General features: G+C 42.8%; 2 protein-coding genes across 2 annotated transcripts; one reads left to right on the plus strand and one right to left on the minus strand.

The window, feature by feature from the left end:
- The first annotated feature begins 3,934 nt into the window (after window positions 1-3,934).
- Window positions 3,935-16,309, plus strand: LOC118788901 (insulin-like growth factor-binding protein 2-A). Its single transcript, XM_036545099.1, has 4 exons — window positions 3,935-4,336; window positions 12,615-12,793; window positions 13,871-14,011; window positions 14,640-16,309. Exons 1-4 carry the CDS (start codon window positions 3,988-3,990, stop codon window positions 14,796-14,798), a joined length of 828 nt encoding a protein of 275 aa, XP_036400992.1. The 5' UTR covers window positions 3,935-3,987; the 3' UTR covers window positions 14,799-16,309.
- Window positions 16,310-20,835: 4,526 nt separating this feature from the next.
- LOC118788948 (insulin-like growth factor-binding protein 5) lies at window positions 20,836-30,063 on the minus strand. Its single transcript, XM_036545168.1, has 4 exons — window positions 29,305-30,063; window positions 21,729-21,943; window positions 21,338-21,457; window positions 20,836-21,139 (listed from the first exon to the last, which is right to left on the minus strand). Exons 1-4 carry the CDS (start codon window positions 29,636-29,638, stop codon window positions 21,005-21,007), a joined length of 804 nt encoding a protein of 267 aa, XP_036401061.1. The 5' UTR covers window positions 29,639-30,063; the 3' UTR covers window positions 20,836-21,004.
- Window positions 30,064-72,089: the final 42,026 nt, after the last annotated feature.

Raw genomic sequence — 72,089 nt, forward strand, 5'->3', positions numbered from 1 at the left:
AAGCATGAGGCCCGCTGGGAGAAGTGTGATGAGGAGGAGGCGGGGTTCCTTCAGCAGAAGTACAAAGACGCGGCGTCTCAGAGCTGTGCACTAGAGAGGCAGCTGAGGCTGGAGGAATACCATTACAGAATCCTCCATGGTGACCTCATGATTGAGCTGGAGATCCGTCCTGTCCTCATCCGTCAGATAGACATGGTGGGTGCGGAGGGGTAAAATAAACATCAAAACCACCCATGTGCAAAGATAAACACATTTTCATGAGATAAAACACCTCAGTGTACAGTGCACAGTGTATCCCTGATTAAATAGGAACAAAAAGACATGACAGAGAAAATTTGTGCATTATATATGTTTTCTGTTTAAAACATTTAAAAAGAAATTATGAATTAATATTCATTACTTGAGAATAATGCAGTGCCATTGAGATTAAAGCATAAAAATTTTCAGCACAAAAAATATTGAATATTATAATTAATTTATGCTGTTACAATATGTTTTTCATATTCAATCATGACCAATTAGTGCATTTGGAGGGAACTGTATATGTACTGTAACAACTTAATTATGTTCATTTAAGGAATACTTAATATTTGCTGATGATACATGCCTCACAGTCCTTTACAAATAATGTTATTAGTAAATCTGTGTGCATAGAATGTTAGTATGTGACTATATAGTTAATTCAGCGTGGGCCCTGGATTTCTTCTGACTTGTCTTTTTCTCTTCCTCTGTGATGGTTGGAGATCAGAGATCGGTGCAAAGAGCAAGAGGAAAAGCTGAAAGCTCTCGAAGATGCAAAACACAAAGCAAGCACTGCGCTCAGCCTGGGCTAGGGGATGGCAGATGGGTCATCACCTCCAGCTCCTCCAGCCTTCTTTCCCTCTCAACTGAACCTGCGGGGAAAATGCGCCGACTGGTATTCGCCACTAGGTGGCAGCCAGTCACACAGGACCAGCCATGTAGGAAGGCGCATCTGTTCTAGACCAACAGCACTGTGTGACCTCGCTGTCTGAGCAACCGCAAAATGGTCAGGCTTTAAATAGCATCTTCACACAATCAACCACTCTGGTAGGGTTATTATTTACATTTGGACCAATCAGACGACTGTTTATTTTGGCAACATCAGAGGGGTCAAGCTGTGAAGGCCATGGTTTAATGAAGTCAAGCACATTATTTATACACAATGGCTCTGGGGGAAGTTAATTAGACTCTTGTGAGTTTGTACATACTCAGGATTCATACGCTCTACATATCATCATTAATTTGACATGGGGGGGCGGCGGGGGGGGGGGGGGGGGGGGGTGGGGGGGTCGCAAACTGGGAAAGCATAGTGATGGTGCAAGTCGACCGTAAACTGGCTGCGAAAAAATATTCTTCGAATGAATACGCTTCCCAGATTTCTTCAGATGAATGCACAACTTCATTCGCAAACTCAGAGTTATGCTCTAAATGGAATGGGCCAAACAACACCATTCATTACATAAAACCTTCATTTCTATCTGTCTGTTTACCCATTTTGCTTTCAGCTGGCCTCCTCCGTATGCGCAGTGTCTTGTCATAATCAATCAAATGGCGCTGTCGTGGAAAGAATGCAGCCATGACAAAGACCACCGGACACAGAGCAAAGGCAGCTACTTCTGTCTGCTGCTGTGTCTACATGCCTTGGTTCCCTTGCTTCCAGCTGACATGAACGAGGGCAGACTGGAGAGGCTGCTTTCTGCCTCCATTTCAATATCACAGATCTTTCCTCTCTTCACGGCACTATGGAAACAGAAAAAAACACCAACAAATATGCAAACAGAAGTGGCGCCAGGCCAAGAGTTTAGGGTAAGGCTGTGGAAAGAGCCGGCCGACAGACATTACCTCATAGCCCAGACGGAAATCCCAACATGCACCACGGGGTCAAACTCTAGGGTCTTGTTAAGTGTGGAATAGAGTGTTTCTTATTTGACTCCTGCTCGGAGCTGAAGGGGAGGTGATACAGGTGCCTTTTGAACTTGTGCGGCAACATTAAAATCACTGGGCTGGCATTGTTGTATAACCCAGGACCGACACCGTGTTGCGGCTTGTTGTAGAAGGGAAAACAGAAGCTTGTATCAGTTTGGATTGAACAGGAAGTGTATTTCAGTCCTTTGTACCAACATTTATGTACATTTTGTCTAACACACATGCTGTGGCAGTGTAACTGCAGTAGTGTTGATGATAAAAAACACTTTTAACACTTTGTAAAGTTAATGGCTTACATGTGTATAAATGAGTGGATTATGTTGGAGAGCACTCTGTGTTTGTAACAATGGGCACTTTCAGATATGCTGTACCATTGCCAAGGAATGGCCTGTACTGTACACACGTGTGCCTAACAACTGCACTTGACATCAATCAAATTATTTTGTGGGGTGCTCTCCCACAGGGGTACCTTGGGGAATTGGAGGGAGAGTGGGTGGGGGGTCAGAGAGTGCACAAAATTGTATTAATTAATTTGTAATAATACCTGAAGTAAACAATCTGAATGTAATTTTCCATTATGATTTCTTCATTAACTTATTGAAGCCAGCGAAGATGATCAACCTGAATGGCTGTAATGATGCATGCTAATCGATACTTGGTGAAATGTGAGAAATGAATGTTTGATTTTCTACACAAAGTGCACCAGTAGGTGAGAAAAAAAAATGCAATGGTGAACCCTACAAGCACAGAGATTTATTTAATTTTTCATTTAATATTCAGATACGTTCATGGTCTTCTGCCAGGTCACTTTCCGACCTGATGACTGAAGGTGCCGAGCATTGGCGTGTTTTCGTTAACCTGTCCTGAAGAATGAAGAGCCCCCAGTAAAAGCTGCACAACAAAAAAGTGTTGTTGCTTCACTGTTTTACTGAATCACTTCCAGAAACGTCACAAAGGTGTGTGCAGGAGGAGAACCAAGCAACGGACAGGGTGCAATAAACTGCTGTACATCCATGTCACTCGCCAGCTCATTAAGTAATACTAATTCCTTAATTTCCTCAAACAAGCAGGTTTAAATTCATTTCAAACTACTAGTTTGGAGCTACACTGGAATACCCCTGTGTTGCTGCTGACTATAATCAAATCAAATCTGTATATGCATGTATACATGCATATATACAGTTTTATGAAACAACATGTCCATGGTGGTCTGGGCAAATGATACACAGCTGGCATGTAATCATTTAATCTCCCTCAGGTTCCATGTTTTGGTTATATTCCAGCCACCTTCCACACTAACAAATGTAAATATGCACAGGATGAGTGACAACTGACCAGCAGTGCTGGAAGGCGCCAATTCATTCACACCTCTGTACAATCCACAGAAATGAAATGACTAACAGAACTAACAATGGGAGCTAAGGGTCCTGGGGACCCTAAAATATTACCTCTCTAGGATAATCTAAAATAAATGTTTGTGATTCTTATCTAGCTCTTTTGTGTCTGTTTTCAGTATTGAACACGGACACAAAAAGAAGTGGTGCAGTTTTTTTTATTTCTTTTTTTATTTTTATTTATTTATTTATTCATTTATTTATTTTTATTTGAAACACCAGATGTAATGAAGCAGAGCACTTCTCTGAAGTTAACTATGTTTGAAAAATACAGTACTTGGGTAATTATCTAAATGCTGTTGTTTCTGATGCTTATCTGTTGATGCGTCAGTTCTCAGCTGCATAGAAAACATACAGCATCGCCGACCTGAACGAGAGTTTACAGAAGTTAGCAAGTAAAGCTGGTGGGTGAATAAAGAACTTCACATGTATTTTTCTTTCTTTTCTTTAAAGCACACAGATCGACGGAAGTGAGGCACTGTCGTATACTCTGCGATTTGCAGCTATGCTTTAACGCGTGATTTCAGTGAAAATAACGGTTGATAGGACCCCGCGGACACCACCTGTTCGCATGCAGAGCTCACACTTTTTCACCTGAACTTGCTAACCACTGCTTATAGCTACTACGTTTTCAGTTAGTGGTAAAATGATATCGCTCTTCCGTTGGAGGTTTTTGGTGGTGTCCGTGGCGTTCCTGGGCATCGCGCTTGGGGAGGTGGTGTTCCGTTGTCCGAGCTGCACCGCAGAGCAACAGGCTGCGTGCCCGGAGCTCACGGTCTCTTGTGCAGAGATAGTCAGGGAGCCTGGCTGCGGCTGCTGTCCCGTGTGCGCTCGACAAGAGGGCGAATTTTGCGGCGTGTACACCCCAAGATGCTCTAGCGGGCTGCGCTGCTATCCCAAACCGGATTCCGATTTACCTCTGGAGCAACTTGTAAAGGGACTCGGGCGATGTGGGCACAAAGTGGACATAGATCCCTCGGGCGGTGAGATAAGCGGTGAGTTACCGAGGCTGCGTGGTCCAGTTTGTATGAATTGTTGAATTACGGTTAGCCAAATATTAAGTTACTGTGCAATGCTGGCTGTCTCTGTCCACACTTTGAAATACCCAACTGTGACAAGATGAAGCCACACTTCCATTCATGTACTCAAAAGATCACACTTATAAGTAGTTTATTCAATAAGCGGAATTTGCAATTCTCATGAAACTTAAATGGTCATTTAATGTTCTCTAAAAGTTTAGACAACATAGTGGTAAAAGTATAACTTCAACAAAATCACAGGATTTTTTTAAAAAATATGGATTTGGGGTAATATTTTTTTGGGTTGTCTTTTGAAATCTGTTTTTCTCAAAGCATAATTTTCCACCCACATAAGAAAGTGTTATTTATGATCTCTTTCACGGACTCTAAAAGACTGGATAAAGTCAAACAGTTCTGTCCATACAGTAGATTAACAACTGGGATCATATAGCTGAGTTTCAGTAGAATTTCATATCATACATTGGCAGTTCCCACTTCAAACATTATCACAATCTAACTGTCATTGACATGAACCGACAAACTAATCCTTATAAAGTCTGTCTGGAGACAAACATGTTGGTCACCCCATGGGTCTTCGGGGTGGGTGGCTGTGTGTGGATATCCTTGTTTCCTTCTGCTCTGTGATTCTTTCTTTGGATTGGAAAGATGACTCCTTGTGCTGAGCAGTATAGGAGAAGGTTAATATGTGTGACAGACAATTGATAAATAATAGAAATAATACACCCTGACTGGCATTGAACCCTGAATCTCAAACATTCAGAGCAGGTCTATTAAAATGCATTGGTAGGTAATGCCATTTTAATGTCACGCAATTCCAGGAAATAATGAATATATATAAAAAGTTAACAGAATTTAACAGTGATTAGTACAATGGACTTTGAGCTTTGAACCTGCTGTCCTGTGAAGTTCACCACAGGCTCATCTGTGCTCGCACAAACACACACACACACACACACACACACACACACACACACACACACACACACACACACACACACACACACACACACACACACACACACACACACACACACACACACACACACACACACACACTCTCTGTCTCTCTCCCTAAGGGGTGTTTGTAGGAACTCCACTCTACCTACTAGAGGTGGAGAAACAGTAAAAGAGAAGTGCATGCACCTCTTGTGAGTTAACAGCTGGATCAGGCCTGGGAGGTTATTCACAGGACATTGGAAAGGGGCATCACACCCAGGTGCTAGAGTGGAGTAGGAGGCAGACAGAAGTGATGCAGTGCTTTATAGGTTACATCTTCATGGTGGCCTGTAAGTGAAGCCTCACTGCACTGAACGGCCATAAGCACTCTGAAGTGTGTTCCAGCTGTTTGCTGTGCTATGCACAGCAATTTTGGGGATTGAAAATAATCACCTCTGATTCCTCCTTTACCCATACTTGACTCTCTTGGAGAGTTCATTGCAGTCCATCTGTAACAAGCAATCGGTACTGTTTAGTTTAGGGTTGCCTCATCATGAAATAATCATCACAGAGGGAGTGGATGTGCACTCATTACATGTTAGCTTGATGGAACTCTCACTAGACTCGCAAATACTCTCTGGTTGGTATGGGAGGTTTGAGGATGTTTCTGTCAGAGTGGAAGGTTTTTGTTCACACTGAAAACATCAGACTGGTTCTGACTGTGTTTGTGTCTATCACACATTGAACTGGTTTTAACTTAACTCCTCTCTGAGTGTCTAGAGTGTAATGCTCTCAACTCAGCTTTCCAGCACAAACACCCTTCCTCACTCTGTCCCAATTCAAATTCAAAATTAGATTTTCTGGCATGACCAACTGAATGTATTGTATTGCCAAAACAAATTATGAAAACAATGCAATGCAAGAGCAGAAAACATACATAATAAAAGAAACTATTGAGTAAGCAGAGTAATATTAACAACTGTAGAAATAAAATTAATGATAATGATGACAATAACTAACACAAGTATGGCCTTATGTCTTTCCCACATACTGGACAGATTTTTTTTTCTTTCATGTGCAGAGTGTGGACATTCAGTTACTTCTGATGACTGCAACAATAGCAACACTTTTTTTTATCAGACGATATGATGCCCAGTTTCAGCGCTGGTAGCTCAGTCACTGTCCCTCTGGCTGTGGCACACTGCCAGACACTGTACTGGGCAGCCAATGGTACTCTGTGTCCCTTTCGCAGTATGCCTGACCATTTTTCTTGAACATTGATTTCTTCGGGGAGGTATAATTGAGGAAATTTAGTAAAAAAGCACTTTTTTTGCAATGCGGCAGAAAATGCATCTCTTGCATACCAGGCTTGCAGCTGACCACATAGCCTTTCCTCTTTAGGCAACTGTGGTTTTTTAAAACAGCATTTCTGACTGACCGGACTCTGGTCACTGAACCTGTACTTGGTCATAATTTGTCCTTTGCTGCACTGTATATCTGTAGGAAGGAAGGCAGGCTCAGCTACATTGTAATCAGGTTTTAGGGTCCCCAAGAGATTTTTTTTTTTTTGGTCCTTTGTTTATTTTTTGGTCCTGTGGTGCACATTAGAACATTTGGTTTGTTTCATAATTTGACTAATTCTGGTTTATGTTTTTAGAGCAGACCTGGTCCAAGCATAGTTTGTGCTCTTTAGTTATTTGGTTCTTATGTTTCAAGAGCAAAACATTTTTTTCCTCCAAAAAGCAAAATCATATACATAATTATAATAAATAGTACTAAAAACATTTCAAAGCTGAGTACATAATTCTAAAAAGACCACTTACAGATTAAAAAGACAGAAAAGAGATAAATTAATTAAAAGTGTATTCATTACATGAAGAGACGATGAATTTAATAAAACTAGTAAGATAATAAATTTAGGAAATCCTCAAAATAAATGCTAAATTACATATATTTATAATATATTCTAAATTATAAGATGGCTCCTGAGTATCCCTCCGCTTGTGACAGGCAGCTAAGTATATTTTGCTACCAGTGCAGCACACCTCTTCTCTTCCCTCAGGAGGATGAACAGTTTTTAATTCCTTACCCCCAAAGCAATGCTGGATTAATTTAATTAACTTCTTAAATGAAGTTTCCTTCATATCTTTATGTTTTTCACACTTCATAATGAAGTGCAGCTCTGCCTCTGCCTTTTGTTGATCACAGTGTGAGCACAGCCTGTCCTCTCTAGACAGCCAAGTCTGCCTCTGTCAGCCAGTCTGTCTCTCTTGCCCTCTCTCTCACTGTGTGTCTCCCAGTCTGTCTCTCTCTTGTCTCTCCTGCAGCCTCCATGTCTGTGTCTCACTCACTCACTTGCATTTGCTGGTGTATGGACAGGGTATATGTCACCCAGTCTGTCTGTCTCTCTCTCTCTCTGTCCTGCTTTTGCTGTCTCTGTGTGTCTCTCTCTCTCTCTCTCTCTCTGTCTCACTTTTGCTCTCTGTTTGTCTCTCTGTCTTGCTTTTGCCATCTCTCTCTCTCTCTCTCTCTCTCTGTCTCTTCTGTCTTTCTGTTGTGTGCCCTGTAATTGCCCTTGAAGCCCTGTGGGGTAAAATGTGCCGCTGCCTGCTCACGGCTCCCTCCCTCTGACATGACAGCAGAGGGATAATTAGTGTGGGGCGGATACCTTGCATGGGTGTTTGCGTGTCATGACCAGCTCACCCTTTTGAATCTCCTCAAGGGTGGGCAATCTGCGTTCACCCTACAGAAGTGGGGTGCTGAGGATCACCCAGCAAGCGGGGGGACAGGATTGGCGGAGTAAAGGCTTTAAGCATGTCCGTTTTTTATTTATTTAATCTGAGACTATGGTCTCACTGAGATTAAGATGTGCAAGAGAGACCTGCCCAGAGTAACACATATACTTCCCTCTTACCCTGCCCCACGGCTGACCTCTGACCTTGCTCCACAGCTGAGCTTCCCCTGACCCCACTCTGTACCTAACCCCTGACATGCCAAGACTGGTGTGTGTGTTTACAGGATTCGGCTCATTTTACTCACTTTCCAGTGTCTGTTTGCCAGCATTCTGAAGGTAGATCCATCCTGCGGCTAGATGTGCTTTTATTATTCTGTACAGTCACCAATAGGAATTTTCTGATTGTCTTCAGGCAGTGTGCAAATTAAAGCTAAACTTACTCCCCATTACCCATATGATTGAGTGCCGTGAAATTTTTTTCTCTGTACCATGCTGAATACTAGTTTCTAAGTCATGTTCGTGCAGTTTTTGAGACTCCTGGCCAAATAGAGCCAGTGGTTTCTAAAGGCTGGCAGAGATATGAAACCATTTTGACTAGACAAACTTTTTATTTGCTGAGTCAACCTGTTTGAAGTGATTTTTTACCTTTTACCTAAAATACTGATACTGGAAAAATCAAAATCTTGTTTTGAGAAGAATCATATTCATTAATTATAGTTGTTTTAATGACTGTACTACATATTGCAACTGATGAGTTTGCAGAGGCTAATCAAAGTCAGCAGTCTGCTTGTGCATACAAGCTAGTCAGAGAGGTGAGCTTGGGCTGTTACCATGACGCCTGACCTGAAACCTTGACCCTGACACCTGACCCCGGAGGCTGTCTTCAGTTTGAGCGCTACTGAAATATAGCAGGGCTTTGTAACTCAAAGGTTGCTCAGGTGGGCCACTGCTGTTGTACCCTTACCCAGGGGCAAGGTACTTAACCTGAATTATGACAGTAAATATCCAGCGGTATACATGGATAACATGTAAAAACTGTAAGCTATGTGAGTTGCTCAGCTAAGCAAGACAGTAATGGAATGTAATGGTGTCCTTCACCCTACAAACCATGGACTCATTCTGAGAATGGGGTCAACTTGATTTACTTTTCTGTAACAGCATTTGACCTTTTTAAAACAAAGAAAACAAAACTCCCCTTTTCCTTTAACCTTGGACGTTTACCCAGGCAGTTTAGGAATACTGATAATGTTCCAAACATTGACAGGGCTGACGCAACCTTAGTGAGAAATAACAGAAATTCTGCGTTACTGTACACTCCCTGACATACAGAGACTCTCTCTCTCTCTCTCTCTCTGTCTCTCTCTCATGCACACACACACACATACACACACACACACATTCACCCACCTGAGAGAGCATATAGCCTGTATGATGATAAGGGACATTGAGATGTTCTGATAGCATTGCTGTGCGAATGTCTCCCTGCAGACCAAGTGAATCATAGTACATGTTCCGGTGAGCAGAGAGATTTCTGATTTTACCGCACAGGCTCCCTGTACCTGCGTATACAGATAAGACATTGCCGCGTGAGAAATGCAGGTGCAGTGGATTTGTGAGGGCAGGCAGTTTACATCTAATTACACTGCAGTTTAGCCTTCCTACTTCAGCAAGAAACAAGAATGAGCTTCCGTCACAGAGCATGCTTGTCCACTGTGACGGGTGCTGTGCCTTGTCAGTGGTTTCCAAGCAGAACTGAGCAGAAGTACAGCTTCTAAAGCCAGTTAGACCTCACACTAGACCGTGCAGCAATCAGTCACAGATTTATGGACAGAGATTTTGCAAAAAAACTAAAACGTAGTAGACAATAGTCAGTCAGAAGTCAGGCCTTGCTGACCAAGGCACACATTCATACTTGGCTCTCTTGCCTTCAGCATTAAGATCCAGAAAAGATCAGGTTTCGCACATCGAGCGTGTTACTATCTAAGAAGAAAAGATGATGTAATTCAAAGAAACAGAGACCCTGTAAGAGCCGCAGAGTATAGCACATGATTCTGGAGGACTCTTCTGCTTCATGCTGGGGGATTCTCTCCAGTGGAGGAACAGCAAGGAATTAAATACAGAGAGGGTAGGAAATAGATCTGCTCTACCCTCACCTTTGATTTCCTTTGTACTGTCAGGCAGAAGCAAAGAACTGTCAGACACAGCAAACTTGAATCCAGTCATCCTTGGCAGCCTTAGAATAGAATTTGATCCAGGCCCTGTGTGAGACACAGAAGAGACTTTGAAGCTCTCTTGTCAGGGGCTGCACCTTTGATCCAAGCCCACTGGCAGGCAGAGAGCAGGCTTTGATCCAGTCCTACTGACAGACAGAGAATAGAATTTTGATCCAGTCCCACTCTTAGGTACAGAACAGGATTTGATCCAGACCTGCAGAATAAACACTCTGAGGTTAAATTGTTCTTGGCCCGTGTATCGTAATGCTGTGTTATCCACTCCAGAGTCTTTGTGCACTTCACGTCAGAGTTCTTTGTCTTGTGCTAATTCCCCTCTCCCACTTTCTGGTAAACAAACGTGTCTTAATACGTACCGTATGTCTGACTGTAACACTGCATGTGCAGTTTGGGTGAGGATGCCTAAATGTTTTGGGGAATTTGAGCGCTGCACAGTTTGAGACTGAGGGACTGCATTGTCCCCCTGAGAAGGATTCATTTCACAAGGGAAAGGAAATGAAATGATACTCCGAAGGGTTATTTAAGTAACCTCACAGTGGCCAACGACTTGAGCAAATCCCGAGTTCAGTGTTTTTCCAGCGTTGTATTTGCATACAGCAAGCTGAGCTGCCTGCTGGGAGGGACAGGCTGGCCGGCCGTGCTGTTGTTTCTGCCTGTGGAGTTCAGAGAGATGAAACAGGGCTGTTTTTCATTAATGTTTAACCGCGAGGGCAAACTGAGGAGGGCATGTGTGTGAGTTTGGTCAGAGTCACTGGCTTTGTTGGCTTCCACGTTTGTGAGACGAGGGGTTGCTGGGGGCAAAGCTGACCAGCTCTCAACTCAGTGACTCAGTGACAGGACTTCTACACTGCATGGATGAATATGGGTATTACTATGGATCCTTTCCACTGAATTGCTGTTGGTACGCTGATATGCTAAAAGGTGCATCAATCTGACAAGAATATTGAAGAAATCTTTATTGATCGATTTAATGCATCTTGTCCCTGTAAGAGTTGGTGTTCATATTTTGAGGCTGTCTTTATGGATGTCCCTGTCTGGTCACTCTGATCAGCTGTAAATCACCCTGAGAGATGATCTGGGGGGGGGGGGTTATAAGGAGACAATTGTGGGTGCACTGAGGTCCGTTTAGGGGTGCAGTGCACTCCTAAGTACTCCCATAGTGCTAGCCCTGGTTTTATCAGCATGAAAAATTGTTTCTGTGATCAGCAAGAGGCGGAAAAGTGGGGTGGTAAAACACACATGCATTTGTGAAAATCACTGTGTGATCATGTACAGCCACTGGAGCTACTATGGCTGCTGAAATGATGATGTCAGTCAGTGGTTGTGCCGCAAATCTGTGATCCTCACTTGACACAGGAGAGTAGATGTGATGTGGGGAGGCAGGGGTATGATTGAGGCCCAGGGGATGTGACTAAAGAGGCGGAGATGTGATTGGGGGGGGCTTCCTTGCTATGCAGGGCTGGGATTTGACTGGGGGTAGACCCAAGGCTGAGTATCTGAGATCTTGTGTAATCGCAGGTGTAAAGTGGTTTAAAGCAATCAGCTCTGGAGTGATACACACAGATCAGGGCCTGGGCAGTGCTAAAGGTGGCCATTCATCTTCAGGTCTTCATTCTACTCATTCTACTTCATTCTTCTCCTCCTCATCCTACTTTATTCCTTCTCTTCTTTCTTGACAGATGACATCCAGTGAGCATTCTCTTTAATTTGTGGTGTGCTGTATAAAAACGTGTACAGATTACGGCTCTCCTCAAACTTGACACTGAAGTCAGATGAGGGTAGGGACGAGGACAACATCGCACACTGGAATGTGGGACTGTAAGGAGTGTGTCCTACTCTGGAGGTACAGAGCATGCCACTAAAATAAGGCCACACGTGACAACATGCCAGAGCTAGTGCTTCATGCATTGTAAATACCCAAATACGTTAAGGTTTTGGGTTCAGCGGTGAATTGACTGACATTGTGTACAGAGACCCATTGTCATGGGAAGGGCCCTGTTTGTGTGGATTCTGTAGAACTGGTTTCATTGACAGCTTTATGTACACCATTGCAAGCTCATTCTAACATCTAAAAGTGATGACATTCTAGACCAGTGTCAGTGCGACAGATTTCTGACTATGCTTGACACAGTCTGTTCTTGTGTTGTTTTGGGCCGTCTGCACAGTTGTCTCTGAAAGGTACCACTCTTCTTGAGGGTTGGTGGTACAGAGGCTCAATCAGTGGTATGGTGCGTATCTCTGACAGTGTATTGTCGGTCAAAGCATTGGTTCTGCAGGCATCGCTGGAGGCATTCAGCACTGACCTGCGCTGTGGGCTTTGTGTGTTGGACAGGAGAGCTTCTCCCCCAGCCCGAGGAGGACCTGACCGAGATCCCGTCCCTGAGGAAGCCCGGCAAAGATGTCGCTTGGTTTGGGCACAAGGAGAGCGCAGTCCGACAGCATCGGAAGGACATAGAGACCAAGATGAGGGTCAACAAAGCCGAAGAATCCAAAACACCTCGTTTGATGCCCGTGAGTGTCAGTCTGCCTCCAGGGCTTCAGTACAGTGATGCTTGCTCTTGAGGTGCAGGGTCATCTTGATAAGACAACACGGAATACTTATGTAGTTGATGCAATGCTTTGCACTGACCAACGCTTGCATTTATTTAAGTGCAACAGTACCCTCTTGTGGTAAGAACCACACATGGCCTATTGAATGTTCATATTGCTCCTGAGGTGACAGAAATGTTCATATTTTGGGTTATGATACACCTATTTCTGACTTGCACCTCTGACTTTAAAGTTGGATTACTGTGAAATAAATTGTCTTGTGCGTTATACATGTTTTGTGCAATATATATTGCAGTTATTAATGGTGTCATTTATATTTATATTCTTAAACTCATGCTCATTAATATGTGCACTATGCTGACTGCTCCATTAATATGGTTTAAAGACGGTGTCTTATGTTAGAAGACTGTTGCTGTTTTGTGAAGCTTGATAACTCCTGAGACATCCCCTGATTTTACTGCCCTCTGAGATACATTTTCTCTCTAAATAGTAATGTGACAGTTTATATGAGTAGAGTTTATAGCAGACCGCTGTAAAGTCCATTACAGTAAATGTTTCTCCCTGAAAAAACAGTGATACCCATCTCTGGATCCTCCCCCTCATTTGACTCAATGTATAGCAGCTTTGAAACAGAGACCAGAGACAGCCGGCAAAAGAGTCAGCACTGCAGGGGTGTGGGGTGTGGGCAGACATAGATAGTCAGACCTACAAAATGAGGCATTCCTTTTTTAAAAGTGGGGAGGGTGCATAAATTACTGGAGACGATTTTTCTGAAATGGCATTTGGCAAGTGGTGTGATGTTGTGATGACATCACGTCTGGACAAGGCAGGATGTCCTCTCTGTGCTGTTGTGTGACAGAGTTCGTTCACAAGATTTACTGCAGATCAGATCCCAGCGTACCACAGGAGGGGGGGCACTGCAATGGGTGCGGCTTGCTGTCTGGCCTGCAGATGGGCGGGTCATAGAAAAGTAGCATCACTCATTTTATTATACTAAGACTACAGAGCTGGTACTGACCCATTTATTTGTGCTCACAGAGCCAGTGCCAACAGGAGCTGGACCAGGTTCTGGAGCGGATCTCCAAGATGCCCTTCAGTGACAGCCGGGGTCCCCTGGAGGACTTATATGCCTTACACATCCCCAACTGTGACAAAAAGGGGCAGTACAACCCAAAACAGGTGAGCTCTAGCCTGGCCTTCACACAATCAGGTCCATATGCAGGGATTCTAAGATTATTCGCCAAAGAAGGTGACTAGCCGCTACCCATCACACGCACACACACACACACACACACACACACAGGTACACACACATTCATACAAAATCATCGTGCCAGGAATATGAAACTGGGAGCATTTTGGGCTGGAAGTACAGGGAAGTCCATGGGGAGAGGCTAGTTCATTGTGTCTACAGAGAAAGGGCCTGAGTCTTGTGTTGCAGGGTAATTTAAGTGCTTGCAGGCTGACTGTAGCCAGGCAATGAGATGATTCAATGTGAGAACTGAGGAAGCTGGTTTCCTATGAGATTTTAGTTTCTCCATCATCTGCCATTTTTGCTAAGGCCACCTAATTTCTCAAAATGTTACAACAATTATGTGATTTGTGTGTCTTGAAAAAAAACACCAATTGTTGCATATTTATGGCAGAAAAGCAGAAAAAAACTGAAAGAGGAGACTTAGGCCTGCTTGTTTAGATGGGAAGGTCATGTTCCCTAGGGTGAAACATTGAACCTTACCACGAACCGTTATTTTATAATAATCTTGCTCCTCATAACTGTCAGTTTTTATTCTTTTTTGGCTTGTTGCAGTGTAAGATGTCTGTTCGAGGACAGCGGGGTGAGTGCTGGTGTGTCAGTCCCCTCACTGGCAGACTCCTGCCCTCCTCCCCTACTGTGAGAGGGGACCCCAACTGCAGCCAGTACCTGGACGTGCTGGAGACCCAGCCCTATGCTATTCCCATAAACTAGCCTATCCTAAACCCTCCCAAAGACTGATCAAGTCTGACACGACACAGGAAAAAACAATTTCCTACAAGAAAGATACTGTGTGTTTGTGCACGTACATTTCTGTTTGTGCGTATGTATATGCGATATCTTTGTGTACATTAAAGCAGAGACCAGAAGAATAATCCAAATATGAAATAAGGGGAAACTAATAAAAAGGCAGTCCTGACCCTCTCAGATTTGAAGTGCAGATTTCATAAGGCTAAATGCAGTGTCCTTTTCTTGGATTCTTCTGTCTCCTTGTATTTAGAAACTGTTTTTCAGTACTGTGGAGGCTGCCAGAGTGGTCTTTGAAACCTGTGTCTATCTCTTCATCCAGCAGTGTCATTATTACAGACAAGCTGACTGAGCAAACTGAGCTTCTGCCATTCAGACCAATTGTCCATTTCTATTTATTACACGTTGGCTCCTTCATAAATAAGTTCCTTGACCTCACTAATCCTGCTTGCTTTTCAGTTCTTGAGCAAAACCTGCTTGGTTTTCCTGTGCCTGCTGAACAGCTTCGCTCTGACATCAGCAGTTCCTGTCTCTCCTCTCTCTCTGGGGCAGGCTCTGGCCCCATCACATCTACCAGCAAAAGCTGGCCTTTGCTGCTTTTGTGTCGAAGCCTGGAAGGGACAGCCAGCTTACCCACTGGAGAAAAGTTACACTATGGTGAAATTTTGCTGATCGCCTCTGTAGGGTCTGAGAAGGGTGACAAACAATTCTATCAATCATCATAATCATAGTGACAGATGCCAAGTGTATATTAAACTGGCAGGTCAAAAGCCTTGACCTCTACATTGGATGGCCCCTCTCATTTAAATCCTCAGTGTGCCGTACCACAGACTGCTTAAATGAGCGTATCATTTAAAGGAGTGAAAACCTGGCTCACGAGGCATGATTACTGTCTCTGTGTGTATACTGCAGTGATTTTCAAAGGCATCCATACATGCATTGCTTAGCCTGTGAAGTGTCATCAGCAACTGCGCACATGCTGGGACATTTGTCCCACTTATGTCCCTGCAGTTTGATATAGGCTTCTGTTAGCCTGCGGTGGTTCAGTAAATTTTACGGTAGCTTGAGTTTGGCCTGGTTTAAAAAAGAAATGAACCTGGGCCCCTGCAGTGTGTTGCATTGATTCACCGGGGCAGGCACAAGTGGAATGCTGGCTGGACTCGGGTGCGAGAGAGAGAGAGGGAGAGAGAGAAAGAGAAACCATTCACCTTCTGCTATAGAGTCAAAGTTTGGGTAATTTGGGGTTGCACAAAGTGTCCTCGAAGTGACATGGGACATTTCTTGATAAAGCAGAACACTCTATGCCATACCTGTATTTAATTTCTCATTGGTGAAGGCAAAAGTAGGAGGATATTTGATAGCATATTTTGCCTAAATTCAGTGTACTGTTCTATTTACATTTCAGCATTGAAATTGAGTAATAGGTGGAAAAAATGCCACTGCCTTCTTAAAGCCAGAGAGTGAGATTTGCGAGCAAATAAGTGAAAAATAGTTATTTGGTATGTTATAGTCTTGTGCTGGTATTACTGATAATAAACTGATATTACCTTGTCCATCTGTGTCTGTGTGTTTATTTCTCCTCTCAGCTGGGAAACATTCATTTTTAAAAAGTGACCATGTTATGCAATATGCTTTTCTAGAAAACAGAAGGCATATTTTAATTGGCCGTTGTTGAACCCTGATCTGTGTGATGTCATCTGAAGTACGGAGAGCTCTGCTGAGCATGTACATTCCCTCCCCTCAGGTGTTGGCTGAGCTTCAGTCAAACTTCAGTCAGACTCCTCTCTGTGATGGAAGCCAACTTTAACAAAGAGAAATTGATCATGTGCCAGGAACAAGGTCAATACCCTACAGTATTCATCCTTCAGGTCACTGTGAATTTCAGTATGAAACTTTTGTGTGTGAAAGTTAGTTCAGACACAAGAGTTTTATTGAGAACTTCAGCCTGCACCGGTGTTTTGTCCTCGTAAAGATTCCCTCATTCCCTCATTCCCTTATTCTACAACTGAAAGAAAAGAAGAAACAATTTACATCTTTGGGATATGTAAATGATGCTTAAGAGAACACACGGTGAGAAGACATGCTCCCTTGAACCTGATTGTATGAGTTAAACTGCTTTGCAGTATTGTTTGAAGCAGTGGGCTGAATACACCGTGTCATGCATTCAGATAACATCCAGCCGTCCATAGCTTTTGGGAAAATGATGCTAGTGACATAAAACTGCATCTCATTGCGTGACTCCTTCTCTCATCACTCAGCCAGGACTACTTTGCCTACATTTGTAAGTGGATACTATACCATGAGTGGACACTGCTGAGAGATGTGATTTTAGGGAGTGTCTCATTTGGTTATTCTAAATATGAGCACATTTGATTACATTAGCTACCCTATTTGCTTAACAAGTGCCCTCGTCCACAATGTCTCGTATACTTATATACATACCATGACCATGACCATGCTGTGGTCCCTGACAATCCATGAAAATACATTCATCTGTGGAACAGCATGGAATAGTTACCTTTACTACCAGTGAATTATGTACATCTTTCTTCTTAACCCACTTAGATGACAATGTAATGATATTCTCTTCCCACAATACCATCAACACCAACGTTACTTAAAGGAACCCTGTTAAGAAGAAATTTAATTATGCCAGCAATATGCCAGCAAAACTTATCATTGAAAATCCTAAACTCATCTTTGACCAGTAAGTGAAAAGACAAATCTGATTCAGTATTGTCTGATCTGACACTGATACTTGCAATTCATTTGCATCTATACTGCCAGATATTTGCTGAAGCAATGGAGGCAAAGTACCTTGTTCTAGGGTATGCAAGTAATGCCCCAGAAAATATTTGTATCCACAGTTCTCCATTGATAAACCCAGCACTCTCACCAAAACACCATAGCATGTCCCTGTGTTCCCCAGTGATACACAAAACACATATTAAAAACACATAATCTCATTGCATTTAAATGAATACATAACTTTATTTAAATAAATGCTTTGTCATGACAAAAAGACAAAGGTTAAGAGTACATAAATTACAAGTTGAATAAATATTACACAGTGATAATCACTTTCTTAATAATTTGAGTTTTTCTTCTTTTTTTGTCTGTTTTATTAAGAGTTCCAAATGCTGCATTTTCACATTCCTCCCGGCACTTTTGTGTATCTCTTTCACGAGTTGTGTGCCTCACATGTCAGCGTGATCAATGGTCTGCCTTCTTCCCTCCGCTAGAATAGCTATATGTTCAGAAACAAAGCTATAGTTATCATTTCAGTGTGAGCTGCGATTATTGCATTAGTCCAACCAGGGAGGAGACTCATAATCTGAGATGCAGGGAATTCAGGGAGCTGCTGTAAGTGCGAGGTGCCCCTGTGGTCCACCAGCATCCAATTTGTTCAATCCGGCCTCCGCACTTCTGTGCTAGACTACAGTTAAATGGGGAATAATGTTCTAATCTTGACCTTCACGTTTCTGTTTTGTAGATTTTCATCCAAATTAATCTTTTATGATGGGTGCTGGCCATTTTTTCCCAACCCCTGCCCCAAAACTTTGGATTGTACCATTTTTAGGCTTATACTGTTTTGTGTGAAGTCAGGTTTGTTGCAACTGAGTGAAATTTCCCATAGAATCTGTGCCCTGTTGTGTTTCCTGTTTGCTGTAATTGATAGCATTCGTCTCTACGGCAGAATATTGCTCGAGACCACAGCACACAACACTCTCCCTCATTCCCTTGCAGCGAGACACACACTCCTCAGCCAGTGATGAGCGGTGATGTATTTTTAATATCCCCCTCCCCTATGCTATTAAATATCTGATATTGTTCTGGGTCCTGGCGTGGGCCACACAGCCCCTGTCGGAGTAGCTGAAGCGAAGCATCAGACAGTTATCAGTATTACTGTGATCGATATTATATATTATTATCAGTATTGATGGTTTAGTTTAAGTGCAAGCTGCTTTCATAATGGATTGGGGGCACAAGCCATTGTGCAGGGGCAAGAACGGAGTTGGCGACTTAGCTTTGTCACACTGTAGTTGCATTCGCTCCCCTTTCAGAACCCGTCTGTGATAGAGACAGAGCTGAGTCATTTTGACTAACAGCGATGCAAGTTAACAGTTGTGCTGACATATCAAGCATTTGCAGTCGCTGTCCAACAGCTTTGTTTTTTTTTTTTTTTTTAAAGGACAGAGATATCCCTAAGCAATGAAGCCGTAACCGCATCCCTTTCTCTGACACTGGCACAAGGAGTAATTGCATTGGGTGAAATGCATTTGTGACACAATATAAAGTCATTATTGTATTGATTGCACACCTCTGTCAGAATCTGAGCTTAATTTAACTACCCTGATGGCCCATGGTATCTGCATTTTCCCCCCCACCTGGCTTCTATGGAAATCATTATTCAAATGTATTTCTTGTAGAAAGGCACTGAGATTTCCATACAAAACAAAAGCTGCACACTGTCATATTCCTACGATTGCTTTATCTTTTACTTTTCCTGTCATGGTGTGTGCTGTTTCAGTGGTGTTCATTCAGAACATTAAAACTGATCTTAGTTTTTGAGAGTGCATTGATATACTGACGATAAGTTTCCACCCGGAAAGATGACAGAAAAACAGCGGTGGTGTGCGTGTGTGTGTGTGTGTTTTGGAGGGGCGGCAGACTATCTCTCTGGACATCCTGTATTCAAATGACCAGAACTCACCTAGTCGGAAGCTGGAATGAACTATGCAAATTACTTTTTTTATAGTTTACAGGCTAAAATACACACATCATTTAACAAGCACCAGTAATTTGCAATTTCTTTGTAAAAAAAAAAAAAAAAAAAGACAACAAAAAATTATTAAAGTAATACACCAAGGTAACGCCTATATCAGTGTCTAGGAGACCACTTGGTTAAGAAACATGGCTCAAAAGTGGGAGGTTATTACTTCACTGAAGGCAAAGAGAACAAACAAAACCGGATAGGACCATGCCCCAAACCGGCCCACCTGGACAGAGCACTGCGGTCGTGACTGTCTGAATCTGTGAGGCTCCCACAGGATCGTCAGAGTCCCCTGCAAATGATCATTTGCTCTGACTTGATAAAACTGATTTTTATGCTGATGCTGGAAAATTCCAAGAATTTCAGTGCCAGCACAACTGTACCAGCAGACACGGTCTCAGGGCTGGGACCCTAGTGTCAATCAAAAACCTCTCCCTAACAACTACAGCATACTGTAAAAGTATGATGTTCGCTTAACAGGTGGGGAACTTGTTTTTGGTAGCCTCACAGCTTCCAATCAAATTTCTGAGTCTGCAGTACATCACATGATGTCACCGCACCTGCAGGAAAAAGCGTGTGCTGTGTGACACAGCACGGCAGCTTCCGTTTACATAGGCACGACTGGTGTATTAGTTTCAGTCACAGAGTCACAGACTTACAGGCCTCTGTCGACCACGCCCCGATCCGTTCTCACCTCACTTCAGCTGCGCCCCCCTCCCTCAGCCACTCTCTCCGGAGAAAGGGTCAAGAGCGGAAAATACGAGACATTCTTTTGCGAATTTGCTCATGCAGACACACACTTTTAAAAAACAAATGGGCACATTCCCGAACCTAGTCTTCTTAACGCTTTTCCAAGTGAATAAAATTCCCTATGGATTAAGTGCTTTGATAGGACGAGTACCTGGATAGTGACAATTGTATCAGCTGTTATCTTATTTTTTTAATAAACAAAAACCCCAAATCATTCTGCTTGTATTAAGAGTTTCTGTCTCATCTGACAACACCACAGTAAAAGACATGAAAGACAGAGACAGATCTGTGTTCCACAGACTTGAGTCTTTTGCATCATCTTAAGTGTACAAGAGATAGTTAGCTCAAACCCCAGCTTCTATAAAAATATATAAATATATGTATATATTTTTACAAATCATTTTGATGGGACCCAGCTCTTCTCAGTGGGACCCTTTACAGACACAGGAAGGGACCAACCACCTGGGTCCAAGTGGGTTAGAGGTGAGCACAGTCATGAAGGTTCAGATGTCTTTTTTCTTTTTCTTTTTTTTTTTTAAACCTTTTGTTTTTATGTCGCATTTACAATCTCAAAGTGCCTGGCGGGTGGTTTGGGCAGGAAGGAGGGAGGCGGGCCCTAGGTCAGGTGATTGGGGGGGAGGGCGGAGCCTCACTCGTTGTTGCTGCCGCTCTCCAAGTCTTTGCACTGAATGTCCCCTCCGCTGTAGTCCGTCCCGGGCAGCTGCACCCCGTACTTGTCTACACACCAGCAGATCCCTCGCTTCCGGCCGCGGGACGGCTTACACTGCAGGACGATAGAAGGGGGGAGACAGGGCGGTCAATGACAGTGCCCCCGGTTGATGTGCAGCGTAGGCACTGCTGCAGTGCTACTGACCAGCATGTATTGGTGTGTTCGCAGAGGAATTCCAGCAGAGGCTGGCAGGCCTGGCCTCACTGTGCTCAGAGACAAACGGAGTGTCGAGTGACGGTTGTGGCTACATACCTGCTTGCGTTTAAAGAAGCCCTTCCTGTCACAGTTGGGGAGGTAGAGGGACAGGGCCATGACACGAGACGACTCCTTCATCGTGTGAATGATCCCATCCAGCTTCCTCCTGCATGGACCCTGAAGAAGTAAACCAGATATATCCAATTACACACCCTGTTACGCTGCCTGCTATACTCCATATGTAATCCTACATGCAGATATTCACACACACTACACACCTGAGCACAAATGGAGACGCACAAAGACAAATAGAAACAAACACGCTAAGCACACATGCACATAAGCACACACATGCATGTGTACCCACGCCTGTGGTCGCACTAAGTGCAAACATGCGCTCACAGATCCACACAGAGACGTGGGCTCTCTTCAGAGGCGGGGGACTTACGAATTCGGGCTCGTGCTTGTCGATGGGGAGCGGGGAGTAGTCCACCTGGCCGACAGACCTCAGCTTCTCCTGCTGCTTCTTCTTGTCCTTGCGCACGGCGTGCACCTTCTTGCTGGAGATGTGGTCCTTGGGGTAGAGCGGCACCTTGGCAGGGGGCAGCAGGTCCTCCGCCATCTCGGCCGTCATCGGGTCCTCGTGCTCCCGCGACTCGCGATCTTCAAAAGGAAACGGGAGAGGACAACATCAGGGAAACGGCATCCAAGGGTCAATTTACAAAATGCCGTCTGCCCGATGGAAATTAAGGACAGGAGTCAGCGATTGTGCTTTGAGTGATCTGCTTTGCATTTAAACATTGAGCTACAAAATTGAACAAAAAACAAAGCACTGCTTGGGGTAATTGTTAATTCCAAATACATCAAATTCATTCAAGATTTCAAGCATTCGCATTATCCATCCAGGGTGCTCAGTCGGGTTGGTGTGAGGAAAAGGGGTTTCTTCCACCACCAGGGGGCGCCTTTGCATTTGTTTATTGATAAGAACAGGCTCAGCACTGCTGAAAACCCACCACTCCCCATGCAAGTAGGCACCAAAGCACTATTCATTTCTCTGTACTATGACAAAACCCTGCCACTCCCATATATGTTTCTACTAGACACTACTACTATATTAGATTGTGTTAAATTTTATAAATATACAGCTATGATATGCAATGGTTTGCTGGAAACCTATGTTTTCATTGTTAAATGTCTGATTAATCTGAAAAGAATGAGTGTTGAAGATTAATTTCCTATATTTTGAATCAGGGTTTTACTGTGATGATGTATCCTAACATCAAGCAGAAGTGGAGTTATCAGTGCTCACTGCCTACGGGCTTAGAACTGGGTCAAATATGTTCTGCTCCTGGTTTGGCAAAAGAAACTAGCTTCTCCAACAAAAATGGGAACTCACTTGGAAAAGAATTTTCTCTGCATGGTGCCATGGCAACCACAAACCACAGCACAGGTGGCCGTTTTTGTCACCAGTGAGCTCTAAAGATTTTTCCAGTTCTTTTGTCTGCTTTCAGATTAATTCTGATGGAGCCTCTTTTGCATCACACGGGCAGAGGTCCTTGCTCGAGGGTTGCAGTGCATTGTCGGATCTGATTCCTGTCATGTCATGTTTCTGAGCTAATCCACTTTCCATGCTTCCTCTGAAACATTCCCAACATCAATCCTCTAGGCCATCCAGCAACAGCCTCCAGAGATAGCCATATGTCTGATGTCCACCTTGCCCAAAGCAAGTGAGGATGGGATGACACCAGGGCGTGCTGGATAACCTCTGCCTCTCTGCTGTTGAGGGGATGGCCATACTGGGCTCTTGTTAGCCCCCGCCCCTACACCGGTGCCAGTGGCCTGACCAGCCTAAGGTTCTCTAAGGCCATGCAGGCGGGCACCGATCTCAGGGAAATAACTGGGATGGCTGCCAGCCCAAGACTGACCGGCCCGCTGAGCCAGAGAATGGTTACGGTTATATTTATCCAGTAAGGAAACCCGGAGGTACAGGGGTGCGTGGGTGGAGCCTGGCTGGAACACCGGGCGGGAATGTGTCAAGTATTGTTGCCTGAGACGGCCGGGAGAGATATTGGGAGACAGCTGTGGGACGATTAAAAATAATTGGGTGAATGGGTTTCTCTGTTCTGCAGGACGCCAGTCCCAAATCGATGGAATTTGTGGGGGGGGAGGTGAGGAGAGAAGAAGATATGGCATCGAGTGAGCTGTGTGCCGTGGATGGGATGTCTGGGGCAGACAGTGGGGCGAGGGGGGGGAGGGATTCTGGATCCTTCGGCATGCAGGCGGAACTTCGGACCTCTGTTTGAAATGAAACTCGCAGCTCGTGACCTGGCAGGCTGCGACTACAGACTCGACTCTCCTCTCCTCTGAGCTACTCTGCAACACTATTAATAAAGTGTGTGCTCTTTCCTAATGCTTCAAGCCTGAGGGAGGGACTCTGCAGAGCTGTTCACCAACTTGCACTGCCTGAGACACCTTTCTAAACCAGCAGGTCTCTGTAGTTAGTGTCTGGTTTTCTGCAGTGATGCGTTTCAGGGTAATGCCTCGAGGACCCAAGGTTAGGTTCGCTTGCTTCTGTTCCTTAAATGAAACATTTCTGTTCTGGATGGATGTGCATGATCTTGCAGTGAGTTTAATGAAGAAATCTAACAGTTATGCTTGAATGTGTCAAGCCACACGCACATGATGAACGTGCCCAGTGTTAGCTGGCAATCATCAGTTCAGTCAACGCCAACGAGGACAATGACATCCCTCTCATGCCTGTCCATTGGCGGTACAAAGTCAGTTTTTCTGCTTGTGCAGGAACCTCAGTGGACTGTTTAGCATTCTGAAACTGTATTGATTGTGGCAGACTGACGTGTAAGCGGCATCATGTACTACTGTTCCAAAAAAAAAATTGCAAAATGAAAGCTAAAAGGACATGCCCCTCTCCTTCCTCCTCTAAAGTTTCCTCAAAGACAAGGGCTCCTGAGCACAGAGATGCATCTGATACAGCTGTCTTTAAATATTAACATGCTCCTCAATTATACTTCATGAATATCTTAGTTTGAAAGCCACCCCCACACCCCCACTCCCTTTCAGTTTTCGTAATCCTTGATTGATCTCTATTAAGTCATTTTGAACTGCTGGAAAAATGCGACACCGATTCTGCAGAAACGCTGGCGGCATTCCCACCCTGCCCTGTGGTGTGTGTACACCGTGCCGCTGTGATCTCGGCGACGTTCCCAAAACGTTGGACTGTCAACGTCCCGCAGACATCCCCTCCGCGTTACAGAGTGGAATTAATTAGCATTCGCCTTGTGTAGGGACAGACAGCGCTAATGATCACATCACCGTCGGCCCTCCACACATCGATGACACATAGGCCCAGCAGTGACTCACACAGCCTGATTGTGTGGCACGTCTTTGCGGTCTGAATGGAGCCCACCGGAGCACAGGAAAACAGAGGGAGAATCCTGGGTACACTGAGCAGAAGTGCACTAAAGCCATTAATTGCTTTTTGGCTGGGGATGTGGGCACCATTACAAAGGAGACGCAGACAGGAAGAGGACTCTGATCAAAGGGCTCTTTGGGGAAAGGGACTGAGGAGGGAAACAATAGTCCGCAGCAAATGACACCACTTGCTTTCCTTCAGATACCCGGCTTGGAGCAATCACGGTGTAAAAAGAGCTTCTCCAGATGACCGTAGCAGGACAATGGCAATTCCACCACCAGTCCCCATGGCAACCTCAGCCAAAAACAGCTTGAGATGGAATAGCAGCCAAAAACCTGTGCAGGTTGAACAAACATGTTCCACCTGAACTGAATCCATCTCTAGCTTCTTGCAGATGTTTTTTTTCCCCCCTTTTCTCAAGTGACACTTAAAAATCATGTTCCAGACTTTGTTCACCTGTTCCTAGCATCCCTGGAACCCTGGAACCGCTGGAAGGCCTTCTTCTGCAATGTTTAAACTCTTGTGTTCAGAGCTGGATAAACATTTGGGCAGTCTGCAAAGGGAATCTCTGACATCAAATCGGATCGGAGATGGATCCCGCAGTCTACTTCCTGGATTTGGACACGCTGACACGTGTGGGTGGCGCTGTTGCTGAGTTACATGATTGACAGAGAGCAGACTTTGCGTCAACTGAAATGTTGTATGGCTGCTATTCGCTCTCCTGGTGCTGGGCACACAGGAAAGCTGTGCTGCTTGTAGCAAGAAGAAAAACTTTCCTCACGGTCATCATCCAAGCTTGTCAAAAATATCCGACCTCTGAATATTTCACAATATGTTGTTGTGTGCAGTCCATCATATAGACGGTGACACAGTCCAACTCTGGAATGTCAGCTGCACATGTGATGCTCATGGGCGCTTCATTTTCATTTTTTAATTTTGGCAAAACTACAATGTCTTTCAGAATACTTCATATCCTCACATTATCCAACAAGAGGTACAAGACAGGAATGACATGTGTTCTCTCACAACCATGTGCCACTAGTCTGCATAGAGGCACATTTAGCATATTGAACTAAAGACCCAGGTCCCCAGCCAAGGAACCATTCATACTATTTGACACTAGGGGGTGACATTACTCTCTTTAGCATATGCATATTCTCCCATAAGCTCTGCTTCACTGTGTTAAGTTCAATGTACCAGAGAAAGACTGCTTCAACACAGATAAAATCTACAAATGTCTTATTTTTAAACATGCTGTAAATGAAACTATGAAGGAAATAACCTACACTTGATGTAGCTTGAGCAATGTACCCTCCCCTCCACTGTAGCTTACGATACCAGGAAACTGGCATCAAGCCGCATATAGTGACATAATCCAGTCACCATGCAAAAATCACCTTCAGGGTTGGAATATTTGCTTTGTTTCCTCACCTTCCCAGGTATTTGATGTGTTATCATGCAAATGAAAAAACAAGGCGGCAGTCTGCTTTGTTAAAGTCGTAATAGCTAGTTCTCCCAGATGTGCGTCACGCAAACAGAATGTAAGTGAAATAAGCCAAAAAATAATTAGAAGTAACTCTTTTCCAGTATAATGCCAAAAATGTCTATTTGTTTGGCCCTTGCGAAAAATTTTGTTTATCAATACTCTCTTTGCAGTAGGAAACACTATGTCCAAGTTCATGTGCTTGCCAACTTCTAAATTTAACATTTCTTATAATTTCATTTCTGTGCAAAGGGCTGTGTGATAAAAAAAAAGACCTTCTGAGGGCCATCAGGATCTTATCTCCGATCTCAGTTCTGTTGTTCCGACCCACACATCACTTGTGCCACGCCCGGTCAGCGGCTGCACACTCAGTCCCACATCACCAGCACCACGCCTGGCCCCCACCCTTTGTGATTAGCCTCCCCTTCCCTCCAAATGCAACATCAACAGAAAAATCTGCAAATAAAATGTGGTCACTCCAAAAGAGCCATCCGCCACAGTTTATGGAGGCATCCCTCATAAGGAGACGAAACTCACGGAAATTGTGACGAAAATCTAAAATTCATGAGATGTCCTACTTTCGCGTGTAATCTCACATCATATCTGGCCCTTTCCTTCAGTATGTAGAAAGCGCCCTTATATGGCGGCGGAATTCTGCTATGGAGGCCGCCTAATCGCCCTAATGAATAAGTAACAGACAGGAGATGACAGCCCTTAATCCCAGCTCAGAGGTGTTCTCCCTCTCTGCCTGGTCTCAGACACTTGACCCCTTTGTGTGTGTCTAGCCCAGCTGTTAAACGCGACTGATGCGGAACTCCACAGGAAATGAGAAGCGCCATTCTAAATCCACGCGTGGTCTGATGGACGGCCAGCTAGAGACATGTCCCAGACACACAGCCGCAGTAGCATGGCTGCACGCTCACCCCTTCACCCCGCTACTGGAATCACTCCTAAACTCCACATGAAGAGTAGGAGGAGACTGGATCTGTTTCTGAACTAAATGCATTACAAGCTGGTGCCAACTGGTGAGGAGGAGAGAAAATGTCATCATGTTCACTCCTTACAATGCCTTCTTGTATATGCGCTAAAATGTCATTGTCATAAGAGGATGTAGGACAGATAAATCTCGGTGTGTGAAGTATACAGTGCCACTCTGCTCCCCTTTTCAAGGCAGACATGCCTCTAAAATAGATTGCCTGCCGTCATCATGCTGTTTCCTGTATTGATGTTGCCCTGGGACGTAGGGGGTTGGGTCACTGACTCGAACACAAACAGCCCTTTGACACCACACACTTTGTCCCCTGCACCACGGAAAGATGTCAGGAGCATCTCAATAGAGATCCACTGGCAGTGTTGGAGTTCCTGCGTCGGGCAGCCCTGCGGAGAAGCGGTCCGCAAACTGGGCACGTGACCAGAGGGCTGCGGTTTCAAACCTCGGGTGGGATGTGACTTTGTGCTTTCGAGCATGTCGCAGTGCCTCACTGCTGTTGCTTCCTGCAAATGTGGATCTGCATAAAATGAGCATTGTGTAAACTGCTGTTTTGATGGCAATTACATATGATGTAATAAAGGCTGACTTTGGCTGCCTCTCCAGCGCAGAGTTGGCGAATGTGCTCTGAATGCACTGGGAAAATCAATGGGGTGCACATTCAATCAGATCTTTGTCTGCTTCCATCTCATGACAGCTTCATTCATTTCCATTCTGCTTCCCCCCCTCTTCTCTCTGTCACACACATACGCGCGCGCACGCGCACACACACACACACACACACACACCCTCCCTTCGCGTTTAATCGTTGAGCAGTAATCCGACTCTCGCCACGACCCGCGGCTACAAACCTAAATTCAAGCAGGGCGAGATCTATTGCCCCAGGAATGCAGTGCCCAGCTCAGTCGATTTGGACATTTTCGCAGATCAAGATTTGTGTCTACATCTCTAAAGTACAATCTCGGAAATATATACAGATCTCAGTTTGACCCCTTTTTTTCCAGCCTCACAAATTTCAATTGAGCAAACTGCAGGTGTGGATGCCCAGTCTAAAAAAACTAACTTGACAAAACCAAAGGCTTTGCGCAAGACTTAAAACAGGTGTAACTGGCGTCATGGTTCTTACCGCAGATAAATACTGCCAAACGCCTTTGTTCTGCCAGTGGAAAAAAAGAAACTTCGGAGAATTCTTTACAGTTTTGTTGGCTGACCATCGTAACACGTCCTAGTGACTGCGCAGAGACGAGGTGGATATCTAGACAGACGCTAAGGTCCTTCTGAAGAGAAATACAAACAACCCTATTTAGACCACAATGACTCACAAACCTTTTTAATCTCCACTGGTAACTAAGCGCTTTGCTACAAGCCTAGCTCGACAACGAAATAGTATGATGAAAACTCTTAAGCTTTCATTCTAGATTGTGGCAACGTTCCTATTGGCCACAGGTCTGCAGACATCGCCTGCAGGAACTGCCTGACAACGTTGATTTTTAATTACGCAATACGGTCCCACCGCACGCACGTGCTTGTTAGGGGTTCACATTCATCATTGGTCTGCACCCTGAAAAAGTGCCTGAATATTCGAGGGTTCTAATTATATACATTTAAATTACTTATATATTTATATATTATATGCATTATATACACATACATATAATTATAGATAATATCCTATACAATTTATTTAGTTGGCTTTGTTTTAATGTCTTTTATTCGTGAATAGAATGCTATGTATCACAAATAATAAAAATTATTACATCTGAACACTAAAAATCAAAAACATTTCAGAAAAAAAAATCAAAACATGGCACAGTGCCTAATTCACAGTAGTAAATACCAATGCAAAAGTTAAACAAATGTCATCATGGTGTTTGTAGCAAGAAAAATGTCATCAACGAAAATGTGTTGCATTGCGGAATAAATGCCGGTACTGAAAAGGCGAGCCTGTTGCCTGAATGGATTGCATGCTGTGATTGGGGGTTACAATTTAACTTAAAAACAAAATGTGTTCCTAGACTGAAAAGAAAAAGCCCCACGTACCACTTGCATTTGCAAAACCAAGCACCGTACTGCAATCACTACATATGAAAAGCTCTCACTGCCAGGTTCCTCTGTGGACTTACCTATCCCTGTGTACTGTGGTTTGTATCCTTTCTCGTTCGTGCACACTCCTCGGCCGTGAAGCAGGGCGTGCAGGGGCTTTTCCTCGCCGCTCCGCGGCAGGCAGCGGAGCCCGTGAGTGCACGTTCCGGTGTACACGCCGCACGCCTGCCCCTCAGCGAGAGCGCACGTCAGGCAGCAGCCGCAGCCCGGCTCCTTTACCAGCTGACAGCCCACGGGCACCGGGGGGCACATGGAGAGTGCTTTCTGATCACAGGGCTCGCAGGGGACGTACGACCCCAAACACCGAGACAGCCCCAAGAAAAATGTCACCAACAGACAAAAACTGAGTATCATTTTGTCAAAAGATCACCGCACAAATATGAAATTAAGAATCAGCTGATGTGCTTAGTAAGAGAAGTGATTCAATTGCCTCCAGTCATCAGATTTTAAACCTAACAAGCCTAAAGCCACAGCCTTTAGCAGAGAGTCCGCATCCACGCGCACCTGTGTTTTCTTTTTTTTTTCAGATGACACAGCTGTGATGACTTTAGGTGTTTAAAATAAATGCTCTCTCAGAGTGAGGGAACACTCTTCTTTATCTGTTTTTAAAGAATCAAATAAGTTCAAACGTAGAGCAAAATGACCAGAGAGGGGAACAGTCTAAAACGAATCCTTTTTTGATAGACGCGGTGTCCTGTCTGCACGGGAAATATTTGCTCAAAAATCTGGACCTTTTCCCCTCTGAAACCGATTCCAATACTTCTGTCCCTCTGGAGAACTTTTCTAAGCAGACTGATCAAGTTCAGAGCAGGCTTGGCTTTTTAAAAAGAGCCAAACCCAAACCCCGTACTATGAATAAACCAAACAGCAGTGAAGGGGGGCGCACTTGTCTTCTCAGTAAGGTACTGGTTCCAGGGCGGGGCTTGGCGAGTTTCCAGCTTTTTTTGTGCAATGGGACCGGTCTTTCACGTTGGCAGCTATTGCAGTGCCAAGAGGAGCGACACAAGAAACCAATGCAAAGATAAAAAAACAACAACAACAACACACACACAAAACGGTAAAACGGTGTTCTCCGGAGGACGTGTAATTTAAGGCGTTGATGGTGTTGTGTTGCGTACCCGCTCCGCGGTTCCTGTTCAGATCAACGTGTACCCACCGCATTTTAAAAGTTTGCAAAGCAGTTGAGAGAGTCTTTACCGTGTCTAAGGAGCTCGATTACGCCCGGAACCGGGTGTAATATTTTGCTGAAAACTGTTTACTAGTTTTGCTAGTTATGTTGATCAATTACAACAGACATTTTATTTACGTATGCCCCAACCCCCCCTCCCACCTTTTAAGCGATATTGCTTTACGCTGCATCCTCGTGAATACTAGTTCAGTGAGAGAAACAGGGCTTTCGCAAGTATCCTACTATCTATCTGAAAAGAAACGTGAATGTAATTACAGTTAGAAAATAATTAAATTCAATTAACTGCATAATCTGTGTAAGTATGGTACATTGGCCCTTTAGATTAATCAGAATGTTTGTAGAATAACAAATTAAATGCTGAGACTTGTTTATTTCTATCAATGACACAAATCCTGGGCAGGGGCCAATCCTTCCGAGTAGACATTACCTAAACATTACCGAGTAGACATTACCTAAAAGAATGAATAGTGTAACATGTTTTGAGCAACTTTTTTTTTTATATCACTGAGAATAATCTTTTGCTATGACATACACAGAGTTATGTGCATATCTGTTTGCCATGTTTGTACATATACAGTTACCGGCTTTACTGGAGGACCCGACAAACTAATCTGGATTAAAGCACTGGCTGGTCATTTGTTCTGCATAAATGTTCAGTCTTGTGGTGGAGTGTAGTATGAACAGAGTGATGTGGGCATATGGACCGGGTGGGGGTCTGTGCCTGCTCCACACCATGCCTCCCTGCAGGGGAACCGAGAGGCCAAAGCTGCCGGTTTTCACTGCTCTCCATGTAGCTGTTCCTGCCCGTTTTATTTTAAAAATAGCTCAACTTTAAAGCCTGCACCTGTTCCATTGGACGCCATTTGTAATACAAAGGCAGCCAGCAGGCTTTTTTAAATGTGTGTGTGCGAGAAAGAGAGAAGGAGAAAGTGTGTGTGTGTGTGTGTGTGTGTGTGATATGCTGTGCATGCCTAAAATTATCAGTGGTGTTATATAGTTGTGATCCTGATTTTGTGCTACACAAGCACAGATGTTGCAGGTCCTACTCCAACGTGAGGCTAGCAGTGTCTTTCCCAACATTCTCCCCTATATACACAGTGCACTGTTGAGTTATTCTCCTATATGTTTCTTTCGCATATTTAAGCAAACACCAGTGACACAGACAGCGATGTCTCCTCTCGCAGTTGCCTTTCTCACAATATTTTCTTTAAAGCCTTCGGGGCTCATCATGCACATGAACGTGCTGCTCCCCCTCCATGCTCTGTCTCTCACAGTTTTTTTTCCCCCTTTTTGGTATGCAAGCATTTTGTTTGGTGTATCTCTTCCTTGGAGTAGCTCTTGAAACAGTGTTTCTTGCTGGGAGCAGTTGAGCAGTTGGCCACTTGAAGGCGCTGTTACCAACGGCAAAAAGTTTAGCCTACAGGGAGCGAATGTGAGCTTGTAGCACCAGAATGGTCCTATAAAAGTCATACGCCATCCCTCTTCATTTTGAAATGGCAAAATCAACGCTGGCTTTAACATTATCTTGGGATGATAATATTTTGTGCTGACACTGCATATGTTCAACCATAGTTGTGGGCCATGGGTAAGAGTGCAATGAGGAATTTTAGATCTCAATAAATCCATTTTATTAGACATGCATCAAGCCCCTGGAAGCAAATATCTGATTTATGGAAAACATAGAAATGCATTATTGGGGATTAGGCCCCCTCAGCAAACAACCATATGACTGCAATAATATTAAGGTTATTTTGAACAGCTGTTGTTTGTGTTCAATTGCGAAGTTTTGTTTGTTTTCCTTTTTTAAAAAAATGTATGTGAAGATTAATGCCATTCCGAAGTGAATGTCATTGTGACAAATCCTATCTAAGACCAGCTTTTCATTTTGAAGCATAAAGAGCTCTCATTCTGCTTCTTTGTCTTCCTCTGTCTGAGTCTCATCTTTTTTATATTTATCATGAAAAGGTGAAATTATGAAACAGATGATGTATAGTAAAGCTCAAATATAATGGACTGAATACTATCATTAGTATTTTAATTTATGTATATTTATTTCTTTTAAATACAGCCAACAGGCTAGGATATTATGGCACAACGCTGGACAGGGAAGGTCTGGTTCTGGTTTTACAGCCTGCAGTCCAGTTTTCTCCCACTGCGTAAGTCTGGTTTCCAATCCCTCCTCTGAAAGTACTGGTTCTTCCTTCTGATGGCATTTGTTTGCAGTGCTGTGTTCCAGCTCAGATGTGTTTCCAGTCCTATAAGGTTTCAGATTGCTCCAGTCTGCATGCTGGTCTTTACCTTGGAAAGAAAATAAACTTGCCTAGAAGCAGAGTCCAAATTTACTGGAAACACATAGGAAATGTAATCCAGCCACTAATGAGGAGATAAACTGTCACAAATTACTGCCCCAGTTGTGTGGTCGGAGGAGCTCAGCGCTTCGGACAACTAGGGGTGGACATTCCCGTGGTTGCTTTGGGATGTATTCTATCTGTGCTGGTTTGATAGAATGTACCCCCCGTGTGGTTATGCTCTGAACCCTCACTCAGTGCACTGGATCAATGGACAGGCACATTAAAGATCAAATAGAGTGACAGGTTTCCTCTTACTCTACCTGCTGATTATTACATTCTCCCTCTCAGCTCAGCACCGAGGCGGTTCCTGGTTTCCTGCCTGATGATCTTTAAGTTTCTCTCAGGGAAGGTTTGTGCCAACAGCCACATTTTTCATCTCGCAGATCCTCTGCATTATGTCTCACTCTTGATGCCCAAACTCAAGTGCTGCTACCTTCTCTGTTTCTCAGAGTGTTTATGCTGTGTGTGTGATGATCTCTTCTGTTAGCTGTGACCCCCTGTTGCTACCGCTCATGTTGCAAGTGTCCACCTTTGGCCACCAGCACCCCCCTCCTCACAAGAGACAAATGCACTCTGACATGATATTACCCGGGTGAAAGCACAGCCAATGCAGCTTTTTTTAGCCTGAAGATTTAGAATTCAGTCCCAGACACAGAGCTCAGATAGTACAGGGGTGACATCCTGATGGACACCTATCCTTTCTGATTCGGTGAGGGAAACTCCCACTTTGACCAATGTATGGGAGTCTATAATAGGCATGCATGTGACATAGACTGCTTTTGACTTGTTGAAACTTCACAGTTTTTTTTTTCTCACCTGAAGGAAAGCTCACAGACTTTTCCGCTATGAACAAACCTAGTTAAACAGTCTGACTTCAGACTGCTCCTCGGAGCCTGTTTCCGTGACTGTATGCGACTTTGTGCTACTCCACTGGCGCTGCTCCTCTTTCGTTACAGTTTTACGAGTTTCAGACCTCGTACCTTCGCTGGAATATAGACCCAAAGAAGTCACACAAACAAAATGCAGCAAGCTTCGAGCGTATTGAGAAATCCAGCCCTGTAATTGGTTGGGTTTGCTTATACTGCCGTCTGGGGATTTGAGCTGTTTGTAAATGTTTATTCCTCTTTTCTTGCATGTGTATCCACTCACCCACATAAATAGGCAACTTCCTCTCATCCCACATATGAAATATTCCTGCTGAGCTCTCTGACTTCTTCTGAATTGACAACATCATCAGTAATGCGGAGGCGAAACAGTGTGTCTGCATGGTGTTAAAGGAGTCCTGAGTTACTGAAAGACATTGTTATCTGTTTGCTTAGGCTGTATTGCATGCGTGTGACACTCCAGTCCCACTGTAATTGTTAAATAAACATGTGGGTGTCTGTATACAGTAATGACACATCTGTGTCTCATTTAAATTAAATAAATACAAGCTGTTTATAGATTTGCTAAACTAATGATTCAAATGATTCAATTATCTAAATCCATACTGTAATCAGAAATGTCTGTCTGTGGGCAAAACAAAGTTACCTCACTCTTATGAGATAAATCTTCGCTGCAATCCCTCGTAAAACCAAACAAATCCCACGGAAAACGAGAAATAAAGGGGACTCTGGCATCGGGCTGAAGCACTCTCTTCTCTCTGTTTGTAGAAGCCAGTTTCAAATGAGGCCGGGTATGAAATGAAATCACATCACAGCAGATAAAGTCAGGGGAAAATGGCGAGCAAATTGCTTTTCTGATGATATACACCCATGCTTGCTAAGGCAGGATGGGTCCCTGTAATCCGAGTAAAACAGTTTGATAGCTAAGTACGCATTAATTGGACCCTGTCATAGGGAGTTTAAAACTGTACTGTCCACCGTGAGGCCAAATGTTTTCCTTTCTGAAAGTTGAGATTCTGCTTTGTGGCTAAAGAGCTCCTTTATGTTCACATGTGCTTGAGATTGGGATGCGTTTTAAGCAATTTCTCGTTTATAGTTGTGTGACTCGTAGTCTTTAGCCTCCCCCACCTGTTTCACTCCATCACCTTGTTGCTCCTTAACTATCTACCCTCACTCCTCATTTCCCCTTCCACTCTCCTTTTGTTATTTTACCCCATCCTCCTTTTTCTCCCTCACTGCCTTCCTCATGAACCCCCCTCCCCCACCCCACCCGAAAAAGAGGTCACTGGGTTTATGTTTAGTCAATCATTATGAAATACATTTCGTATTCAGATTTCGTGCATGATCTGAAGGATAAATATTTCCCAGTTGGGTAAAGTGTTATGTGATTACTGTCTGCGCTGACAGTCAGTGACATGCAAATATGAAACATGTAGCAATAAGGAAGCCAGCATTGAGTTGGTGAAGGTAATAAATTATGTATTCCTAGTTCACACTGACAAACATATGTCTTATATATTTTCTGGTATTTCTATAAAGTCAAACTCAGTAACCAGTAGACATAATATTCACTCTATGTTGTAGTATAACTAGCTGAATTCCTAGAAATATTGGTTGCCAATATTGGCTGTTGGCAGCAAACATTATATTCAAGCATTAACTTGCCAGACAGCCTTTGTGGAACATATTTCATGGCATTGCAATGGATAGCTTACCTGTAGCTAAAGTAGTTAAATGTGTCTAGCTGTAAATTTCACCAAAGTTAATAACTAATCGACATGTGTCAAGCTAGAAATCAAACCTGCATATCATAGCAATATGTTTAAAGAACGATCAGACTACCTAAATATATACACTTGCCTCACCTAGCAAGTTCATATTATGTGTCCAGCTGATCAACTCATTTGTGAGGAGAAGAACGTGGTAGGACATTATGTGAAGATATGTGTCATTTCAGATGGTCCAGTCTAGGGCAACCAGGACATGACAGGACATTTAGACAGACGGTAAGGACACTGAGATTGATTGTTAGAAAATGGAGTCAGTGATTTCAGCACCTAAAAGTTCACCGAATGTTTGAAAGGCGAATGTGTTTGCTCACCTTAAACTAACAGCTCTAACCATGTATCACTGCACTGGCCCGGATAGCTCCATTCTCCTGTTAGAAGCCGCACGTGGTGCACGCTGACTGCGGCTGTCTGCCAGCCTGTTGGGAAATGTCTACTGCACAAACCAAGTCAAAGAGAACTCTTAAGCACAGCAAACTAATTTATGCGCAGTGTCAGAACAGCAGAGGAAAAGTTTGGCCCTTGAAGGAGCTGACAGACAAGGTGTCTCAGCACTACTGTCAAAGTTGTTTGTTATTGTTGCAAATTGTGTAACTGAGGCAATACATCAACCCACTCTCCCAATCCCAGAATTACAAGTAAGCAAGCGCCTTATATATCTTTTTTCCAATCAGGGGAGTTTTCCTATAAAACAAAGCAAAAAAAAAAAAAAAAAAAAGAGAGGGAGAGTGGGACGGTTTGGCTGTACCAAGGATCCTGTGAAGCAGTGGCCAACAGTTGTGTTTTGTCAGTGAGTGTGAAGCAGAAAGCTGGCAAACAGAACAAACCAGCTCCATTTTGTAAGTTAAAGCTTGAAATATTAAACACTCAGGAGTACCTCAGCTTGAGCTCTTCCATCCACAGGTTTCAGAGTATCATCAACCTCTCCAACATAACACTGAGGGATTACTGAATCTGAAGTGCTTCTCTAAAGAAAAAAAAAACTTCTGTAAATGTACTGTTGTGTAAAATGTCATGTTAAATTCTGTACTCTGTGTAATGTTTATGACCACTCAAAATTAAGATCAGCTAAAACAGAGGTGACATTTACACACACACACACACACACACACATACACACACACACACACAGACATACAGACACACATGCATAATATACTGTAATTTTAATTTATTTTTTTGAAGTACATCCATGTTAATTGTTTTCTCTTGAGCTGTAGAGCTATGCTGTGATCAAGTGGGGCTGTATAAGAGCAGTGTTCAGCTGGAGCTATAACATTGCGCTGTTGTTTTGTAGGATGCATCCTGCCCAAATGGAAAGTATGACCAGGTGGTCAGGCCTTAACAGTGCTGAACCCAAGCAGGAGCAACTCCCTCAAACATATCTGTGTCACATGGAGGTAGGAGCACCTGCAAATTTCTGCGGGACCCTGAATAGTTAAAGACTCCGCCCATTGCTCAGCCCAGACGTGAATGGAACACACAAGAAACATCGTGTCCACAAGCTTCACCAGGCTGCCTTGAGAACATCCCTCTGTCTTTTTGTGTGCTTCTTGCATTCTGCACAGTGGGGGGACTTGTAAGCTTTCGGAAACAAGCCGCATTCAGACAGCATTTAAAGAGCAGCTGCCTCCTAGCTGGTGGAAGAGGATTTTTGCACCCGTCCACTGTAGCTATGGTTACCGATGGTCTCTGTAGCTATGGTCACCGATGTTTGTGACACCTTTTTTTGTGCCAGTGAATTTTGGCATGTTTTCGCATCAGTTCGGCAGAATCTGTGGTGGCAAGTTTTTGTTACTATGGTGATGTCAAGGAGGATGTTAATTGTTTCTGACACAACATTTTTCATGCTGCTAAGTTGCATAAAAATGTTTTGTGTGTGTGTGGAACTGTCTTTTTAGCGCTGTCTCTCCTCAAATGGAAAAAAAAGAAGCCATTTTGCTGTACATTTGCCTGTCATGGTGGCTAATGTTGAATTCCCTGCTCTAAAGTGGACAGGAGAAAGGAGAGATGTTCTTTTGGAGAGGGACTGGTCTGGGGGCTTCCGCTAGCTGACTGTGAGGGCTGGAGTATTTCTGTCCTCTTCTGTTGATCAGTATGGTGGTATATTGGCTTTGAAGTTGTATTTCACTAGTCTAGTAGCCCCGTAGCATGTTACTAGTTCTGTTTTGGACATTTGCACCCCAATAAGCATTAAAGAAAGCACCACGGATGTAGTGCTTTCTATTCTGTGTCTGGAATGCATAGCATGCCCAGGTGTTTCAGTTATCCCAGTGAAAACAGAATTGCCCCTGAAGCACAGTATAAACTGTATATAATGCAAAGTATCCATCAGGTCACTGCAATGTATCTAGTGAGGCAATACACACAAAGAACAATCGGTCATCCCCCTTAAACTCTTCCACCTGACCTGTGGTACCCTCCTTTAGTCTGTCCGACAGTACTTCAGTCACACTGATATGAGGCTTGCCATAACAATGAAATGAATGAATGAATAAATGAATGAATAGAAGTTGTTGGCGCCCAGTTAAGCTTCACAGTGTAGAGCGGAAAAAAAGATTGGTGCTCTTAGGACTGTGAAATGGTCCTTCACAGAAAGGGAAAAATCAAGACAGAAATATTATCCTGGCTTAAAATAATTGGCCAATTAGCTTTGATTGATGGTACTCAAATTACTTTTGTAATCCACTAAATGACTGCAGAATTATTTTCCTAGGGCTGTGGATGCGGTGCATGAGCTGAGCTTTGGAAATGTAGAGCAAAAAGGTGCATGAGGCCCTAAATCAGAGCGCTGAAGTGCAGCTCATCGGCTCCAATTCCTGCCATTTCGCAAAATAAAAAATGTTTTTAAAATATTTTGACAAATCTCCACACAGCAAATATCCACCATTCCTCCACTTGATCGTGTGATCAGTAGGTCAGTTGTGGGTTTTGGGTTTCAGGGCAGCCCTGAGAACATGCTGGACCGTGGATTTGGCACGTGGGATCAACGTTATTTTAACAGTCGAAACAGCTCAGTAAATAAATGTGTTCCATCTGGAAGCAGCCTCGGTGTTGACATTACTGAGTCAGAGATGGCCAGGCTTGGTTGGGTTCTCCTAGAGTGTTTGCTGTGAGCCTGTTCTCTCTCACTGTTGAGCTGTTGTGAAAGATTTATGGTGCAGACCTGACATTGCTAAAGCTTGTGATGAGTTGCCATGGAGCTTACAATTAGCGGTTGTAATCTTACCGCAGATACAGTAAGATAATGGATTCTGCTTTCAGTTTAATCACCAAAGTTTTCCATCCAATTATTACAACATTTTGAAAAAGTTGGAGGCAAAATACATTTCTTTCTCATTACATAACTCACTCTGTTTCTTTCCCTCTCTATCTCCTTGCCTTCCACACACACACACACACACACACACACACACACACATACACACACACACACACACACACACACCCACACACACACACACACACATACACACACACACACATGCACACACACACACACGCACACACACACACATACATGCTGAAAGGTATTAAAAACACAATGAATGATTATGGTATGAGAAGAAAATGAGAGCAAATGAAAACAAAACAGCTAGATTTATTTCTTTGGCAGAAAAAACGGTCAGTGCATAATGCTGGGGCACTCATGACACGAACATTCAAACTCATTGAACCCATCTGCATGTGTCACATGTCAGTTGTTGACTGGCGCACACCAGTGTTTGTGTTTGGCCGCTCCTGACATCAACATTCCTGCCCTCAGCATCTCAGTTGACTCCTCCCTTCTAACATGTGGAAGTCACAGCATTTTGGTTCAGAAAATCCTCTGAGTTTTCATGAGCCTTTCCCCTGCTGTGAATGATTAGATCCATGGTTGCATATCTGAAACCCATTCTACCATACATGTGACTGAGTTTTCCAGGCTCTGCTAATTGATTTTTAAGAAATATGAATGAAGTGAATTCAATTTTCTTAGAAAATCTGTAGAAGTGTACAGCTGGGAAAACTTAGAACCAAAAGAGATGCACATTTTCTATGAGATGTATTTCTTTTATTTGGCTAAAGATCAATAATGCCTCTAGAAATGACCCTGTTTGCATCATAAAGTTATTTCTAACAGCTGTTCTGAATGTGTCTGAAGTATTTATAAACATGTGTGATTTCTCAGGAATACTATGGAAAAAAAATAGTCAGGATATAAAAGTTGGAAAAAGTAGGACAGAATGAAAAAATAGAACTATTTTGCAAGATTACAGAAACTACTTTATAGCCAGCAGTCTTGAATGCAGCAAGATAATTACAGTCCAAAGGCTTGGGCTTCAGCTATGAATTTTGCAGGCCCCCCTCTGAGCCCAGTGTTCATTTCAAGCCTTCCTCTCCATTCATGTAAACTGGTAATCGCCCCCAGACAGTCGACCCCTTTGTGCCCTGCTACCCCCTTGATTTCAGAACAGATTAGCACGGTGTCGTCCTGGTCTGCACTCCCGGCGCTCCCTGCGGGGCATTCAGGCCCAAACGCCCAAGATCAATGAGGGAAAGAATGCCACCAATGCTGATAATGCTAATAAATGATGATAATAGTCTTAACAGTGGGGGATGATCAGAGGTGTTACTCAGTGGTCTGGTTGCATATTGTTCCCTCAGTATACCTCCATTCCCATAGTATACCTCCAGGTCTGGCTTCATAGTATTTCCCTTTTGAGGGGGTGGCATCGGCAGGGTCCACTGGCCTTGCCTGCTGGCTGACCACATGGAGCTCATGCGGTGCCTCTCTCGCTGTGGCTATCAGGGCGACCTGTCATCATTTGGTTTAACCATGTGCCCGATAACCCCTGTGTTGCATCACCTCGCAGTCATTTAAAAGGTCAGAGGTCAGGACCTGGTGGAGTAACGCCTGTAGCCATTGGTGACCCCTGACCCTACTTGGACACTTGTTCAGCGTTTAAGGATACAGGGGTCATCCTGCAGGACATCTGTCACCACAGATGGACACAACGCCGAGCACCATCAAGACACCAAGGGTGCAGAGTGCAAAGATCTTAATCCTGTCTTTTCAAATGGTTTAGATGAAATCATTCGTAATGGTCCAAAGTAATCCACACTAATCTATACAGGTAAACCCTTTAAAACTTGAGCATGCAAGCAGCTAAACAATAAGCCATGTTGCTTGTTAAAATCCTTTGCTGTGTATATATACACTGTGTAGCAGGTTAGTATGATATAGACGTCTTCGGTAAAACTAGATGATTTACTAAATGTTACCAGAAAAATATGACATCACGGCTTTGACCTGTGAGCTCATCCTACCATATGGTTTATCTTTATGATTACATTATATGACGTTTGTGTTGAAGTCTGTGCTGTGCTAAAATGTGAGGAAACTCATTTTCTTCCTTGTAAAAAGTAAAATATCATCAAAAGGTGGAAAGTAACGGCATAAAAGAAAAACTCATTCAAATGACTTTTTTTTGCTTCTGTGAGACAAGAGAAAGGAGAAGCACAGATGTCCTTAGTTTAGAAACTGACAAAAAAAAAAATCTTCTGTTAAATTCACACTGCGGGGATTAAGTTTAATGATGCTCTATATGTTCTATATATAACTTTCTGTCTGTGACACACTCCAGCTCACAAGTACTTCTGAAAACTCTGCATCAGCATTAAAACGTTGCCCTTTACAGCAGTAATCTGCCAAAATTTTGCTAAATTCATTATATATTATGTGTCAGTGTCTGTGTCTGGTTCTCTCTCCTGTCTCCCTTTTTTTCTCCCTCTTACTCTATTTTTGTCTCTCCTCTACAGTACTCACATGTGGGCACACACACACACACACACACACACACACACACACACACACACACACACACACACACACACACACACACACACACACACACACACACACAAACGCACACGCACAAACGCACATGCACACACAAATACAAACTTATTTCTGGCATATCTTCCATTTTAAGTGGTTCGTCTTGGCAAGTTTTTGCTCATAATTAAACCACAGCTGGTTGATTAAAATGGTTGATTAATATTGGTAATGTTGGAGTAAAGACAGAGTTGTGGTGTATTTTATACTGATGTGACTGAGGGTGGAGGGAGGGGTCAAGGGGTATGTGGGAGGGTGCAGTGGGCATGCTTGCACAGAGAGCAGAGTTGTGGCTGTTGCAGGGGAGGGGCTGTATGGAGTATAGTGCTTTGGGCATGGGATTCACCGCACCCTTTGCTTTATGACAAGCCTGCACAAAACACTTGTGGAAGAGTGAGTGTTCAACACCTTGAGCCCCCCTCATTTCACAGCCATTGTAGGTCAGTGTGTGTGTGGAGGCATTCCAGCATCATACCTCCCAACATTCCCGGGGAACAGGCAGGGTGTGTGGGCAGGGGAAGGTGTCAGCTCTTCACAGACAACAGAGCAAGAGAGGGTGGAAATATATGGTTGAAACTCCACTTAATTCCTACTCCCCTAACTGACTCTGCATCCTTTCACTGACCTGTGCATATAGGATGGATCACTGACTCTCCTGAGGTGTACACAGTCTCTTTTAAGAGTCTCCACTCTATATCTAAAAGCTGAGTTATTCACACAAGAAGAAGAAGATTTTTTTTTTTGGGTGAGGGGTTGGCTGTTCTTCTCAAGGAGCGTTGTTAAACCCTATTAGGGCATAAGATGGGTGTCTCTGCCCAGTCCCCAAAAAGCAGACAGACTGGTAAAGCACAGCAGTAATCACTGAAATGTGCTGATTCTCCTCCTCAGAAGAGGCACCAGAGTCACTCTGTCTGTAAAATGAGTCAGCAGCTATTAAACTCTGCCCCAGAGTCTTCCTGTCACTCTCTAAGTGTGCCGTTTTTAGTGTTCCATCTGCAGTCATAATTTGTGGTTTTGGAAACATCTAACAGGACTGCTTTTTTCAAGAGGGGGTGGGGGGTGACCGCTGGCAAAGACTGTAGGGCAAACAATATTATTCTTCTCAGATTATTAGGTCAGAAAAACTGGAGGCACTCGGCATTGTCAAATTTTAGAAGCGTGCATCCACTCTTCAAATGTATTTATTTGAGTACCAGCCAAACCACCCCAACCTGGGTGGTACACAGCTGCCATTTTGTGCCAGAACACGCTTAACACATTAGCAGAGGTGAAGAGAGAGGGATTTAGTTGGAATTAAACTCAGTGAAGATTCAAAGGGCAGATGGAGAAAGCCAGTCTGCAAATTTGGCCACGACACTGATGTGATGTGTGACTGAATAACCAATCTCTTTGTGACAGAAATCTCCCACGCACAATATCCCCATCTCTGCACTGGGACACCCTATGTGGTCCGGAGGGCACACTGCCCCCTACTGGCCTTAATGGTGCTCCACTTCAAGCAGCCAACATGTTTGCCCAGGATACCTCCCATCCTAGAGCAGAACAAGCTCAGCCATGCTTAGCTTCAGCCATTTGGCACCAGAATGCTACAGGGTGGTATGACTGCTGGCTACAGGTCAAATATGTGTGAGAGTGTGTAGTGTGGGTGCGTGATATCTGAGCTCAGCAATGTAGTTCAGACATGTGCCCAGCATGGGCTCTCTCCCCACCTCTCTGCGCTCTCTCTCCCTTCCTCTCCTTCTCCCTCTCTCTTCTGCTCTCATTTTTCATTTTCAATTTCAGTTTGCTTTGTTGGCAAGATACACATAGATTTGAGTTATCAAGCAAGCACGTTGCAAACAAAATGAGCAACAATAATGCCATAGCATGAGATTACAGTATAACTACAGCTACTGAGATGTAAAAACAGATGACTGAAAAAAGCATTGAAACAAAATACAATACAAATAAATATGATCAAATGACAAAGAATATTCAGTATGAAAAGACAATGTTATTTTAGAGACCTAAAATTCTTAAAGTGTGAATAAGGTATCAGTTTCTGATGCCTCAGGCTATGGCTGGCTCAATGGTCTGGCAGCTGTGCTCACCTCAGCTGCTCTGCAAAGAGGATGGGTCACTTACCTGTCTTTCTCTCTACCCTTCTCTCACTGCGTCACCTGATGTCAGGGGACACCTGCATTAAGCCATGTGGAGAGTATCTCTCTCCATGACATCACTGTTTATGTGTGCCCAGACAGTTACTTGCTCCCTGGGTGTCTGTTTACGGGGACATGCTCCCAGCTCTGTGTTGAGACTCCACTGGCTGAGGCTGGGGGGGTGGGGTACCCGAAACTCCAGTGGGCGAGGCAGTGAGGTAGGGGTGAGCTGAGACTGGAACGGGCGAGGCAATGGAGTGGGTGAGGCAATAGCAGGGCTAAGAATGAGCTCCTGTGAAGACTTGTCTGATTAAATATCCCTCAGCTCTATATAATGTCTGAAACACAATAACATTAAAAAAACAGCATATGAGGTATGCATTTGGAAATTAAAAATATGTAAGTAATTAGCCAGCTTTTCTCTTTATTGGCTGTTCAGTGATCCAGTGCCCTAAGTCAATGTTTGAAAAGGGAAAATTCCTCATCGCTGATGCTTTGTGCAAAATGCCTTCTGGTCTCATAATATTTAAACACATACAACTGTTGTACCAATACATTTTCCCTGCAAGTATGTAATGTCTTGTCCGCAGTTTTTAGTTACGAAGCAATTTGAACAAGGGAAGTATCTGAATCCATGAGAAAGAATATACTGCACTATATCACACTGTGTTGTTCTGTACTGTTCGGTAGTAGACTACACTATAATATTTCCCTCTGGAGACAAGTAACTGTTTCAAGCTGATTGTTGATGGTTGCATGTGAAAGGAACGATAAAGATCAATAACATATTATGCCATATTATACCTTAGATAAAACCATACCACAATATACTATACAATATCACATTATACTAAACGCTGCTAAACTACTTCATACTATACTGTGCCATACTGCAAAACACTACACCAAGCTAAAATACACTATAGCTAGCTGTTCTATACACACTATACACAACACTATACTGTACTGCTTTCTTCTGTACCATGTGGTTTTACACCATACTATACCATACTACTCTAAACTCCTCTTTACTAAACTGTATTGTACTATACTAGACCATAGTCAACTAAATCACACTATTCTAAATTGGACTATACTATGCTACACTGCACTATACAACAGTATGCCACACTGTACTGTATTATACTATGCTATATTATGCCATACTGTAATGTTCTATACTATGATATACTTTGTTACACTATATTATGCCACTCCACTAGACTGTGTTTTCTTTGTTTTATAATACTGAACTTTAGCTTACTGTGACACAGCCCCAGTTGCAGGATGAAGCCAGCTATGAGAGACGTCATGCCATGCGGCCATGGGATAGGATCCCATTGTCTGATAAGTCCTCTTTCTTTTTCAATATTTTGCCGAGAGCAGGTGGTGACATCAGAGCGGGATAACTGCAGCTGTGGGACGTGACCACAGCGGGAGATGGGAACAGCTCTCTAATAAGTTGCTCTACACTGCTATGTACACTGCTATGGAGAGAACCAAAGTGTGGGGAACAAGCCAGGGGCAGGATTTACATATCTCTGCCTGTCAGGTCATGGCACACTGACAATTATGCCACCAGTAACACATGTCTCCCTTGTTCTCCGTTGGGAATTTGTGGTGGACCTGTGTAATATTGTCATAGCTTTACTGTAAAAAGGAATGTGCTGCTGTGTTTGGACCTCTTTGAGCTGGCAGAGTAAGCACAGCTCTTGCTCTTTGGAGGCCAGGTCTGACCCTGTTGGGTCAATGGCCAATTAGCAAGTAGCCCAACTTATATCTTTTCATATATTTATCATTAGCTATCAGTGTGGTCAGAATCTGCTAAGGAGTATTGTCTTTAGCAGTCGATAGGAATTACAGTATTTTGGTGTTTGCATCCCAATGATTCTCTCACTCCAGTTCAAATGAAAGCTCCCATCTTTCTGTCTACTTTTTTATCACACTGTCAATCCATCTCTCTCCCTCTCTCTCTCTCTCTCTCTCTCTCTCTCTCTCACTGTTTCTCAGTTCAGTTAGTTCAATTTAATTCAATATGTTTACAGAAATTCTTTCTGCAATGATTTATAAAACACAGTACACAATACACAGAAAAGCAAATAAATGAACAGCAAACATAAACATAAATGAATGTACGCATAGACTACACATTGCAATCATTGTGAAATGTTTAAAAAACTTTTATTGGCCTCTTGGCCAAGACTCCCTTGCAAAAGAGATTTTTATATCTCAGTTGGATTTTTCCTAGTAAAATAAATGAATAAATACATAAATAAATTAATTCTATACAATTTAAGAAGAAAATGTATATCTGTCCAGTACAATGCAACACTTTGGGAGAAGTTGCTTGTCTGTTTTGCAGTGACCACATATACAACCTTCATGAGTTTCATGTTGGTTTTCATCACTGAGCCTGTGTTTGGGCAGGATTTGTCTGCTTTGTGCTACAGAGTGAAGAGACACTCATCCACTTTGTATTTCTTGTGTATGGCCTGACACCAAATAAGTTCATTTGGGGATTTTATTTTTTTATTTTTGGGTTTCCTTGCTCTGATATTCTAGATAACACAATTTAATTTGCTTTGGAAGATGAAACACAGTGCTAACTTGAAGCTGGTCTGCCTTAATGTGTTTTAGAGTAGTGAAGTTCAGAACCACCTGAGTGGATGCTTGCCTCTGCTGAGCTCCTAGGTTTGGAGAGTCTTGTATTGGATTGTATTATGTTACATTACGCTATTGACATTTAGCAGATGCTTTTACCCAGAGTGACTTACATAGGTTAGAATTTTTTTATATGTTACCCATTTATACTGTGGGATATTAACTGAGGCAACGCTGGGTTAGGTACCTTGCCCAAGGGTTCAACAGGAGTGCCCCAGTGGGGAATCGAACCAGCAACCTTTTGGTTACAAGTCCTGCTCCTTGCCACTATGCTACACTGCCGCCCCTCTCTCTTGCCCTTTTTAGCCGATCGAATACTTAGAGCCAACACTCTACTGCTTCTGGGGAAATCATTCTGGGTTTGCGTGTCGATCCCACTCAGGCAGCTGAGCCTAATTAATGAGGGGCGATTAATATGTGATGGATTTCACTTCAGACGTGTGATGCCAGATGTGCTTCACGACTGAGGCAACGATGGATTGTTTTTGCAACCAAACGGCAGAGCTTGACTCAGTTGTAAAACGTTAGCTACGGTAACTGCGTTTATTTTGGCCGCCGGCTATGTCAGTCATCAAGAGCCTGCTGAGCATCACGATCACGAGCTACCTGTTGCCCCGACATGCCAGAGAATATTTCTCATTTATTGCCTTTTGTCACTGAGATCCGTCTCTCAGGAGTCAGACAGCGCAGTATTGGGTTTCCAAGTCTCGCAGCACTGACAGATCTATTTGTCAGGAGCAAAATGTCACAATCACGCAGCAAATGGAGAGAACACAATCCCTTTTGTGCCTGGGATCAGCTCATAGATACATATACAAAATAAAACACTGTCTTTTTTCATTTTTTAATATCTGTCAGGTCCTTTGTCTCTTTTATGTCCTGCATAGGGTGGGGAGTGGTTACCTGCCTGTTTATTTACTCTCCATAACAACAGCTTCTGACCTCACATGTCTTGTCAGCTGTAAGACCCTCACCCAAACAGCAGAGACTGAAGCCTGGAAGCATCCACAGAGATGGTAAAGGACACACCATTTCTGCTGCTGTTTTTCTGCACACGACAGACTGTTATTGACATTGTGTCAGTTTAATTCGGGCTTAAGCAGGCCCTTCATTCCCAATGTGCTGGCTCCGTGTTTATGACTTCAGCCCAGAATATTACACATTGTTTCAGGTTTAACAGAGACAGATTAGTAGTTCTGAGGTAACAATACTGTGTGAATGACCCAATGCCTCCTGTCCCACACATAGAGAGAGGTACAGAATCTGATGTATTTGGTAAAAACTGGCTTCTGTTGAAAGGGATTAGGCAAATGGAGGCAGTTGCCAAGGAGAGTATGACTTATCCTCGCTGGCTCTGTGATTCATCTTAGATCCTGGAAATATGAATGGATATTAAATGTGGAAATGTAAGAATTATATGTGGAAATCTTAGCGTTATATGTGGAAATATTAGTATTTCACACAGAAATGTCAACATTATATGGGAATATCAACATTATATGTGGAGATATCAGTATTATACGTGGAAATAAAAGTATCATATTTGGAGTTAAATGTTGTAAAAAGCCATGGAAATACCGCATGAGTAGAATATGGTAGTGCTGTGTTTGTCCACGGTGCCTGTAGACAGTGTTCTATGTTCTGTTTTCAGTGGACGTGAAGCCTGTTTTTACATGGGCAGGGGGAGTGAACTCAGCGTGGTAAAACTGTGACCATGTTGGCTGTCACGTTCATATTCACAGTCAACATAGTGTCTCCTGAGAGAAAAAAAAAACCACCAGTGACAAAAAACCTGCCTAAACTTCATGCATTTCTCTCTCTGTCTCTCTCTCTCTCTCTCTATCTCTCCCTCTCTGTCTCTATCTCTCTCTTCTTGAATTTATGATTCTCATAAACTACATTGTGCTATGTGGAGATTAATATGCCATGGCAATTACTGAGTGAAGGCAGGCTGTTTGCGTCACTTAACCCATCACTTCTGCAGTCTTGGCAGGCCCAGAAGATTGCGTCTCAGAGAGGACAAGTGAAGGCTGCACAGAGACAACAGTGGAATAATGATTCAGTCTGATCCTGTTTCAAACCTGGGTTCAATCAATGTATCATTCACTTAACTAAGCATGCAGGCTGGGAGTGTAAACATCCCCCCTGAGCACCTGCTCAGTCACACAACTCCATCTAGATCACATGTATGTACAACTGACCTTTCACAAGTTGCCCTGTGATGTCACTCACTTTGGGCTCCTTGTATCCAACAAACCTTCATAATTTCATTTGCTTGGCAAACACCTTTATTAGTGCCAAATAGTGATTAATGATCGTTAATACTAACTAGTGATATACACCAATGATTTCATGACTCATATCATTTTTACCCTTACTGCAGATTTTTATTGGAGAGGAGCAATTCAAATGACTTTTTGATTATTCACTCCTTTTGTAAAAACTTTATAACAGATCCCAGCGCTCTAACCATTACACTACCTGTGCAACAGGACTTTTGCAAGAGTCTTACCCTTCCTCCTCTGTGGTAAGAGTTTTTGTTTTTGCCCATCACATGAGCAAAGAGACAGACACTGGAAACACATCCAACAGAAGCATTTCAACCACAACCCCCTCCCTGGGAATTGCCACACCAGACTGCAGAGACCATGGAACAGCAGCAGGAGGGAGAGAGGGTGACTTTTATGGTAGTAATTAACGATGATGCGCTCCTTGTGGAAACCCCGAAAGGTGACACCACAGCCCGTTTCCCAGAAGGCCCCCCATCCTCTGCCCTCTTTCACCTTTTTGTTTTCTTTTTTTTTGAAAACACAGCAAAAACTGGACTATCCTGAATTTTGATTCATGTCCCCAACCCCATTAAATGCAGTATCTGTTATTTTTTGCTACTGCTATTCAGCCTCACTCTCCTTCCCAGATCCATGACAAAATATACTTTAGCTGTAAGAAACATGAAGCAAGATTTATGCTGACTGAGGAGATGTTAAACCCAAAACACAGTTTGCCAGTGATAATTCATTGGCTGTATGATTGCTGAGATTATCACTGTGTATTTCCATGCAAGAGACAATTAGTATTCCTGAGAACTACAGAAGGAATCCTATCCTGCTAGGGTAAAAAACAACAGACAACACAGCAGAACAAGCATAAAGCTGGGTGATTATGCAGTAATGGGATAGGTACACGATGGCACCAGTGTGGATGACACCACAGAAAGCAAAGGAGAGTGACTAGATTTTTTTAAAACCCATAAAAAAAATCACCTGTTGATGTGGAAGGCATATGAGTAGCTTAAATGTAAATGGCAGTCAACAGGCACAGAGCTGCTGACTACTTTTCGATTAAATGGATGATTCGTACCACGTGTATGTCACAACAGTCATGCTGTTTTCAGATTGTGCTGAGATTCTGGTCGCTGAGGTCAATGAAAAGGTAGTCTTACTTCGTTTCATTCCAAAACTGCCCGTGTGGCCCTGAGCTCCTCTATTGTCTGTGTATTTGTAAAAATTACAGGGCTCATGCTGTCTGATGGATATAGACTTGAGAGCTGGGATGGGATGGGATGGAGGGTTGGGGAGACAAAGGGGAGATGGAGGGGGGGGGATTCACAATTCCAGTGATAGAGACTTTCCATATCTCTGATATTCAAACCAAACATTGAACCAGGCGCTATTGTAAAACTGCAAAGCCAGCACATTCAGCAGTTTATGTTTTGGGTTTGGCCTTCCACTGTCTATAATACAAATCAACCGCTAATGTTATTTGTCATTTTTCAATGGTGGGCGGATCGGTGTTTGGTTTAAATAAGGTATGGAAAAGCCACTGTGGCAATAGCATTAAATCCGCCCCTCAGTAACTTTGGGACAAAGCCTTCAGTCTATTTCATTATTGAAATTTAGTTTTATCCATGCTAATTTGAAATGACGTAAATGTGTCATTGTGGAGTGATCTGTTTTGACTGCACGCTCATTTGGCCATTTAATGAGTTTTTCATAACGTACCATTTGCCAAATTATCATGCTGAAAATTCATGCAGTGTTGACAAAATGGCAACCACAAAGCAAACCAATGCCGAGCTTGCAGCACGCTGTAGTCTGTCCCTTGTAACAGCTGGAATGAAACCCAACACCAGGTCCTTGTGGAACTTTCAACAAACTCTTGTCGAAATTGGCACAGGGGAACTGATTTCCAGGCAATTGAAAAGGCAAGAGAAATGGCTTTCATCAGGCTTTGGGATCAGTACACCACAGGGCATCAAAGGAAGGTGGCTGAAATAGTCCTGTCCTCATCCTGATCACCCAGGGCTCTGAGAAATCCTATGAAGCAGCCCACACAGTGTCTGGGATGTCAGAGCTTCTGAATGTCATCAGCCAGAGACTAATTGAACCACTTTGTAATGATTCTGCTCCTTCCCTGCAAGCTGCTGCTTTGCACACAGCGATGCTGAAGGCCAATCACGGCTGGTAATAGAATATTAGAGAAAGCAGAGTTGAACCAAAGAGTTTTACAATAATAACTCATAGTATGACTTAGAACTGACTTCCTCTTTAAAGGATCAATTTTAGTCTTGCCCCAGGCGATTTTTCTTCAACCAATATACATACAGTATATATATTTCATTATATTTTTTTTTTTGAAGAGTTCAGTGTGTATGAAGTGTTTTTTTTTCTGGTTAACTTCAATGATCTGATTTCTTATTCCATGAAAAATGCCTTGCACTGTACTTTTCTTTGTTCTGTTGCCATTCAGCCTGAAACACCCCCTCTCCTTCTTATAAAGACCTGCAGAGAGCGGTGGAACCCAAATGCTGTAACTGTACAGTATACCTGTGCTCTGTCAGGAAACACCAAACGCAGCAAAGGAAATTAATAGGAAACATTCTTACCATGTAATACGTGTCTGAAATCCGGTGGAATATGTCCTGCTTTAAACATCTTTGCTATGACAGAGAGTTGTATCAAACTCAGGGCGTTTGCTTGTAAAAGACAAAGGTGTTAGCTGAGCAGGAGAATTGACTTCTTTTTTGATCAAACTGCTCTTTGGAAAATAAATTGCCAGTTAGACACAACATTCTGCAATCTGACCCCAAGGTTCATTCCACTGCGTTTGTCGGGGACAAAGAGTGACGAAACGCAGCTCTGTGAAACGACGAGGATGAGCGGGGACGTTAATGACATCACTGTCGGTGTCTGTCTCCTCTGGAGCCACAATAATGGGGTAGTGGCTGCGCTGGTGCGTCAGTCTCCTCGGAATGTGTAAACACAGTTAAAGAGCCAGCGGGCGATTGGGTCAGTAACCCACACATGGGCCTGTCAACACATTGTCCCCTAAATGGGGACGGCCCTGTGCCATTGTACGGCCCTGTGAAACAGGCCTGTAGCGTTGGCGTCATCGGGGCTCACTGTTTGACGGCTGGAATTCAGGAAAACAAAGCTGGAGAACAGGTGCCCCCCGAAGAGAGAACATGGTTTCCCAGAAGCCCCTATTGTAAGCCTTTACTGGGTGGGCAGGGCGTGTGGCTGACCTCATATCCTGGTACCGACACACAGAAATGGTGGTTTTTGCAACAAAGGCAGACAAAGAATGTAAGTTTGTAGTTTCATTCAATAAGAAAGGCTGAGTTGGTGATTTGATCCCTCTGTAATGTTTGGAGCTTGAAGCAATGATGTGGTCACCTCCTCGCTGATTGCCCTCCCCCCACCTCCTGTGGCTCTGAGACCATGAACACACCCTCCTGGTGGCACAGAGGATGGTGGCTGTGGTTGCCAGGTCACCTGAGGTAAAGCATAACAGTCCCTCATGGACTTATGAGTGAACTCTGAGTCACTATTGCCAGGCACAGCGACACCAGGAAATGGAACCATCTTTATGGGGACTTCTGTGGCGACGATGGATGATCTGATAATTACTTTGGAAACCAAATTTTCCCAGCCTAGACTCCCACACAAGGTACTTTCTCCATACGTGACAATGAGATAACAGCTTACTGTAATGCCCTGCTAGTTACAGGAAGAGAACTGACTGGAAATCCCCGTTTGTGAATGCATTGGCTAAAGAGGACACACATTTCCAACAAAGCAGGTTTTTTTTGTTTATTTTTATTTGCAAATCTGCCCTTTTTTCCCCGTTTCTGTCTTTTACTCTGGTTTCTCTCACTGTGAGCACTGCTAACAAAGATGCAGCTCTGTCTGTGTGTTCTGTGAATCAGAGGAACACATTCGTGGAAATGCCTGCAGATTGTGCTTCATATTGCATTCCCTCTGGGGGTTTTGCATGTGCATCGTTATTATTATTACATCATCACAGAGTAATTTACCATTGGTCTTCTGTCTCTGTCACCTGGAGCTCCTTGTGTGTCCCTTTATGTGTGGCTCTGAGATATTTTGTCGTTTTGCCCTGTCTAACCCCAGCATGTATGCGATCTGAAAGGTTTCTCTGCCACATGCAGCGAATTACAGGGAATTTATGCAACAATACATATGTTTAAAAGAGTCTTTGCGGGAGCGTATCATTCAATAAAATCCGAGGGGGGCAAATAGCATGCTAGCATGTGGTTTAACTGCTTAAAAATAGTTTTTTTTTATATGGATCCAAAAAAGCAGCTCTAAATATGCCGTGTGCAGTTTATTAGAACAGCACATTTAATGTGCAAGATGGAAAATTCGGAATATGTTCCTTCTCAACAGCACAGGAAATGAAAGAAGGGTGAAGCGAATTGCAATAAAAAGTATCAGTGAAACTGAAGGTCACCAGCATTTGAATATATTTAATCATTCTGATCACTTCCCATTTTAGTGACGCGCTTTTTTCGGTAAGGTCCGAGATCCTTTAAGCCTGTCTGAAAACGCAAGCCTGATTAAATGTCATGTCTTCATTTCTCCCACGCTCTCTGAACTCTGCCAGCAGTGAGATTTGGCATCTGACGTACTTAATTATCTGAGGGAATTCCTGATCAAATATCAGCTTCCGGCAAGGAAAGAGGTTTTATTAACGTATCATGCAAAGCCAGCTTTAAAGGCGCGCTGTCCTTTGCATTGGCAAATTGGATTTTGAAAGCATGTCGCTGAGAATGAATGCCAAAAAAAAGCTCAAATGATTTGCAGATCCTAAGAACACTGCACTTGACAATTTGTTCTCTCGCCGGGATCCCTTTAGGGTCTTTGCTACACAGTCACCACAAATGACGACAAATGACCCACCCTGCCTGGCTGGGACAACGTCACAGTCCCCCGGCATTAATCTGAGGAAATAGTGCAGCTTCTGCAAAACCTCAGGTCTTCTTCGGGCAAGTGAAATCAAGATGAAGGTACAGCAGGAGAATGGCACGGACCCAGGGACAGGTCTCTAGCACAACTCGCTGTAAACACTCTACTACATTCAACACTCAACATTGCATACATTTTTGACATTTCTTGTCCTGAGGAAAAAAAAAAAATATGTTGAAGTGCGGTGCAGTGTCTCTAAGGGATTATACCACACAAACGGCAGACAGAGTTTATTCAGAATGCGGAATGCCGTCTCCCAATGGAGACACCCATGACAAAAACGAAACACCTCAGGCCCTTTATGTCCTGTCTTGTTTCAGGTTCTGTTACTAGGAAAGAAACAAAAGTTTCCCTGTCATTGCTAGGAGGTACTGTTCCCTTTTAGACTATTAAGCTGTTATGTAATCTCCTCAAGTGAATCCTGGAAGCCCTTGGCGTGTCAGTTTTCCATCCAATGACATGACATGCCTGTCTGGTCCATCAAGGTTTGAGAAGAAGAATACCAGGGAAACTAGAATCAAGAGGGAAAGATACAGGAGAAAGGGATGCATATATATATATATATATATATATATATATATATATATATATATATATATATATATATATATATATATATATATATATATATATATTAGAGATGAATCATATAAAATAGAAGAGCAATATTGTCCCTAACATATTCATAATCAACTCATTATCTTAAGGTTTAGCAATGCCAGTGCAGTACATACACTTTTTTTAGTACAAATAGTAAACATTGCAATTACTTTGGGAACTAGTGTGTAACAACAGACTTTTACATAGTTGGCACATAGCAAGGAATATGGAACAGAGTTGTGAGGTTTGTGCAATTACAAAAGTTATCTGAATAACCTCTCCTCTCTCCCTCATCCTGGCTCTAAACTTAACCTCTTTGCCTCACTAAAAAATTTAACCTTATGCAATGCTTAATCTAACCACAAATTAACCCTAAACCTAACCCTAACCCATAATCAGAAATCTTTCATAACCTTGTAATTACATGGCATATAGAAAACAGCGGCATAGTAGTAACACAGCACTCACTGGCAATTACACAGTAGATACATATTTAACTACCTTGTGGTAACTCCCAACTAAACATGTAGACACCATCTTAATATAATGTGCAGCTAATGATCTTGGAGGATATCCTATCTCAGTGTCTTGTTTCAAAAGTTATCCTATCTCATGTCTAATCTCAGGCAACATGGTTGTATGTTCTCAAGGCTCAAATTAACAGTGAACTGTGTATTAGCAGAAATGTCAACGTTTGGCTATATCAAGGTTCAAAATCATGTCAATATTACAACAGACAAATATTAATGAAAGTCAGAATTGTGAAAGAAACATCTGCTTTTTGTGAATCTAGCTTGGCTGTAATACTGTCAGATTCTTCACTGATTAGAATTAGCCTTGCTCCACATGTAATGGGTGTTTTCCTCCTGGACTGGAGAAGAAATGATGTAACCTGTCTCACTGTTATTTTTTTCCAGTTGGCTTGGATTGATAAATGAAGAGTAATAGCATTTCTGGAAAAAAATGTTTATTGGGAATTCATGCCTCACACTTCGGAAACTATGTCCTGTCCTTTATAAATTTCTTGTGAAGCATTCAGGCATCTCATTTCCTTTATTATCAATATAAGAATGTCATCATCATAACCTTGATTAAGCCTTTCAAACATTTACACATGGCTGCCCTTTGATAAAGGTTTCAGCTCAATGTTTTAAACATATGCGCCTCTCCCACTTCCCTCTCGTAATAATACTGAAGGGACCAACCAATGGAACTGTGGGCACTTAATGAGATGAAGGAGTGTGAGGTGTTCTCTGAACACTAGAAGTATACGTCATTTGAGAGGAAAGATGTTGGAGTGCATTTTCATCTTATGTAAAAGCCTGCTGTTGGCCCATTCAGTAAATGTATACCACAGAAATCTTAATTTTTTTGATCACTAGCTTTTTGGGTGACTCTCATCCCACCAGCCATGCACTGGACATCACTACTCTAGACATCAGTACTGAGAGATGCTATGCTTATGAGATCAAGCTGAGTGGAAAAAAAATGCAATTTAGGAATCATTGACAGATTAAAAGAGTATGTGTCCTGTAACTGTCAGTCTGTCTGCAAATCTCCTCTCGGCCTGTGGTTTTGGCTGCCATTTCCATAACATTTTTTGAGAGTCTATGACAACTGTGTGGAGAAAGATTGCTACCGAGAGCAACATACTGTGTCCCTCTCTCCGATCTGTCAGTTTGCTCAGTGAGGAGAATTAACTCACGTCAGAGTGTGTGGGGAGATGCATTAATCTTGCCGAGGTATTAGGGAGAAAAGGGATTTTAGTCAGATTAGGAGAGACTGTGGACTTTTTTTTGTTTGTGTGCCTTGTAAACTCATCTGTGTTAGCCTGGAAGACCTCAATGTCCTGTCTCTGTTCAGCCACTTTGTGTCCCTTCTCCTTATAGAATCTGTGTCTCCTCTCTCTCTCTGTCTCTTTCTCTGTGTATCTTTTACTGCTGGTTTCTCTTGTTCCCCTTTCTTATCTCTATCAGTGTTTCTTCTCCTTCTGGCCTCTCTCCCTTTGTTCTCTTACTTTCCCGTCCCTTCCTGTGTGCCCTCTCCTGCTGGTGTGTCTATGTCCCCTATACCCTGTTGGTTCCTCTTTGTGGACCTTCTCCTGTTGGTCTGTCTGTGTCCTGAACTTTTCTTCTGTGATAAATGCAGCACACCCAGAGAAACAGAGGTTGAGCTCAGATAAGACCAAACAGACTTTTTGTCTGGTCAAAATGTCAAGTTTTGTATTTTGAAGATGAAAAAGCAAAGCAGTAGATATGACACACCTGAAAAAATAAATCCACAGGGACTGAAATGGGTTTATACTGTAAGTCGACTTAGGTGACCTCTGCTACACACCGGGACTCTCAAACAGCATGCCTACAAATACAGGAATAATTCCATATGATCACATAAGGCAATATAGTAGCGTGTTCTTCAGAAATACCATATGGGTATTGTTTATATGTATTTTCCATTATTTCCATAATCCCCCCTATGAAAACACCACATAATATACGTTTCCCCTCTCCTTTATTTTGATGGGGGTCCCAGAAATCATCTGGGGACTGGAATGAAATATCCTCAAGAGCTGTTGTGGGCTTGCAAGAGGGGAAAGGCTAGAGATGTTTGAACTTGGATTAAAACCAGATAAACCAAAAAAAAAAAGAAAGAAACAAAGCAAACAAATAAGCAGCTCATATCTGACAATGTCATTGTCCCTCGAGATCTAAATGAGTTTTTATTTTTTGGCAAAAATAGACAGATGCAGACATTCCTCTTTCTGCATGAGGTGATACCACTGATGGGCACATCTGATATTACTTCCTCCACACACTGCACAGCAGGATCCCAGTCCTGTCTCTCGCTGAAATAGTGTTTAATTTATGTGTTCACTTTATTGGTTTGTCGTCTTTTCTGCCGATAGAGGGGGAAGAGGAGGCAGTCCACAGGGTGAAGTATGAGTCAGACATGGAGACCCTGTGTCCATTTGATTTATTTTTTTTGTGATTTTACCAAAGAATGCATTTCATAAAGCTTAGTTTTCTGCTCCGCAGAATTCACTTAAGCTCAAAGAATCCAGCACACCGCCTCATGTATCAGAGATGAAGGTGTAACTTTCACACCGACGCAGCACTGTGTTAGCACTGCCAAAGGGCCCAGACCAGTGCTTAAACCCAGGTTAGAGGTTCAGAAATATATTCCCACATGTGTGCTTTATCATAGTGCAGTGAACCTCTCCAGCAAATTTATCTAACGGAAAAAAGTCAGTGCATTAACCGAACCGCAGGGGGAAATGGCGATTTAAACACAGAATATCGATAAACCACCTTGTTTTGGTTGTGTAAGACTGTTACTGCTTAAATTCTTAGAAAATGGCCTATATCTGCTCTTTACTCCGTATGTACTCCAAGGTTGTTTCAAGATTTCACAGTACTAGTCCGGCTGTTTATTTTACTGACCGCAAGAAAATGTGGCTCTCTGTCAAAAACAATGGAGCTAGGAGAGTGAAACAAGGTGACTGGGTTCACTGCTGGAGCGCTGTTTCAGTGTAGTTAAGTCACTGGGTTCACGGTCGCACTGTTGATCCCATTAGAGGAGCACTCATTAAAATGCAACACTAATCTTTCATGGTAAGACAGACTCTTAAAAATAAACAGAGTACGAAAAAAACGTTTAAAAAGTGTTCAGGCCGTTGGGGGTTGATGCATGACGGAGACGTTCTTGATTGCATCACGCTGCACTGACCTCCTCTGACTCAGGGTTTTTTCCCAAGCAGTGGAGTCTGTCCTCTGCAAGCAATGAGCGCTCAGGGATCATTCCGAGTATTTGTTTCACTGGCTGAGGTTTGGAGTGATTTTATTTGAGTAAGCACAGATAGCATCTGCACTCTCCGACTTTGCTAAGCTAAATAAATGGAACTGTATTGGATATGAATTATAAGTGATTTGTGTCTTTCATGTTCCCTCAATAAATAAATTCCCTTATATCTGGATGGAATAAAGCAGACCCGCTTGGTGCAGATAATGCAGCTGCTGACTCAGCAGCCATATAAAAAATGTAATGCATGCCTCATTTCACGATGAAATGGTCTTGTTGAAGGACTCTGGCTGACTGACAGTGATGTACAGTTCGAGGCTGTTTTCTCCTGTACTTCACCTTACAGCTGAAAGGGTCAAAGAGATCCTCCACCACTTAACAATCAGTATGGTAATGCAGCACTTATATATACTGTATAATATTTACATTATGTGTTAAGCATGTATTAATGTGACACCATTTTCAGGTTTAGTGGCTGTAAATCTGGGGAGCCAATGGTAACCTTTGGACAGCTCTGGCAGATTTCTTTAAGTGATGTGTTATGCCAAGGTGGAGTTCCAAACAGTGCAAACCACTGCTGCTGCACACCCCTACAGAAGGGACAGAGGGCACACCACAATGGAGGTGTGTCTGTTATTGCAGTAAGCCCCCAGCCCCCCATTCTCATCCCCTCCCTCACCTCAGTAAATTATGGAAACTTTTCCAGATAAAAATCCCAATGACGGTGCAGGAGAGCACAGCCCACTTGTTTCAAACAACCATGAAATTGCCGTGGAGCCAGATAAGACTGATTAGACCAGTCCCGTTTGGTGCTTCCCACCCTGCCCCATGCACAGCCCTATCAGAGTCACCTGCATTCTCCTTTATGTGTGCGCCGTGGAAGTGCTCTCGGCAATGTGAAACACTGAATTATCATTTTCTTTCTCTTTCACTCTCTCTCTCTCTCTCTCTCTCTCTCTCCCTCTCTCCCTCTGTCTGTCTCTGCGGTTTCAGAGTTGAACCAATAACACATGGTTACCAGAGGCTATAATTTTTTTGGAGTCAATTTATTTTCCAGTTTCAGCTGCTGTGGTTGACAATGTGGACCCGGGTGAGTTCGTTTCTATCAGATGGACATGTTATCAATTCTGAACGGCTGCATGTGCTAATCAGCAGTAAACTACTGAGGTGATGTTCGTAGCTTGACCTTGGGTGACCCCTTGTGTCGTGCTCTTCTGAATGGTGTATCTGCTGCTTTGTTGCACTGGAGACAGAGGTGCAGCTCAGTCTCTGCACCAGGGTAGGTTTTGGGCCTCATTGGGTTTTTTTTCCACAAAATGTCAACATGTCAAAAATCATTTCAAGATGTACTGTTAAAAATAGAATGAGAGACACATTGTCAGATGCAGGGTATGCTGTCTAATCAAATGTGACATCCCTAGAGACATGCATTGCATTTAATGAGGCAACTTTTCAACTTCTTCACAGAATCCTGCGCAAAACTAAAAATATTATTGAAGACAATGGCAGAGACAAAATGAAAATAGATAAAATGTAAAAATATATATTTTTTCAATTAAAATGCTTTGAATCTGAATAATGGATCTTTGTTCTTTTAGATGGTCAGGGAAAGCAGGTATAGTCTATCCATTGTTGAACATTTTCACTGTCAACATCATTGGCACCTCCCTCCCACTGAACATGTACCCATTGATCAAAAGTAAACTGTGGTGTATTCATTCGAATTAAACCACAAGCAGTTTATATATGTGTGATTTCCTAAATGCACAACTTCTGAATACTGTCTCATACTCTGCAATTAAAACTATAAACTTGTCAACAAGGATAGGTTATAAAGTAGCACTACTAATTTTGCTTTATTTTACTCATCTGCAGTTTGTTCAATAATGCTAAAAGTAAATCACATGTTATTACAGCACACTGGCATTCTGTGTGTGTCATTAGAAAGAATATGCCTGAAACCCTTTTTCGGTATAATTAAAGGTAAGACACTGAACATGTGTGCAAAGGAGTCATCCTAAATGACCTGAAATAACCTCTTGCTTTACCTTGCTGTCTGCATCATTTGCATTGAGACCAAATGTTCTTTGGGAGCTGCTGATTGATTTCTGACACTGTTGGCACCACCAGTGATGCAAACAAACACCCCCCCCTCACCCTTGTCAGATTGAACTTTTGATAGACTGTCCCCTGCTGGAGAGAGGTGGAAGGGCATGGAGGTTATGCCTCAGAAGAGCACTGACTTGAATCTGTTGTTTTTCCTTCTGCCAATACTTAGGCATTTAAGTTGTGCAATCAAAATGATAATTTTCCATGTTCTTCGCTAATTTCTGTTACGTGTGTATAGCTCATTGAGTTTGTAGTGTTGACAAACCCCACTGTGTTGCTATGGACAGAGAAAACCTTTTTTTTCAGATTTATGTATTTATCTTTAAGAGATTGCCATCTCAAGTATTCAGACTAAAATGTAACCATCTGTTTACTTTATGACTTTGCTTTAGTGTTTACGTGATGACAAGTAATGACTAAGCAGGAGCTCCCCCACAAAGATGCTTGCGACACAAGTGGAATGAGAGGTCTTTGTTTGAGTGCGGTTATTTATGGTTATATTTTGTAATCCTGGGAAGAGAAACAGATGGATTACATTATTTCATTAGATACCAGAATAAAAGAAAGAAAGAAAGAACACTGTATCAGGTCTTTGAACTCTAACTCATGTTGTCACTCAGTTCTTTTCTTTCAGAAGTGTGTGTTCAAACACAGCACTTGAATATATCACGGCAAAATGGCCTTCATGCAAGATGGCTGATGCTAGCCTCAGGTCCTGCATCAGTGTGAGTTTCAGCCTCTCAGTCCAATGTGCCACTCTATCCATGCACTGTATTGGAACTGTCCAGATTTAACCCTTGGTTGCAAAACATCAAAATAACAGGTGTGTCAGTGATGGTACAGCATAAGCTGTTTTTTAATGCCATAAAATCCAATTAATATGTTTGTCATGTCCCCCTTGCACATGAGATTTGAATCTCAGTGGGGGGTTGTTGTAGTTGAGCAAACAATACATTAATAAGTGAGGTCTCTCTGCTGCATGTATAAAATACCACAATATGTAGCAAAGCATAAACATACGCTTGGTTAAAAAAAGTGTGAACACAGCTTTAATCCCAACACCATGCCAGGATTGCATCAGTGGTACAGCAGTAGTCAACCTGCAGTCTGCTTCTCTTTGCAAAATCCACTAGATTATGGGAACTTTACAATCATCACAGGCACTTTCCATTCACAATCCAACAAATGTGGCATTTATTCCACAAAAAAAGAAAACATTTGGGTAGTTTAAAGTACCTGATTTGAGCCTTACAAATCATGAGGAATTTTAAACTGACGTACACGCGTGATATATGCTGAACTGCCTGTTCCTGAGAATACTCAAGACTTGGTCATAAATATCTGTACAGGTAAAAGATGTCTTCCATTTGGGTGTGTGAGGCCCTGGAAGTGCCTCAGTCCACTGTCATTTGTTTGAAGCACTGCTTGGCCTATCTCCAGATTGCATTTGGAACCTAATCAAAGTCTATTTTTGTTTGGATGGCGTCTCTCCTCCTGCCCTCCAGGGTTTGAAGATATATAGCATCATGGTATATGGGGAGGACACTGCTTTTTTTAACAAAGCTTTGTACATATCAAGAACTGGGGTAACGGAAAACTTTGTAAGATAAAATTGGAACGCCCAATGCTTTTTCCCACTTTTTCTAAAACCTCTAAAACACATGATGGCATGTAACCCTTCTTTTCACATTGCTATCTTCAAGCCTGTGCAGACATCAGACAGGGGAGGACACTGTTTTGTATAGGCACCTGCCTGACCAGCAGGGGATGCTTACAGTTGAACCACACTGAAGACCATGCTGCCTTTCACAAGCAGGACACAAAAAGCTGGTGTGCGGTGACATGGGCAAACCCTGGTCAACCTACCCATCCCATCCCTGGTGGTAGAGCTTATCTTATGTTCAACGCAAATGCCTTGACCGCAGAGCCAATTAGGAGACCCAACACATAACTTTTGAGGTCATACATTATTCAGATATTTGTCATAGATACAATATGTCTTTGCTCCATCTTACTTTTACTGATTGTCTTCATGGCAGTCACTATGTTGGAAATTCATGGAACATTTATTGTATGTTGCTTGTAGAGACATTCAAGACCTGTGGACTGATAAAATATTATTAGTGATGCATATAACGAATTATCCGTAACATTCAAGTGTCAGTAATGTCATAATGAGACAATGTGTTTTCGCAAGCACCGCAAGGGGTGGAGCTGTTCTCAATTGTTCATTGATTTGAACTGATTAAAGTACTTGGCTCCAAACCACTGGGTTTTTGAAAACACACTATAGCTTCCACCCACTATAGGGTTTGTGAAGTTCAACTCACCAATCATTGCTGTACGGCATGTGCAGAGCCATAATTGTCCTGGTCCAAAAGCACAAATGTTCCAGTGCGCTTAGTCTTCACACTGAGTGAGGCATGAGTTTGTGTAGACCGGGTGCCCTGCTATTCTTCATGCTCAGGGAATTATAATTTTGTATGACTGGAAAAAGACTCTGGTCTCTTTGGCATGAGACTTTGTGTCCAAGTTTGTTGTTTATCTCAGAGACAGAACTTGGAAGCGTTGTTATGGTAGTGACATTTGATGGATGGAAATGGGCACCTGCCACAGAGAGCTGGCACTGCGGGAAAGCTAACATTTAAACCAGGGACTTGCAAACCAGAGCAGGAAGGCTATGAAGAATGATATTTTAATCCCACTGAGGATAATATAGACTGATTGCTGTCTAACTGTGTTTAATCTCAGTGCAGATTAATCCAAAAATACTTCATCTGTGGTGTCTGTAAAGAATTTTCTTAATTTCACTTCCTTTGCAATTCATTCATGGTAGTTAATTTTAGTTGCTCTCTCATTCCTATTGAAAGCGAGAGAGAGAGAGTGAGAGAGAAAAAATAAATTGTATGAATTTTGAGCAAAGCCCATCAGTTAGATCACTATATTACATTGGGCCAGACGGACTGAGCAGCTGTGTGCTGTGTCCTCCAGAGCCTAAGGATGGGACACTTAAGCACAAATGCAAATTGCAGTCGCAGACTCTCTGTCCCATCTGACATCACATTGTGTAATTGCCATAGTTATGAAGCCGCAGAAAGCTATGGCTTGCGTGTTCGCGCCATGATCCCAATAACAAAATTCTGTGCAGACAGAGAGACGTCGTGATGGAGTTCGGTTTGATTAGTTGGCCTCCTTGCATATGCTGAATGTGCGCTCTCGCATCAGCCAACACTCTAGTGCACATCATATGCAGACAGGACACAGGAAGCCATTGCATAATTGGGCTGCATATATTTATGCCTCACATTTTAATCTGCTTTTTGTTGACGGGATCACAAGTCCCATCACAGCCAAGGAAAACATTATCATTTAATACTAAACAGACAGTGGAAAGGAGTATTTACTTTCCAGGAGTATTTTATAAACATGAAACGTGTATTGCAGACTATACTCTCAATATCTCTCATGGTTAGTCTTGTGTTTTTTTTTATGACACTTAAGCCATGACTTAGCCATTTAAGCCATTTCAAGCACTGTGTATAAGATTGTATCATATTAGTTGTATGTCACAGGTTTATAGCTTGATTCTATATAGAGGATGTGTCTGCTTGAGATTCTATACTTCTGCCCTTGTTCTTGCAGGTCTTATGTTGTGCACTATATGAGTCTTGCATGATAGAATTACATGTCATAGGGACGTGAATATCTGACAAAATAAATTCATAAAGGAACAATCATTTTTTTCTATCTTAATAACAGGTCCAGGGCAGTCTTTCATTTTATCAGAAAAAGGTCTGTATCCCATCTCACTAGCATCTTAACTTCAGCTGGGCACTTCATGCCTCTTGCTAAATGGGCACTCCATGCCACCCATTGCCGTAGAGGAACAGGCAAGCCACACAGACACTAATGTGGAAAATGCAGTGACGTAAATTAGCTAATAATGTTACTAAATTTGAATTTGAGTTTGAGATGGAAAAAGTATAAAATATAAAAGAAGATAAAAGAAGACAAAATTACAAATTACAATTTTTTTACAATAATTACAAAATTAAAATTGAAATATATATAGAGAGAGAAAGGGGGAAAGAGAAAGGGAAAGCATGCTGGTTCTGAATCATAGACTTACTCTTTTACTCTTTTGTGAGAAAAGAGCTGGAGGTGAGCAAAATAGAACCCCCCCCCCCCCCCCAAAAAAAAAACAAACAAACAAACAAACAAACAAAAACTTTACAACATGCTGAGGCTGCAGAAGGTTCTGCTGAAAGGACAATGTGAGGTTGAGCGCTATGGTCTGCTGCACTCTGTGTATCCCATCTCCCCATCAGCAACCCTTCTGACATGGAACAGTCACATCATCCTTCCAGAACTGCATCCTTCACCAGAGGTGTGACCTTGAGGAGTTCTCTGCCTTTGACAGAAAACAGAGGTAAATAAAACAAACAGCCATTCAAACAGAGGAGAAAATGACATCCTCTAACATGAAAATCAAGCTAAGTATACAGATCTGTGTGAGAGATTCTTGAGAAAGTGGTTGGTTCTCTCTGTGTCATTTCTTCAATTCAATATTTCCATAGGAAATATACACATATTCATACGCCATTCACATTTGTTTGCATTCATACATGCAAAACATAAGTGATAAAAAAATCCCCCCTCTCTCTACCTCTGTCTCTCTCTCACTCACAACATTGTATTTTATGTACCCAGCTCAGTCTCTGTATGATATCACAGAAAAAGAGCACATGTATTATTCAGTCCATGTTGGGGCTTGACTTTCAGCCTGGATGAGATTATTGTCTATAAAGAGGTCCCATTTTCTCATCTGTCATTGTTTATCAGATAGCCTGGGTTGTGGCTGGTCAGAGTGTGATGGGAATCCTGAACGTGGTTGCCATCTGGATGTTTTAGTTCTTAGGATCAGGACAATTCCTGTCTCAGAAATGGAGGTTAAGCAATGAACCAGGACCGCAGTTGAGGACACACCATGTGCTTGCTGCGAGTGTGAAATGCGTCTGTGTTTTTATTGAGGGATGAGGATTTTGACCCCAATGTATTGTTAAATCCTGGCACATGCTGGAAAACCTGTTTGCTTAACCAGTCACACCGCCCAGCCCTCTTCCCAGTTATAACACAGCTGGCTCCCCTGTGATCGGGTGCAGGAAATGTTAACGGCAGATGCTACACTTCCTGAAAATGTGACATTCCTCGAACAGTGTGGCTGCCCTCCCAGCAGACCAAACCTGAAAGGTTTCACAGGATAGCTCTTTATATTAAATGGAATCAATTTAAATTGGTAGTTTTGCAAATTTGGTTCATTGGCTTCTACTTTACTTCAAAAAGAGAGAACTAGAGTGCAACATCACAGGTTGCAGCATCTTTTGTTGTAACTCCAAGTATTGAGCAGACCAAGAAGGATTTGGGTTTAGACAATGAAGGGTGGAACAGCATGGTACGCAGAGGCAAGTACAAAAAGTCCTCTGAGGCCAACACTGTCATGCATCTCTCCATGGTAAAAACAGGCACTTGTACATTGTACCAAGGCAGCATGCATGTGAAGTAGAACCTTCACTTCTCCCCCAAAATAGTCTGTTAAACTGTCACTTGTTGAATGTCTAAGGATTGCTGTTTTTCTGTTTCCAGCCTCATAAATATCTGAACTCACTGATCAATTCTGTTAGATACAAGTGAATTGTTTAATCTTCAAGTGATAATTGTCTTTGTCTGTGTGAACCAACCCATTGGTTAATGAGCCACACCTGCCTAATTAAAGGCCTTTTAAATACAGGTGTGTGGCTGGAGAAATGAGCAGAGGGCTCATTTTTTCAGCTGACTGTTTGCTCAGGCTGGTTTTGTTTGTTGGTTTTAAACATAAATTATTGTTTTTTTTTTTTTATTTGCTCTTTCTGTTCTGCTCTTTTGTGAGAAGTGTTGACCAGCTTCTTCACAATACAATCAACCAATCACTGGCTTTCTAACACCACAGACAGAAGTAATTTCTTAGGGTGCCCAGTTGAGAGAAATATTGAATCTTTAATAGATAACATTGCTCTTATGCCTTAGCAAGACTTTTTTGTTGAGCTAAGACAAATTTTATTTTTAAAGCAGTGGGATTTGCCAGTTGTCCCCATGACATTTGGAGCCTCTCCTTGGCTCCTGTGACCATCTGACCCCTGCTAGAAACTGACTGTAGAAATCTATCCACTCTGTATTGCATCTCATATGGCAATACGCTTAGGGTACCATTCCTGAAGTGATTTTGCAGTAGTTGATTTCCAATTAGCCTCAATGTGGAACAGATGGCGTAACACAACATCTGCCACTTGTATGGAAATACTTGTTAGGGGAGAGTAAAACACAAGACATTCTGGCTCTGACTGGTTCTCTTAGCTAAAATCTGAAAGTTGCTCACTGAACATTTTCAGTAGAGTGTAGATCTGTAACACCTGAGGCAGTTTGTGCTGTTTTGTGTTTACTGAAAAATATTCACATGTTGTTAGCTGTCTATTTCTTGCCTTCCCTTCAACAGGTCATCATACATGTGACACTTACCTTTGTCTCTGTATTGCATAACTGTAATGCTCACCTTCACATCCATCAGAGTTGTTACCTTTACTTCCATCAAATTCCTCAAATGTCTGCAACAACCGTGAGCCCTCTGTCACAGGTGTGACTGTGTGGCTGAAACACAGATTGCTGTAAAATACCTGCAGTTATAAGAAAATTTATCTGATTAATCTTCTGACTTGATGTGTGAACTTCATGTGATGTAGGTCCTCTATGTTCTAATTTTATTTATTTCTCTGAAGAAGTGCATTTTGATGGATTTGAGGAGTTTGTTTTAGCTTTGTAAGGTTATACTTTCTCATGTCTCCAAACAGCAAAAGCCCTTACATCTTCTTACATAACTCCTTGGCATTTGCAGTGCTGTAAACATTTTTACTTTGGTGAGAGTTGTACAGTTGCTTGGTCCTTCTCGGGGTTAGGTGAAAGAGCCCATGTGTGGTTTGTGTGGTTAACCTCTTGATTAATCGCTCAGCTTCAGCGCCTTTGGATGTGGTCGCAGTGCACTACTATAATTTAGCAGCAGCTGTCTTTAGCATGACCAGTGTGATCCGCACAATCCAAACAGCCTCCTAACCACATACCAGAGCCCTTAAAATAGTTTCTGTCTCATGCATCACTCCATCAACACGACAGTTTTGGGAATCGGTAATATTGCATCTCTCTCCAGATTTGAAAGCAGTCCAGCGTTAGTTTGGTTAGAGGCACATCATAACAGAGAATTATACTTTAACCTGTTCACAGATGCACTCGCAGCGTATCATAACAGGGAATTATACTTTAACCTGTTGACAGATGCCGTCACAGTCAGTGAGTCACTCCGCGCAGCAGAGGTTTATAGTTTATGATGGGATAGGGAGCGATGTGTGGAAAGGTATGTCATGAAGCTGTTGCACAAATTAAGTGGAGAACACTGTAGTGCCATTTCTTCTTTCTGTGTTATTTGTGTGTGTTTGTGTGTGTGTGTGTGTGTGTGTGTGTGTGTGTGTGCGTGCGTGTGTGTGTGTGTGTCTACACTTTGGGGCCGTTTGTTTGTGAAAACCATGTTCTCTGCAGCATGCTCCATTTTCTGTTTACTCCCAAGATAATTGAAATTCATCAGCAAAACCCACCCTTAACTGAAGAGTAGGGCATGCCAAACCAGGCCTGGTTGTCTTAAAGCTTACAACAGGGCAAACCGTTCCAGCTGAGTTTTTTTTTTATTTTGTGGGGGGGGGGGGGGGGGGGGTTGTGCATGCTTTGGCCCTCAAACCAAAGCAGCTGTCATGCTTTACCTTGGGACATGGCAGTGTTCCCACAGACACAAGGAGCTCAGGACACATGGCTGAGATTTTTTTTTCCAAAAAAAATTATGTTTTTTATAAGCAAATGACAGATATGTCCTTCCCTGTGGGGATTTGTGAGCAGGAAGTGTGTCTCCAGAGGATGTTTATGGAAATGGACAGAGACAGGCATCCAAGTGTGGCTCTAAGCTTCTGTTTCACCTGTCAGGTCTGGCGAAGGGGGCAGGAATGACAGAAAAAGGGAAACAATGGCCTATGCTATTAATCAGTATCTTTTTTGCATTACTCGATTAGGGAAGCTTTTGTCCTGCAGCTTGAATGGGGGGAACAGATATTCTTTTTGATGAAGTGACACTTTCTAAAGCCCTGGATGAGGAGGGTCACAGGTGAAGGAACTGATTTCACACTATCTGATGTGATGTTAAATGCTATTCTTTCACATTGAAGTCTTTAATGTCCAGCACAGTACAGATAGTCCATTCTGTCATTCCAATGTGCTTTAGGTATTCACAACTTAGATGTGGAAGAGACAGGTCTTTAGAGGTATCTAATTGAGTATTCAGGACAGATTATTCTAACCTCAGGTTCATTTAAATAAGCAGAATGTTCTCCTGGGTCTAGCACTGAGTAGAGCTCTAGGCAACGTGAGACAAGCTGAACTTTCGAACCTACAACCTCTGCTCTCCTCCTCTCTGAAAGTGGATTTTCACCTCTCCAGAGTTGATCTCACGCTGTCTTTGTCTTTTGACTGAAGTTTGGACTTTCTCTGAACTTTTCCTGATAGTCCATCCCTCCGAACCTCTCCAATGGGAGCCTGCAAGAGTAACACAGTCTACAAAACACACCCATAGCCACACACACACACACACACAAACACGTGACCATACACATATGCATACACACACATGCACAAACACCAAACCATACCTATATGTGCGCACACACACACCCACACATATGCACACATATGCACACATACGCACACACACGCACACACACGCACACACACACTCTTTTTCTTGTAGTGTTTGATTTTATCAGCTGTTTTTGCAGATATGAGATTTGGCCAGCTCATATACGTGTAGGATAATGTTCACAGTTCAAAAAAAGCAAGGCTTGAGATTTCATATCTCACAGAACACCTGGGCCCAATTATTCCTCCAATAAATTAGGCCCTGGAGAGCAGATATTTTGGCTAAGAGGACAGTACATTCCATAAATGGAGGGGCTGAACTCATTTCTGTGCTGTTTGGCTCCAGATCCACACTCCTCCCCCACCACTCTGAACTGTGACACAGGGTGAAACTCAGATGGTACACTTCTGACCTCATCTAATGCTCTCAGATATATGGTGGTAGAACTCAGATGACCTGACCTGAGTAAACTGTCTCATATATACAGGGGTGAGACTTAGAAGCTACAGTATATGAAACCTCAGATGCTTTGGCAGGCAGGAGCATGGCTCTTTTAAACATTTGATGCTGTATGTGTGATTCTTTCCTCGCTTGAAGTCGAAACGCAAACCTGGCTCAGCCCCTGACCTCAGATACCATATATATCCTTAAAAGGCTTTAGGTTTTTATGTAAAGTTATTAGTCATGAGTCACCACAGATTCTTATAGTTCAGCGGTCTGTGAGGACTAGTAGCGGTAGCTCATTATTTTTTCAGATATGGTGCACGTCATCTCTTATACTGTGGATGCTTCAAGATGAGTGAGGAGAGTACTGCACAGGATGTTTTCTGGGAGAAGTTTAATAAAGGACCTCTGTGGGGTCTCTTTAACACACTCAATGATCAGCAGTGGAATCAGGTCCTACTGTGCATGAAAGCTGAACACTGAGGACTCTTTCATAATGGCTGCTGGAGCTCTCTCTGCTTATCTCTTTGGTCTGTGACTATTTGAACAGAAGCCCTGTGCTGTTCAATGTACTCCCGCAAGAGCAATGCAGGGTGTTGTACCTACCACTAACCCTCCTCCATTGAATGAGCAATGACCAACAGCACCTTTTTCTCTGCATTGTTGGGTTAATCCCGTGCCCTCTGAGGACTGCTTTTTGAATCATCATTCTTATTAATTCTTATCTGCAGATCTACTCAAAATTTTATTTGTGAAGCAGAATATGAACGAATAAGCAGGTGATTTTATTTAAATAGCCCTTATTACAGGGCGGATGGGAGCCATGATTATAGCTCTTGCTGTGTGAGCAAATAGAATCCAGTGTGAATGAAATGTTAGCAGTTGGATATGATCTATGAAACTTATTTTAGTAACTTTGGCAGTTACTACAGAGGTATCAGATGCTGGACCAAGATATGGCCATTCATCTTATTAGAGCATATTCTTTTATGCCGCAGTATCAGAGAAATTTTCAATCCTCATCAGTCAACTCAACTGGCAACTCAAGTTCAAATAGGCAACAACACATGCTGTATGGTTTGTGTCTGGATATGCAAACGCTTGTTCATTCCCTATTGTTTCAATGTTTGAAAAAAAAAGAATCATACATTTAAAGAATTTCTGTTGTGCTCCAGTTTTAATTCACTCAGTATCTCCACATTCACACAACTGGCCCATTGATATTTTACAGCATTCAATTGGCTATCAGGCTGCAAAATGGGATGGCAGTGCGCTTTGACAGGCCAGATTGAAGGGTGTAAATGTTACTAAACGCAGTGAAATAATGCGTGCCATTGTCTGGCAACGTGTTCACTCCATGAGTGCTGAGTTTCCCCACTGTCTCTCAGGGCCCGTCGCTATGCGCTCGGAGGTTAGCTCGGACATCCAGCTCGAAGGGGGCCACTGATGTCTTATTTTGGAAACCAGAAGCAAGCATTCAGGGGAGGGGGCGGTGAGTGACTGAGTGACGGCCAAAATGGAGCTTAAGTGTGTGAAAATAGGCCCCTGATAACAGCTTTTGGGATCAATTCCACGCCGGGCCCCTTTGTTTTTGAAGTGGTCGCCGAGCAACACTACATCTAACCCTCAACACTGGGGGTGGCTGAGAGTTGATTGTGTGTGGATCCAGATATGAGCTCTTCCCTCTCTGTGCTTTGGTTCTCAATTGGAAATGGATTCTGAGCTATTTCATTGTACTTGATCTAATTGTTAGGTGCCTTGGATGATGGATGTTGGATATTTATGTTCTTGGTTACATTTCTGTCGCAAGGTTTTCTTCGAACATATATACATGCATGTCATATATACATATTATGTATGAATTGGTTTCATGATCATAGACCAGGTTTTTCAGAGCAGGTAAGACCACCATCATGTGGTTAGGTCACTGACCAGTGGCTACTTCTTGAGATCCTCTGACTTACCTCTGGGTTCACCTAAGGTCTTCTGCAAACATCACACAGGATATATGTAAAATATCAAACTAAGCAACTGTACATGTAAATGCCTTGATTACCCTCTATTTGAGATCTTAGATCAACGTGCGTAAGCTTTCTTCCTGAAAGTTTTGCTTACATCAGTCCTGTTCCTCATTTTGGCATAATTTCTCTCTGATTTGCTTCACAAAAATGTTTATAACACTGCATTTTGAGCACGAAATAAAACAAAATTATTTTGTTTTTACAGATGTCTTGCAACTCCATTGCTGCTGTTGCTACAGTGACCGTATTGTTTTTGAATGTATATTATCATCATGGAAACTATGTATAATAGCCCAGGCCAGGCTAATGAAAGGATATAATGACTTTAATTTTATAATTGCATGTAAAAACTAAAAATTATAAGTTACATTTTTATTCTCATTGCAATTTTGTGCTTTTCCAAAATAAATATGGCACGTACATGTCTAGTGTGTTATGGCTTCGATCCCGTATTATTACCGCATTGAAAAACATGTGCTCCCAACAGCCGGGGCTCACAGCGATGATGTCACAGACCTAGGCATGGCAAAAGTACTGACACCCTCTTGTCAATTGCATGTTTAATTAGAAAATCTGCTTGGCATTTTCAGGACAAGAACCCTGTCACAGATGGTTTAGGGACACCTCCTCCTTTCTGCAAGCACAGGCACCCACATCTGCATGCACGAATCCATTTGCAGGCACACACATTCACACACAAATATACATAACACATGTATGCACACACACACACACACACACACACACACACACACACACGCATACACACATGCGTGCACACTCAGTTGCACACCTACTCATCACTGTGTGTTGAGCAGATCCAGTATGTGAGCAGTATGTGACCTCATCTCAAACCAACAGCAAAGCAACCTCTATCCTAATGTGCATTTGAGCTCATAGTCTTAATGAGGAGATGTCT

The sequence above is a fragment of the Megalops cyprinoides genome, chromosome 14 (genome assembly GCF_013368585.1).
Source record: "Megalops cyprinoides isolate fMegCyp1 chromosome 14, fMegCyp1.pri, whole genome shotgun sequence".
NCBI classification, from domain to species: Eukaryota; Metazoa; Chordata; class Actinopteri; order Elopiformes; family Megalopidae; genus Megalops; species Megalops cyprinoides.

Excerpts from the sequence above, each read along its gene's own strand:
- LOC118788948 (XM_036545168.1), bottom strand. The coding sequence starts at position 29,638 with ATGATACTCAGTTTTTGTCTGTTGGTGACATTTTTCTTGGGGCTGTCT. Across the intron at positions 21,944-29,304 it reads ACCACAGTACACAGGGATAG|ATCGCGAGTCGCGGGAGCAC; the intron begins GTAAGTCCACAG and ends TTCCTTTTGAAG. Across the intron at positions 21,140-21,337 it reads GCTTCTTTAAACGCAAGCAG|TGTAAGCCGTCCCGCGGCCG; the intron begins GTATGTAGCCAC and ends ATCGTCCTGCAG.
- LOC118788901 (XM_036545099.1), top strand. The coding sequence starts at position 3,988 with ATGATATCGCTCTTCCGTTGGAGGTTTTTGGTGGTGTCCGTGGCGTTC. Across the intron at positions 4,337-12,614 it reads CTCGGGCGGTGAGATAAGCG|GAGAGCTTCTCCCCCAGCCC; the intron begins GTGAGTTACCGA and ends TGTGTTGGACAG. Across the intron at positions 14,012-14,639 it reads GGCAGTACAACCCAAAACAG|TGTAAGATGTCTGTTCGAGG; the intron begins GTGAGCTCTAGC and ends GGCTTGTTGCAG.